The sequence below is a fragment of the Pelobates fuscus genome, chromosome 3, assembly GCF_036172605.1.
Source record: "Pelobates fuscus isolate aPelFus1 chromosome 3, aPelFus1.pri, whole genome shotgun sequence".
NCBI classification, from domain to species: domain Eukaryota; kingdom Metazoa; phylum Chordata; class Amphibia; order Anura; family Pelobatidae; genus Pelobates; species Pelobates fuscus.
This window is the reverse complement of record NC_086319.1, coordinates 284,879,791-284,951,879: the sequence shown is the minus strand read 5'-3', so window position 1 is coordinate 284,951,879 and position 72,089 is coordinate 284,879,791. Positions and strand designations below refer to the sequence as shown.

At 43.2% G+C, this 72,089-nt stretch overlaps 3 protein-coding genes across 3 annotated transcripts in view; 2 read left to right on the top strand and 1 right to left on the bottom strand.

Annotated features, from left to right (window-relative positions):
• LOC134603048 (prenylcysteine oxidase 1-like) overlaps positions 1–18,288 on the top strand; it is a 24,756-nt gene extending 6,468 nt beyond the window's left edge. The window contains exons 2-7 of the mRNA XM_063448655.1: positions 6,085–6,291; positions 10,213–10,387; positions 12,158–12,369; positions 13,096–13,248; positions 15,493–16,562; positions 17,740–18,288. Coding sequence (XP_063304725.1) covers positions 6,085–6,291; positions 10,213–10,387; positions 12,158–12,369; positions 13,096–13,248; positions 15,493–16,139 — 1,394 coding nt within the window. The 3' untranslated portion in view covers positions 16,140–16,562; positions 17,740–18,288. The remainder of the gene's footprint in view (positions 1–6,084; positions 6,292–10,212; positions 10,388–12,157; positions 12,370–13,095; positions 13,249–15,492; positions 16,563–17,739) is intronic.
• A 5,920-nt stretch (positions 18,289–24,208) lies between these two features.
• Positions 24,209–54,930, top strand: LOC134603047 (prenylcysteine oxidase 1-like). Its single transcript, XM_063448654.1, has 6 exons — positions 24,209–24,347; positions 26,211–26,417; positions 30,048–30,222; positions 47,905–48,116; positions 51,862–51,999; positions 54,098–54,930. Exons 1-6 carry the CDS (start codon positions 24,251–24,253, stop codon positions 54,751–54,753), a joined length of 1,485 nt encoding a protein of 494 aa, XP_063304724.1. The 5' UTR covers positions 24,209–24,250; the 3' UTR covers positions 54,754–54,930.
• A 13,954-nt stretch (positions 54,931–68,884) lies between these two features.
• Positions 68,885–72,089, bottom strand: part of SNRPG (small nuclear ribonucleoprotein polypeptide G) — a 5,354-nt gene continuing 2,149 nt past the window's right edge. Inside the window, exons 2-4 of the mRNA XM_063445587.1 lie at positions 71,721–71,743; positions 70,240–70,364; positions 68,885–68,949 (exon numbers count right to left, since the gene is read on the bottom strand). Coding sequence (XP_063301657.1) covers positions 68,899–68,949; positions 70,240–70,364; positions 71,721–71,743 — 199 coding nt within the window. The 3' untranslated portion in view covers positions 68,885–68,898. The remainder of the gene's footprint in view (positions 68,950–70,239; positions 70,365–71,720; positions 71,744–72,089) is intronic.

The following is a 72,089-nucleotide window of genomic DNA, read 5'->3' as shown; positions in this document are numbered from 1 at the left end:
GATAAACCCCAAGTTTTAGTTAAATTTTTATAGGTGGAATATTGCGGGCCAGTCCTGGTGGGTTGTTCTCTGCCCAAACTCCTGGTATGTTAAATAATGTCTCATCACTCCTAGGGTTTTGGCTAGTCAACACTGTATAAAGTCGCCACTCTTCTTCCTTTGGTACGGATAATGTCATGATACCTGAAGGTCCATTAAACTTTAAGGATGTTGTTCCATTTGGTAGGAACGTAATCTGCGCTTGTAACTTAGATAGCATATCACGTCCCAGCAATTGGACTGGACATTCAGGCATATAAAGGAATTGATGTTTTACTACGTGGCCTCCCAATGTACAGAGTCGACTTTTAAGAACCGGTTTTTCAGCACTTCTTCCAGTTGCTCCTATCACAGTAATAGTCCTTCCAGATGGAGGAGCAACTAGATTAGTCACCACTGAATGTTCAGCACCAGTGTCGATCATGAACGCACTCCTTTTTCCCCCTATTGATACATCGACCATAGGCTCCGCTCGACCAAGGGGGATGGAGCCCGGTCGGTATCAATAGTCCTCCATGACCGTGTCAGCCAATCCTACAAAGTCCCTACCTTCTCTATCGCGGGACCTTTGCGCTGCTGGAATATACCTGTCTTCCCTAACACTTCCTCTGTTCCCATTATTCCCTCTATTACCATTACTCCCTCCGGGGCCTCCTCTACCTCTCGCTCTGCCTCTAAAGTTTCCGTAGCCTGCCCTGGGTAGGTCTCTCTCGTACTGCTCTCTTTGCGGACATTCGTTCCTCCAATGCCCTTCTTCCTTGCAATACGCGCACTGATTCCTACTCAAAGGCTCCCTACTCCATCTACTATCGCCTCTATCTGGGCCCCGTCTATCTACGCCTGCGATCGCTACCGCTAGCATATCAGCCTTTTTACGCATCTTGCGCTCTTCCTCTTTCTTACTTTCTGTTTCCCTATTCATATAAACCTTATTAGCTACCTCCATTAGTTGGGTGATTGACATACCTGCAAACCCTTCTAACTTTTGTAGCTTGCGCTTAATATCTCCGTAAGCTTGGCTGACAAAGGCGGAGTTCACCATTCGGGAATTGTCTGCGTCTTCCGGATTAAAGGGGGTATATAAGCGGTATGCCTCCAATAATCGGTCATAAAAGACACTGGGCGCTTCATCGCTTTTCTGAATCACCTCAACTGTCTTCGACATGTTAATAGCTTTCTTTCCTCCGGCTTTCATGCCAGCAATTATAGCGTCTCTATAGGCTCTGAGTTGAACCATATCAGCACCATTTACATTCCAATCGGGATCGGTGTTGGGATAATGTGTTGCGGCCCATGCTGCTGGATTAGCTTGGTTCAAAGTACGGGCTTTATCCTCTAGTGCCTTAATGGCTGCTTGATTTATTCTTGTCCTTTCCTCATTGTTAAACAAAGTCATTAATAACTGCTGGCAATCAGCCCATGTCGGGTTATGTGTCTGTACTATTGAGGTGAACAGATCAGTCATAGCTTGTGGTTTCTCAGTATACGAGGAATTGTGGGTCTTCCAGTTTAAAAGATCGGTTGTCGTGAATGGGACATATACAAAGACTGGGTCAGCATGTGCCATTTGGCCTGCGGCATCGATATAGGCTGACCCAGGATTCAGACGAAGAGGCATCTGATAGTGTCTTAATTGTTGGGCACCGGTCAACTGTCGGGTCTGTATGGGGCTACGTAGAGGGGCGTCAGTCATAGGTTCCAGTCGGGGAGAAATAGGGTATGGGGATATGGGAGCTTGGTTTTGGGAAAAGGTTGTAAATAAAACACTTCGAGCCGAGCTAGATGAAGCTTGACCGGAAGTCTGAAGTGGCGCCAAATCAGGATATTCGTTTTTAATGGGGGTTGGTTCTGATTCCGGAAGGGGAGATTTAGTACGAGGGGGGGTGGATCCTGTACTGGAGGAGGAAGCGGAAGTGGATGGGGGTAATGAGGGGAGGGTTGCAGGACTTCCTGCATTCGCGTCACTTCCTCTTAACGGAAAGTAAGGGGGCGGCAAAGGGATCTCGGACTCAGGGGGCGTGTCCAAAATGGGCCTAGCACCAGTCCTAGTGGACGAACAAGTCCTAGCTACCATGAGGCGACACTGCTCCTCGTGGCATGTCCGGAGCCATTTTGGCGAGTCATTTACGGCCTGTCTCCAACAATCAATATAAGGAAACTGGCCGTAAAGTTCAGGCCTACCTGATACAGCCACGTGTAAGCGCTGTACCAGAGTTGGATCCAAACTGCCACGTGGCGGCCATGCCGCAACCAAAGTAGGCCACTCCCTAGTACACAAAGTGACCAAACGTACAGGAGACATTTTAACCCCAAAATCACAAGTTTTGAATCCCTTTTTAAAATTCTTCACCATACAACCTAAGGGATCCGGAATCGTTGACTGCGACGCACCCATACTTAACAATGGAACGTCGTCGACAACGAATACTATACACGCGTACTATTCAACAGTCACACCCGTTTCCTCTGGCAACAGCACCACGTGGTACGGTTACCAAGTGAAACGTACACAATAACAATAAACACTCAGGGAATTCCCGTACACACACAGCTGTTACACCAGTCACTATATAATCAATATTATGCCCTTTGGCGTAACTATACAGTCACCCACGCTATAATTCTCTATATACGAATTACCCGTCTATAACACACCCCAGTAACATCGTCTTTTACAATTAGCGGTTACAGTACGGTTAGCATAGGTCAAAGCACAAGTTAAGGTCACAATACAATTATTAGTGGTTATGGTGTTAAACATGCAATGGACGACAATGATTAGTACTTATATACAGTGTCAGTAAATATACAGGGTTATGGTACCGTGCACTATAATACAGCAACACACTATTAACACTCTCGCTAGACGGCTGAGCTCGCGCTATCTAACAAGATATACACTTTACTAAACAATCGTTAACACATTTACAATTCCCAACTAAACTATTGGCCAGTACCTTGAATGGACTACCTAAAACTATATACACCCGTTTTGGTTAGCCACACTGCCCAATCACCACATATAGCGAGCTAGAGAACCGAATTTACACAGGCGCCTCTTAGTCGCACTATCAAAAGTCTAGTGGGTTCCAAATTTACACGCCTTCCCACTTAGCCCAGATAGGTTGAGAGCTAGCGAACCGAATTTACACAGGCGCCGCTTAGTCTCCCGGTCCCTCCGACCTAGCGAACGTAATATACACCCTAGAACGCTAGTCTAGACAAGACACCGGTGTCCGGCTAGGGCTATTTACACCAGGACCCCGCCTGACTAACAAAATCAAACGGTCTGACTAAAGAGCGTTCGATCGAGCGGTGCGCCTTCGCTCCTTCCCTCCGACAGAGGGGGCAGATACACAGATTCAAACCCCTTTGGGCCTACCGCACAATCGGTATACCCCTAGTGGGTCCTGCCGTCTAAAACAGCAGTTGTCTTACCTCCTCGTTCCTGAACCGGAGTTCACACTCATCGACGGGGACACCCCAGCACTTCTCACGTAGAGGCCGATGATCTCCTGGACAACAGACCAGTGGCGCCGAGACGAAGGGAGGTCCACGCAGAAGTTCAGGGGTGCAGCCGTAGAGAACGTGGGCAAAGATAGACCGTCTCACGCCTCTGCCTCTCAGCTACCGTTGAACGATGAGCTTCCCGGCCAATGCACCAAATGATACCGGAGAAACTGACGGAAGCCAAGCACAGAGAGATGGACACAGGTTTCTTCAGGAAGGAAGAGATTCTTTATTGGATCACCGATCGGGACTCAGAGGGACTAGCGTCACCAAAATACAGCAAATTCTGAGCCCCGGACAATAGTGCAGGCTCCTTATATAGGCACATAACTCCTCCCATATTAAGCTCCACCCGCACATTCTCTTAACCAATCAACACAAATGAGAATTAACTTCCTGTTTGACCGCATGGCTTGTCCAGCACAATGGAGGAGGGGGAATACTACATCCTGTATTCTTGCACATGCTCCGTACACTACTGATCGTATCTTGCCTCGTGCAACCAACTGATCGATACGTCAGCATATGCACGTACACATGCCACGTGGTAATCTCGGCCTACTAAATTTATTTTTACCGAGATTCCACCACAATAAGACCAGGGCTTAAAATACGACTCCTCTCCTCCCCCGATACAATACTATAGGTGAAGGGTAGGATACCAGAGAATTGAGTAATATGAAAAACTGGAGAAATCCTGATAGGAACAGAGTGACACACTGTCAATGTAGCTTGGCTATTTTAATCAAGTTTAGTTTTACTCCATTTTGTCTGTGTAGTGAATAAACACACGTGTTACAGGGTTGAGTAGTAAATGCTCATAACAAAACGATAACTATCTCAATAAATGTCATATGATTACATATTTAGTCTAGAATGCAAAGTAAATGGCTGTCTATAAACTGCTGATGCAGCCGGTGACATTTGAAATATAGCTAAATTATGAAAAAATGTATGAAAATGTTCTTAAAGGAATACATAGATATATTCCTAACACTTTAGTGTCATAGTCACTGTTTAGTTGTCTGTCTTTGAAAGGATTTTATCCCACGCCATGCTGCTCTCACCGTGGCTGGCCCTGCCTCCTTGGCCGATCTCACCAAGCTTGATGATCTCAGCCAATCCCATAGGAAAGCATTGGGAGGCTAGTGCGCATGTGCAGCAAACCGTATATGTGAGACCATCTGATTGAAATAGCGTAGTCAGCACAGAACGACAATGTTTTCAGCTGCAGGATGAAAATTGGGGGATATTAGTGTGGTGGAATCTCGGTAAAAATAAATTTAGTAGGCCGAGATTGCCACGTGGTATGTGCACGTGCATATGCTGATGTGTCGGTCGGTTGGTTGCCTGTGGCAACGATACAATCAGTAGTGTACGGAGCATGTGCAGGAATACAGGATATACGAGTATTCCCCTCCTCCATTGTGCTGGGCAAGCCATGTGGTCAAACAGGAAGTTAGTCTTTATTCTGTTGATTGGGTTAGAGTACGTGTAGGTGGAACTGATTATAGGAGGAGCTATATGTCTATATAAGGGGCCTACACTGTACGATCGGGGCTCAGATTTCAGCTGTTTTTGGTGACAATAGTCCCTCTGAGTCCCGGTCGGTGAATCGAATAAAGATCTCTTCCTTCCTGAAGAAACCTGTGTCCATCTCTCTGTGCTTGGCTTCCGTCAGTTTCTCCGGTATCATTAGCAGAGAGGTGTGCTCAGACAATGGCCCCATGGTTCGACTTCCTGACGAAAAAAGGGATGATACCTTGAATGACGGACATTTTTCAACAATGCTCATGACTAATATATATATATATATATATATATATATATTCTCTCTCTCCTTCTTTCTCTCTTCTCTTCCCTGCTCCTTTTCCTTTTTCAACCATCTTCTCCTCTTTCTACTTGAAATATCGGCATTGAGACTATGGTATCAGCCCGCATAAGTATACACCATCAAAGGGCTGGTGAATGTCACTGAAACGGCATAACTCACTTCGAATATACCATCACTGGCTTTGATATTCCGGCCGTATAACCCGACCATGCGCCTTTGTTATGTGCACTGATGAGATGTTACCACACAACACTGTGGTTTATTTGATGCTGTCCCTCTTATTGATCCTGACCTAACCTGTATTTTTTCTTGTATAAATAAAAATGTCATATAAAGATTGTCAAAAAAATAAATTAAAAAAATTGGGGGTTATGGCACCCAGACCAGTTCATTGAGGTGAAGTGATCTGCGTGCCTATATTGTTCTTTTCAGTTTAATCAAGAATTTACAAAATGCTCTTTTGTGTGTTGTGTGTAATTTCTCATTAATATTTTGATGTCAAAATATCAACAACAAAAAATCTATATATCATAATAAAATATTTTTATATCAAATATAAAATGTATTTCAAAATATTAATAATTTTAAGAGTTTATCCAAAAATATTAAATCATTTGAAAAGCTGATCCAAAAATATTTCATCAAGGTCTAAATTCGCTATTGATATGAAGTGTGATTTACATTCTATCTGTGTCTCTCAGCTGTTATAGGAGCTGGAATTGGGGGTTCATCTGCTGCCTATTTCCTGAGGCACAAATATGGCAAACATATCCAGATTGATGTGTTTGAGAAAGGAGAAGTTGGGGGACGTCTGGCTACAGTGGACATGGAAGGTGCTCAGTATGAGGCCGGGGGAGCTGTCATACACCCACTTAATCTTCACATGAAAACATTTGTTAAAGAACTTGGTAAGTGAATTACTGATACTTGCATCATGGGATTAAAATGTGGCATCCTGCATCTTTAGAACTTTAGATTTTAGTAAAATTGCTTGGAACCCTACCCTGCCCTACACCACTACCTGACACCACTGCATCCTGGCTATCTGGGCTCTCTGCTTTTACACTATAAGGAACGTTCAGCCAGGTAGCCGGTGACCGCCTGAGAAGACTAGCTAATTCTTCAAGCCTAGCAATGGCCAATGCAGTATTTTGCCTTAATGGGAGGCTGATGAGAGGGAGGGGAACTGAACATTTAAAACTGTATAGGGACACTGATCAGCCCCATTAAAACCACCTGCCTATTATGTAGCTCTCCCTTGTGCTGCCAAAACAGCTTTGATGCGTCAAGGCATGTGCTACACAAATCCTCTGAGCATGTCCTGTGATATCACGACATTACCAGCAGACCCTTTAAGTCCTGCAAGGTGGAGTCTCCATTAAATGGATTTTTTGTTCCAGCACACCCCACCAATTTTCAATCCGATTGAGATCTTTGGAATTTGGAAGCCAAGGCAATACCTTGTGCTTGTCATATACCTCAAACCATACCTGAACAATTTTTTTTTAGCATGACAGGGTGCATAATCATGTTAAACGAGGCCACTGAGTACGTTGTCTGCAACAATCTCTACTTACACTTACACATTGAAAGCTCTTTCATTTTATGTAATTTGTTTATTCCTCAGTGTACAAAAGAAATAGTTAATAAATATAAAAAATCTGAAACTAAAAAGTTTTTTTTTTAAATTAGTTTTAATGCATTTTCTCTGTAATGGTGGGAATGATATTTTCAATATTTTTCTTTTAAAGCGGCTCTGTTGCATGCACATCTGTACAGATTTTAGGTCTGTGGTGGATCCAGCAGCATCACGGGAAAATTCATAAATATTGTAATGCAAAAAATTGCCTTTTGTCAAGCAGGGGGAAAATACTTAAGGCAAAGTAGTCCCTAGGAGAAATAAATTGAAGAATAAGAACATAGAAGTGAGGGGAAGAAGAGGCACAGATTGAAGTGGTTAAAGTGTTTGTAGTCCCCTGGAGTTGTCCGTCAATTCAGCATTTAATCATTTTTAATCAGTGTCAAGTCCTGGGGAAAAAAGTGTGGGAACTCACCCAAGATCTACCCTCCCAAAACAAATAAAAAATATACGCTCGTAGGCATATATATTTCTTAGAAAATACAGTGCAACATTTATTGTAAAGTGCCAGTTTACAAAGACATTTCCAAAAACAGTTGTAATAACCTGTATGATTTGACTTGTGCCAAATACACTGACAATGACTGCCTGGGGACCTGATTGACTAGTGCCAAATACACTGACAGTGGCTACCAGGGGACCATGATTGACTAGTGCCAAATACACTGACAGTGGCTACCAGGGGACCATGATTGACTAGTGCCAAATACAGTGACTGCTTGGAGACCTGCCTGATTATTGTCAAATACACTGGCAGTGACTGCCAGATGATCTGATTGACTAGTGCCTCTTTAACACAAGAAACAAGTCTTCAAGGAGCTTTTAATTAGTGGTGCACAATCAGGGATTTCATTGCCAACCTAACACTGGTAACCTGTAGTTATTACCTGTACACCATGGAGGTTCAGCATCCCACTCTCCCCAAACGACAGTGTTACATTTACTGTCTATTCATATATACCCTCCAGCAGGTCATGAATGAAAGTGAGTGCTCCCTTGTATGAGACACCTACTCTCACAGTGAGGCAGCACTCACTAATATGCAGAAACTTCACTCACTCCCCCCAAGTTCAGACTTTCCCCATTAACCCCTCCTCTCCCATACCTCACTCACTGCCCTGTCCGTCACTCACACTCAGCCCCCACTACACTGCCTTGACACACTTTGTAGTGTCTATGTGTCTCACCGACCTCGCAGCCCCTTCCCTTCAATCACACTTACCTCCTTGGTCTCACTCCCCAGCTTCTACCGCTAGCTCTCTCAGCAGCCGGGCAGCGCGCTGTGTGACGTCATCAACATGGCGGCACCCAGTGCCACGTCAAGAAGCAGAGAGCAGCTTGTGAGTGACCGCTCCTCAGACATCAGTGGAATGTTCAGCGTGCAGGGATACACTATCCGGAGCTTCAAACACACACAAGCTAGGTGCTGATACTGCCATACCATAACTAATAATGGTTAGGACCATTACTGCAGGACTCAAGCCCTGTTTTTAATGCTATATGCAGCAACCCATCCCCTCTGTGCGGCTTGAGGAAGCAGCCTGAAAAGCAATGGGCAGCTGTGATTGGCTGAGAGTGTCAGCTGAGTGCTTTCAGCCTGTCAAAGCACTCATTGCTTGTATGATTTGATATGGCTAGAAGGAAGTGTGTAATCTCTGCCATAGCCAGAACTCCAGTGTGGGCAGGCCTGTGGGAAGCCGTGGATTCTCATTCAGTGTTAAATTGCTCGAAAATGGTTTAACATTGAATGGAGGGACAGTGCCACGGGACTCCAGGCACTATAACCAATTCTATAAGATGAAATGCTGATAGTGCCTACAGTGTCCCTATAAAATGTGGATTCAAGATTAACATCTATTTGTCTTAGTAACATATACTCATGTGGCAAGAGGAAAGACTTCCTGCACTCCACGTCCCATGTTCAGAGTGTTATATATATAGGTTCCTGTAACGGCTACCCAGGTAGAGAGAGGGTATCTGCCGTTGGAGACGTCCTTTTCCCTGCAAGTTGCTGTGGAGAAGTAGAGCTGGTATAATCCCATCCACGATATCCAGAGAGAGGCAGGTTCACCTGTAAACAGGAGCAGAGTAATATTCCCAAATAATCCCCTTCCAAGAACGAGACGAGGCTACGTTTTGAAGGGTCAAGAAGAACTGAGGTCTGGGACACCCAGCCTGCTTTTTATTTACAAAAAGTACACACAGGACACACCCAGGGGGAGGCATAAAATAACCAATAACAGAATGGTACAGCCCACAGGTTCCCTCCCCTCTGCTTGGGAGATAATTGAGTTTCCTACTGTATCTACTCAATTATCTCCAAGCTAAAACTTATACATTTTTATGCATTTTTATAACTTTCCCATTTTACATAGCACAGGAATAAAACTTATATTTTTATGGACAACATAAATTGTGGAACAACATATTCAAAATTCGTGAGAATCCGTCCAGTGGTTCCAGAGATATTAAAAAGTCCCTTTGGACCGACCGCACGCCTGTATGTATACCCAAAAATAGTTCCACAGGTTCAGGCTATGTGGTCGGTCTATTTCTGTCCTAAAAAACGGTAAAGTCCCAACCGAAGGCGGCGTTCGAATAGTCGAACGCACTTCGACTTTGTCGAAGTGTCGAAGTACAACGCGGTTAAAACTTCTGCGGTGATTGCCAGTCGGGCGGTGATCTACTTCCTAGGAAAAGATGACAAAGTCCCTTCCGAACGGGTGTTCGAACTTAGTCTCCAGCCGTGTTGTCGAAGGACAGGGGAAGGTACCGGTCACCGCTGACCGCGTTCGACTGCACTAAAATGGCCGCCGCCACGTGTTCGGCTGTAATGGTGGCTTCGGCACTTCGACGGCTTCGGCACTTCGACGGCTTCGGCACTTCGACTGTATTCGAAGTGCCCGTGAAAAGGTATGTTTTAATCACACATCAAGGGATTCCAGTATTTGGTAGGAATATACTGATAAGGAATGAGTCCAGACCACAAACAAATTATTTATAAGGTAATTCACTGTATTATTCCACAAAGTTTAGGAGATGATAATGTTCTGTTACAGTTCTGTTACAGTTCCCAAGTTGGGGTGTTATATAACGACCCCGTGAATACAACCAAAGTCTGTTGCATAGAAATCTGCATTCTTCTATTACAAAGTGTGAATATATGAAACCTATATGTGTTTTCCGGCAGGTCTTCACGTTCGATCTCCGACTAGTAGCATTGTTGGAATTTATAATGGAGATGATTTTGTTTTCCAAGAGAGCAACTGGTTCCTGATCAATATTATCAAAATGCTGTGGTATTATGGATTGAATTTCATACGAATGTACATGTGGGTGGAGGATATGCTCGATAAATTCATGAGGTTTGTATATATTTTTCTTTTGTTCACTGTTTGTTGGGAATGCGAGTTTTAATTGGAAATAAGCTGATTACTTTGTGCAAAGCAGAATGCAATTTATTTATTTATGGTTGGTTGTAGTATTTCACTGATACTCTCTGGTATTACAATGGGGACATCCATCACAAGCAGCCTTTTGGAGACAATGGGAAAGAGATCAGAAGCATTTGATTAAGAACAAAAATCTGTCATATTTCATAAAATGTTAAACTGCCCTAAATTTGCAACCACCTAAAATAAATAATTGCACATTGTACTTTTCATGCAATGACAAGGAGTAAAGGAACAGTCAGGGCAATATAACAACTTAATTGGAGAAAAATATGTATGTTTTTAAAGCTGTTTTGTCAATGGGAAGCTACTGAGATGTTGAGAGTGTCAGAATTGTATTCCTCTGTCAAGTAAGCTAGATTTATAAATACTGCATGTTTATATACTTTAATTGGAGGTATTATATCAGGCAAACTGCAATAAAGATGGAGGAAATATGACTCTAACATTCTTTGTAAAACTGCAGTGTCCTAAAAAACTTATAGAAAACGGTACATGCAGTGATAACACCACAAATAAATCAGTAAATGAATAAAAAAGAAGAGTAGCAGCTACACACCCACTCTAGCGACTTGATGAGTTATATACTCAGAAATGGAAAATAGGGTGTGTGCGCTTAAGATTATAAAACTAGATAAATAGTATAAAAATTATCAAAAATAATTTATTAATTAAGTAAAAAATAAATCAGCAAAGGACTAATTCCGATCACCACTGTTATACCTTAACCGGACAATTAAATACAAAAATCTCATAAAACAGAATAACAAAAAAAAAAATAAATAAATAAATAAATAAATAAATAAATTAAATGACACCAAATGTATCCACAAACTAACTGCACTGAATGGCCAAAAAGATGGAATAACCTCAATATAAAGAATATATATATAGAGGTCCGATCACTAAGTGAAGGTAGGGTGGATACAAAAAAAAAAAAAAAAAAAAAAAAAAAAAGCAAAAAAATTATATACCAATAAACACAATAGTAATAATAAATGGGAAAAAATAGATATCTGTCCTCGGTGTGGGCCCCCACCTGAGGTAGATATAACCAGAAGATGAATAAATGAGATATATAAAAATAAAAGACAAGAGACAAGAAACAATAATACTAAGTGAAATAAAATAAAATGAAAAAAACCAGTAATTGTCCGGAAGTCCTCCCTGGGTAGGCAGAATAAAGGTGATGTTGGGCGGATCAAAGAGCAACCAGATAAACCCTCGTTATGGGAACTCCAACTCTCTCACACTGCGGTCGGGATCTTCAAAAAAGACCACAGTGGAGGTGAAGCCGTGAAGATGGACAAAGTAGGTGCAGAGTGGTACAGCAACCGCCCAGACAGCAACCAGCAGATAGAAACCGCGGTCGGTATTTTAAAAAAAGACCGCGGTATTCAGCCAAAGATGAAGACAGGACGTCAAACCCAGGGGAAATGGAAAGAAAGGAACAGCCAGCAGCCCACAGATCAACGCGTTTCGTCCCAAACTGTGGGACTTTATCAAGATCCCTATTTGACCTGCTTCAGTTACCAGTAGCCGTCACACAGCCATCCATTCTCAAGCAGTGGTGGATCACATACAGTGCCATTGACACATCCGCTTCAATGTACACAGCGATGTTACACTGTTATTACCTGTCTGCGTCACTGTGTTGGTAATAATTATAATTTTTTTTTGTAGGATTTACAGATATCAGACCTTTGAGTACTCATTTTCCAGCACTGAGTCCTTACTTCATGCCTTGGGGGGCAATGACTTCATTACAAAATTAAACATGACTATTGATGAGAACATGCAAAAAGCTGGCTTCTCTCAAAAATTTATTGATGAAATAGTCGGTCCGGCAATGAGAGTAAACTATGGTCAAGGAGTCAAGATCAATGGCTTTGTTGGTGAGGACCATGTTAAAGTTGCAAATGTTCATATATATGTATAATGGGAATTATCACTGTGGGGATTGGCTAATAACCTGCCAAACAAAGAGATCCAAAATGATTACTAAATGTTATTTTCTCAGTAAACTCCACAATTTGAATTTTAATATGGATTTACATTTTAGTTAGTACACCATCCAAATTTAATATCAGGGAGAGAGTATATAAATACATAATTCGTAGATCTGCATTAGTTATGTAATGTTTCTAAAACAATGTACCAAAACATTTTATTGTAACCTTGTAACCGTTATAAAACAATAAATTAGAATGGCGCAAATATATTAAAATGAACTGTTATCACCTTAAGAGAACTCTAAGCAACAATATATATGCAGCAACCCACAAGGAAAGCTAATAAAATATCCCAAAGAACTTAAAAAAACAAGGATGTGGGTGTGCAAGGGATATTTAAAGTGTCAGTTCAAGCAGAATTATATATATACAATATAAAACTGTCCCAGAGGTACATATGTTGTAAAGAATGTGAAGAAATAATTAAAACACACTGTGAAAAAAAACATAAATTTGTATATGGTGCCAAATAGATGGTATACTTGCACTCTTTATTTGCAATATATTTAAATATAGCCAAATAATGATGTATCAAAATAGGTGCTCTTAGGAATTGCACTCAAAATATTTGTTTTTGCTTTGCTATTAATGTGCCTGTTACATGTTTAGGGTCCGTCTCTCTGGCTGGTACTGATTCTGGTCTCTGGGCAATCGAAGGTGGAAACAAGCTTGTATGTTCTGGTCTTATTTATGCCTCAAAGGCCCAACTAATTAAGGGCATAGTTACCTCAGTGGAAGAGAAAATCCGTCCCATGAAATCTGGTAAGCAAAACCCAAACAAAAAGGACTTGACTCTGTACATCAGTAAAAGTTTAAATACATTTATGGACTGCTCAATTTCCAATACTCAAATTTCTATGGAAGTCCACCTTTCATTGATGTAGGTTCCTGCAAATTAATATATCAACAAGCCATGGGTAGGTAACCTTCGGCTTCCAGATTTTGTGGACTATATCTCTTACGCTCTTACGGCCAAAATTCTGGCAAGAAATCAGGGGAGATGTATTCCACAACATCTTGAGTGCCGAAGGTTGCCTACTTCAGACCTAAGCACACCAAATGGAAATTAAGTACCTTAATTCACAAACTTGTATTTAAGAAAAACGGCAATAGTGCATCACTGCATATACAGGGTTATTAATTCAATTTCGAATTATCTGGCATTCAAAGTGAATTTCAAATGTAAGGCCAAAGTAGCTGAACTGAGAGAATAGCTTACTTGGAGATTTTTTTCCAATTCAATTATTTTTGCCTTTAATTTGAAATTTACTTTGAATTCTCACTTTAGTGAATACACCTTACAGAGTACACAAGCAGTAATGTGTCAACGCATTTGAGGAAATCAAGTAAGATTAGGTGCTCAATGTTACCTTAAAAGTAAGCATTCTAAAATCAAGGTCTTTTTCAAGAGTTGTCTTACCAAGACCTTTCGGTAGAAACGTTGGAGTTCCTTGATGTCTTTTTGATCGCTTGATTTGCTCTTATATGTTGTGACGCATTACTAATTATGTACTCTACACGTAGTGATGTATTATTGCTATTTTTCTATTATATATTTATATGGCTTGTTAAATTATAGGTTTGTAAATGAAAGTATGTAATTTCTATTTAGTGTACTTGAATAATTCATTTTGATGTAGTTTTCATTGGAGGGTTGGGCGATCTTTAGCTGAAGGCATCCATGACCTTTATATACCTTTCTTTGTGTCTTTATATAATTAGAAATGTGTGTACTACCTACATACTGATGTATAATCTGAAATAACAATCTGGTTAGATTACAAAATAGCCAATAATAAGCTTTCTTGTTTATTTTCTGGCATGAGACTTCGATTTAATAAAAAATAGTTAAACAGCCTGCATATGTTTATTTAGGAAGAACCTGCTGACATTGTTGGCAGTTGTTAATCACATATTTTACATTCAGTCAATACAGCAACCTGGGTAAACAAACAGTCTATATCCTTTAGTGCATGTCTGGCTCCCATTGCAGCATGTACATATTTCCTGCAATGTGTTCAGAGCTTTCTAATGACCCAGGGTCTCTAAAAGGGACACCGTAGGCTCTATAACTGCTTTATATTAAAGGGACACTATAGTCACCATAACCACTACAGTTTTATGTATGGTGTCTATAACCTGTCCCTGCAGGCTGAGCACTGTAAACACTGACTCTTTGGAGAAACAGTGTTTTTATTGCTGCTTAGGAACACCTGTAGTGGCAGTCACTCAGCCACTAGAGGTGCTTCCTAGTCCAGTGCTGCACTGTGTGCAGCGTCTCCATACTCTGCTCTGCATGGAGATTCTGAATGTTCCCCATCGAGGTGTAGATTGGCGCAGCATGGTATTTTGCCATGCATGGGCAATAGCCTCTCAATTCCTTCATTGGATTGGCTGAGATCATCAAAATTGATGATCTTAGCCATGGAGGCGGGACCTGCCGCAGCGAGACTGGCATTGCATGGGCAAAAGGTAAATAAACTCGTCTTTAACCATGCAATCGGAAGGGGGGCCTGGTCACCTAAATACTTAAACACTATAGTGTTTGTATTCTTGAAACTTTACTGCTCCTTTCAGTATTTATAGTTTCTGGTGTTCCCTTGCACTGCCTTTCCATGCTGATGATTTGGTATGCCTAGAAGGAAGAGTGTAATCATCTGTGTTATCCATATCTCCAGTAGGAGTCAGTGTGTCAGTGTGTCAGTGACCAGGGAACCTTATTTACTGTTAAACTGCTAAAAAAAATAATGGTTTAATACTGAATGGAGGGATGGTGCCAGAGGACTACAGGCACTTTAATATTTATTGAGATGAAATGGTTTTAGTGCCTATAGTGTCTCTTTAATATCCTACATGAAACATAATTGTGTAGTCCATGAAAACACTAGGGATATTTTTTGACTATGTCAAGACTGTTAAGTGAGTGTGTTTCCGACCTCTATTTATCTCTAATTTTTATATATATAATTTGCTGCAATTTATTTAATTCCCTTTGCTTTTTTGCAGGAGGTACAGTGAAACTATATGAATTAAGCTATGAGACCAGCGCTGGTTCACAGCTGGGCCTTTATGACATTGTAATTATTGCAACGCCACTGAATAGGGGTTTGTCTGAAATTACATTTCTGGGTTTCGATCCTCCGATAGAGACCTTCTCTAAGCACTACCAGCAGACTGTGGCAACCTTTGTTCATGGACGGATAAATACTTCTTTTTTTGGGTGTGCAAAGCCTTGTGAACTTTCTGAAGTATTAACAACCAGCAACCCGAAACTGTTTTTCAGCAGCATTGGTGCTGTGGCTCCAGTCAAAGAAACAGAATCCCCTTATCCTGGTGGTCTTAAAATCTGGAAGGTCTTCTCTCCTCAGCCACTAACAAAAGATCAGCTGAATCTTCTCTTTGAATCTCACCATGCAGTGAAGGTGAAGACATGGCTGGCTTATCCTCACTACGACCCTCCAGAAAAAATGCCACCCATTATTCTTCATGATAGAATCTACTACCTCAATAGCATAGAATGGGCAGCCAGTGCCATGGAGATGAGTGCAATCTCTGCCAAGAATATTGCACTTCTCTCCCATCATAGATGGTATGGTAAGAATGAACAGATCGACCAAGAAGACCTAACTGAACGCCTCAAGTCTGAATTGTGATTGACAGAAGATAATTGTGATCTATGTGAGAGAATACCATGGACTTTTTTTTTTGCTGCACTAATATTCCCAACTTGACTTACTTGAGTATTTGCTTCTCTGGGGACAACTTTTGGTAATCTCCATTTAGTATGCTTTAACATGATAATGTTAAATTGGCAGATCAATTTTCTTTCTAAAACTTCTGTAACTCCAATTCAACTTTCGTTAGACATACATCCCTTTTTTAAAGTTTTTTTTTTTTCCCAGCAAAACACTGGTTCACCAGGCAGTGCCTTATTTTATTTGTGGAGAGCGTTGTAGTGTATGTCTGTATTTTAGTACTTTCCATCAGTCTCTGCTTCACTACTACAAAGAAAGGGGAAGATTCTGGGATCAATATTGCTAGGCATGCTTGTATACATACCTCTTGCAGAGTAATAGGTGAAGTGGAAATCAATCAATAAATTGATTATTTTGTGTATCTGCCCCTGGCCAAATTAAAGAAACAGTGCATGCACGCTCCCTGAAGTAATTCACACCAGACACAAGTTTCAGGTTAATGAAGAACTTGAGGAATGTTTATTCAGAGGGGCAGGCGACCCCTTATAAAGCACAATTACATCATAAGCATTGTCAGAGATAACATTGATTTATACATCACTAATTGGTTAGGGGTTAAGTGGTTGATTCATTGCACATCCTACCGGGTGTGATGTCACTGGTAACTTGCGGGTCTCCCCCAGATTCCAGCGCCATCTTGTTAGTGAGGGTGTTATTCGATGACTAAGGGAAACTCCCTGGCCCTATATAAATCATATAAAACGATAAATGCTGATTGAGAGCTATATAAGGTAAATAGACATTTTACTTACCGTATTTATCGGCGTATAACACGCACTTTTTCTCCCTGAAAATAGGGAGAAAATCATGGGTGCGTGTTATACGCCGATATCCTACATTTACTTACCTGTCTTGAAGCGTGGGCCGGCTTCACAGCGCGCACCGCGGAACTGGAACTTAAATTTCAGGTTCCAGTTTCCGGCGGGACTGAAAGGAAGTGTGCACACAATAGTGTGCACACTTCCTTTCAGTCCCGCCGGTACTGGAACTTAAATTTCAGGTTCCGGTTTCCGGCGGGACTGAAAGGAAGTGTGCACACTATTGTGTGCACACTTCCTTTCAGTCCCGCCGGAAACCGTAACCTGAAATTTAAGTTCCAGTTCCGCGGTGCGCGCTGTGAAGCCGGCCCACGCTTCAAGACAGGTAAGTAAATATGGGACAGAGGGAAAGTGCACTAGGGGACACTATGGGAGGGGGGGGGGGACACACTATGGGGGGTGGAGAATACTATGGGGGGAAGAATACTATGGAAAGGGGGGATACTATGGGGGGGGGAAATACTATGGAAAGGGGGGGACACTATGGGGGGGGAGAATACTATGGGAGGGGGGGGAGAATACTATGGGAGGGGGGAGAGAATACTATGGGAGGGGGGGGGAATACTATGGGAGAGGTGGAAATTTCCTGGAATTTCCTTCTGGAAATGAGGTGCGTGTTATACGCCGATAAATACGGTATTTTAAAGAAATCAGGATAATATTTCATTTCCACAACATAGGCTTTGTCTGTTATTTTGTATTCTTGGTTGTCACATTAAGTTTGTTACTGAACATGATGGTGCTTGCGAATTTGTGCAAATTTAGAGGTTTCTTTTTAAATTGTGATAATTCAACAGTTGAGTTGCGCAGTTTAGTTCAACCTAGCCATGTTGGAAAATCACCACTCGCCCATAATGGGTAACAACGAGTCTTTTAATTTGGAGGGAGATTCAATAAAGCTACAGTATCACTCTGGGTATCTTATTACACTTACTGCTGAAATGTCTCCTATAATAAGTGTATGGGATACTGGATAAACAAAACCCCTTTTATTGTTATAATGGCTCCTAATGTTGTTTTAGCAGCATTTATCAATGTTTGAAGGACTCTTTCCATATTGCTTTTGTTATTGTAGTAACCCTGTTCATTTTGAAATTAAGGGTATATCCACTAAGGACTTACCTTTATTTTCTGGCAAAATCCCAAATGTGGTATGTCCTGCTGAATTACATGTAATCCACTGAAAAAAATGAACTTGAATAAAATTTATGATGATTTGACTAAAAAAATTTTGACCATTCCTCAGGGCTGTAGAACCATGTAAAGACCCTGAAGTAAAGAGAATTGTGCCACCAGAGGCACAGATTTTCCTATCCTTAGAGCTCCACATTAAGTTATTATTGAAGCAATCCTTCTTGTACTTGGTAGCTCTATTAATTTAAATTCTTGACGACGAGCTACAGGATAATTTTGTCCAAATTTGGTACAAGTAACAGATCAAAAGTAGTTTCTTGGTAATGTGATTAAATATGTATTTAAGAAAGAGAACCCGTAAGGTCTGTGTATTTTGAATGTTTTGGTGAGTAAATATTCAATGGATTATTTTCCATTACAAACACAATATGAGTTTTTCTTAAAATAAAATCTGATATCCTTTTTCGGTATTTGTCATATTGCCCTTAATAAGTTTATCTGTGTTGATAAAAATATTGTTTAAACTGTTATGTACTTCCATACAGACACACTAAGCCCGCACCTCCCACGCCTCACCCTTCTGTCAGTCCCTACATTGGCTTCCTGTAAGATATAGGGCTCAATTCAAAATTCAGTTTTTTGCTTTCAAATCTCTACATAATGCTGCTCCCACCTATCAATCCTCACAAACACACAAGTACAGGGGATACTCGAAAAATTTGAATATCGTGCAAAAGTTAATTTATTTCAGTAATGCAACGTAAAAGGAGAAACTAATATATGAGATAGACGCATTACATGCAAAGCAAGATAGCTCAAGCCGTGATTTGTCATAAGTGTGATGATTATGGCTTGCAGCTCATGAAAACCCCAATTCCACAATCTCGGTAAAATAGAATATTGTGAAAAGGTGCAATATTCTAGGCTCACAGTGTCCCACTCTAATCAGCTAAGTAAGCCATAACACCTGCAAAGGGTTTCTGAACCTTTAAATGGTCTTTCAGTCTGGTTCAGTAGGAATCACAATCATGGGGAAGACTGCTGACCTGACAGTTGTGCGGAAAACCATCATTGACACCCTCCATAAGGAGGGAAAGCCTCAAAAGGTAATTGCGAAGGAAGTTGGATGTTCCCAAAGTGCTGTATCAAAGCACATTAATAGAAAGTTATGTGGAAGGGAAAAGTGTGGAAGAAAAAGGTGCACAAGCAGCAGAGATGACCGCAGCCTGGAGAGGATTATCAGGAAAAAGCCATTCAAAAGTGTTGGGAACTTTCACAAGACATGGACTGAGGCTGGAGTCAGTGCATCAAGAGCCACCACACACAGACGGATCCAGGACATGGGCTTCAGATGTCGTATTCCTCTTGTCAAGCCGCTCCTGAACAACAAACAATGTCAGAAGCTTCTTACCTGGGCTAAAGAAAATCAGACCTGGTCTCTTGCTCAGTGGTCCAAAGTCCTCTTTTCTGATGAGAGCAACTTTTGCATCTCATTTGGAAACCAAGGACCCAGAGTCTGGAGGAAGAATGGAGAGGCACACACTGCAAGATGCTTGAAGTCCAGTGTGAAGTTTCCACAGTCTGTGTTGATTTGGGGAGCCATGTCATCTGCTGGTGTTGATCCACTGTGCTTCATTAAGTCCAGGATCAACGCATCCGTCTACCAGGAGATTTTGGAGAATTTCATGTTTCCTTCCGCAGACGAGCTTTATGGGGATGCTGACTTCATTTTCCAGCAGGACTTGGCACCTGCCCACACTGCCAAAAGCACCAAAGCCTGGTTCAATGACCATGGGATTACTGTGCTTGATTGGCCAGCAAACTCGCCTGACCTGAACCGTATAGAGAATCTATGGGGCATTGCCAAGAGAAAGATGAGACATGAGACCGAACAATGCAGAAGAGCTGAAGGCCGCTGTTGAAGCATCCTGGTCTTCCATAACACCTCAGCAGTGCCACAGGCTGATAGCTTCCATGCCACACCGCATTGAGGCAGTAATTGCTGCAAAAGGAGCCCAAACCAAGTACTGAGTCCATATGCATGCTTATACTTTTCAGAGGTCTGATATTGTTCTATGTACACTCCTTGTTTTATTGATTGCATGTAATATTCTAATTTACTGAGATTGTGGATTTGGGGTTTTCATGAGCTGTAAGCCATAATCATCGCACTTATGACAAATCACGGCTTGAACTATCTTGCTTTGCATGTAATGTGTTTATCTCATATATTCGTTTCCCCTTTTACGTTGCATTACTGAAATAAATGAACTTTTGCACGATATTTAAATTTTTCGAGTATCCTATAGTATACAAAGTATGGAGAGACTATATAATAATGTAAACAAAAAACACTTGGGTGCTATTCATAAATGGTACTCCCTCAAATACCAAAACAATCAGTACATAGCTGTACGAATTTTTCGAGTATCACCTGTATGTCCCGTCTAGGCCCTTACGATCTGCTGAAGACTTACGTCTAACTTCTGTCCGTACTCCCACCTCTGATGCTCACCTTCAAGACTTCTCGAGGGCTGCACCGTTCCTGTGGAACTCACTTCCCTCCTCCGTTAGATGCTCACCCAGTCTCCACTCCTTCAAAAAATCATTAAAAACCCACTTCTTCATAAAAGCGTATCAATTAAACTGTTAATAGCTCCTGACTGATTTCTCTCTTGCAACTGTCATTAGTCCAATACTATCCTTTCTTTTTGAGTTACTTTACCCACTCCCTCTAGCATGTAAGCTCATTGAGCAGGGCCCTCAACCCCTCTGTTCCTGTGCGTCCAACTTGTCTGGTTACAACTACATATCTGTTCGTCCACCCACTGTAAAGCGCTGCAGAATTTGTTGTCGCTATATAAATAATAACATAATAATAATAATAATAAAAAAAGTAGGGGCTGTCTGTAATTGTAATGTAATTGATGAGAGCTGTAGTTAGCAACATACATGCAAAGTTATTCACTTCATTTAAAATTGTCAGGAATTCAAAGTGAGTTTTAATTCAATGCAGATTGTAAATTTGGTGAGACAGGTGTTTCCAATGGTGTTTTTTTTTTTTTTAATGTGGTTTGATGGAACAGATTGTCTTGTTTATATTCTAATATACACCCAAATGAAGTGTTTTTGTTATATACTTGTTTGCCATGCATCAGGCAACAACATAAATGTATAAATTCACAAACCAAAGTTAAATAACATTAACTCAAGTCTACTATGCGTAGACTGAGAATGAGTTAAATCCTGAAACGTTTGCATGATTGTGATTTGTTTTTATTGTCTAAAGGAGGGTTTCTTGTTTATCATGGGATAAATGTCAATCAAAAATGCAGAATATTTATTTTCATAATAAAACCAATCATTTTCTGATGATTGTTCTTCAACTTCAAATAAAATGCCATGTTTTTTTTTTATATTCCGCAGGAAAATAAGATATCCATTCCGTACCCCACAGAATGAATATATGAGGATTCTAAACCAGAACAATTGTTTTGTGGTTTTTTTATGTTAAATGAGCACATTCAAGTCAACCTAGAACTGTGTCTGTATGTCATTGTTAGGGGTTCAATATTCCTACGTGCAATATTATTAGTAACCAGTATAATGAGTTGTGAAACGTCCATCATGGAGATCTGAATATTGGGTTAAAGGGTGGCTACTTACTTTGTTTCCACTAGTTGTTAGTCTGCACACATGCCATTGTGCACTACCCTAACTGGGAGTGTGTTGGTAAACATTTTGACTCCTTACTCGAGAGTCTGGGAACTTGGGAGCCCAAGATGGCTCGATGCGGCTGCTGGAGCTGAGGCGGCAGCTCTCCTCGTACAAGCGTCGGCAGTGAACCCGCTGAACTCCTGCCCTCCCCCCCTCAGACCGGTGGGGGTGATCCCGGTCCACCCCTGGGAGGCAACCTGGCTTTGTGAAAGGCATGGCTCACAGTCGAACAACCGACATGCAAACTCAAAGACAAGTATGGATTCCACATGCTCCCCTAAAGGCCAAGCGGAACAACCGGACTTCGCAGTTAAACTGACAGCATATTCAATGCCTTCTGGAGAAGCCTAGCACTCTGACAAACCCAAGCAGCAGCCTCCACAACAGGTAAACACTAATCTCTAGGATTGCCCGCATGCTCCCATCACAGGCACCTGGCACTCACAGCCAAATGAGCTAAAGAAGACTTCCCCCGTCCAATAAGCCAGCTACACAATTGAAGTCTAAAACAGCGGGTCTTCACCGCAAGAGATTGTAAACTCACCCCAGATCCGGCTGCAGCGTAAATCAACTATCTCAACGCGCCTTTACTCTGCTCCCCCCGTGGTCTCCATGCCACAGTGGCTGATCTGGGGGACCTCTGAGGGCCTACCTCACTTGCAGGATCCTGCCTTCCACCTTCAGCTAGGTGACCTACGCAACCTGATACTGGTGATATTGTGGCTGGACTCAATGTTCCCATAACAGGGTGTCGGCTGACTCGGGAGGTAGCTTGTAACAATTATGGCAATATATCCATCAACACTAAGCCGGACTTACCTCCATGTTGAACTGCCAAAGTTTTTTTCTTTCTTTATGATTTTTGATCATTCCTGAATGTGAGACCTGCAGCTGGCGTACCTGGGGAGCATCCTGGGGCTTTTACTACTACTTTATGTTAAGAACTCTTAGCGCACGTAACTCCCATGGTTAATGTTAAACTTCCTATAATGCATAACATGTTATTCCTGCCTCTATTTACTATATCTAAAAATGTGCAAATTTTTGCAATACACTTTATCGTGCATTCTATGCTACATTATTGTATACATTATATATATGTAAGTGTATACAGTGACATGCTTGTTCCTTATCATGCACGTCTAAAATAAAGAATTTAAATGGTATGACACTTACATGGGGACCCGCAGGGCTGTATTTACCACAAGGCAAACCAGGCACTAGGACGGCACTTTCAGGAAGAACGCAAAAAAACACTGCCCCAAACACCCAGGCAAATGCCTTGTTAGCCTTGTGTCCTGGGTGGCCCGGGAGTTGGCCACCTTAAGGCCCCCCCGGAGGTGTTAAACTACTAATATTCTGGCAGGGCAGCAAGCGAGTCATGTCCTCAGCTCTTCTTGCCCCCTCTCGCGCCATTCCATGATGCACGGAGGCCGGAATATGTCACTCCGGCCCCAGCATCACTAAGCGGTGTGCAAGGGAACTGAGCAGGAAGACCTCAGTTCCCTCACTGCCTCCATTGAGTGCCCGCACAGCCAGCAGCAGTTGGGGACAGGATCCACACTAAATGTTTCCAGTTAAGCTATTTTGCCCTTAAAGTTTAGTTTGAATTCTCACTTAAAGGGATACTGCCATTTCCTGGCCCTATAGAGGCCCCCTCTTGCAGTGCTGAAGGGGTTAAAACCCCATCACTTACCTGAATCTAGTGCTGATGTCCCTCGGCGCTGGGTCAGGCTCCGCCCACGCTCCTTATGTCGTCAGTCAGCGGGGGAGACCTAAGGCTCATGCACGGCAAGTGCCGAGCTTGTATTAGGATTCCCTATAGATAGGAAAGCATTGTTTCAATGCTTGCCTATAGGGATTTGATTGACGCTGGATGTCCTCAGGCACAGAGTGTGGACATCCAGCGTTATTTAGGCGACTTTGATCGCCTAACTAGCCGGATGTACCTCTAGTAGTTGTCTGGTAGACAGCCTCTAGAGGGGGAGTTAACCCTGCAAGATAATTATTGCAGTTTCTCAGAAACTTAAATAATTAGCACTGTATGGTTATGGGACATTGCACCCAGCGCACTTTGAGGAAGTGGTCTGGGTGTCTATGGTGTCCCTTTAAGGGAATAACCTCATGCATAAATAGACCTGTTTATGCTAATAGCAGTTGTTAGTAAATGCCACAGAGTAAGGTTCCTGAGCATTTTCATATAATTTTATGGCTCACTAATTAATGTATCTCTGAGACTCTGCCAACCCCTGAACACACAACTCAGGGAGAGGTAGAAAGGGGGGCCTGTCCGCGCATGAGCAGTGCCTGTCAGCAGGGAGGCAAGTTAGTGGACACACCATGTACCTATCTGCGTTTGTTTTGTCTGCCCTCCTTCTGTGCGCGCTGCGGCCTGGAGCGGCTGAGGAGCTACATCAGCAGCCGCCCGGCAGGATAGGTAAGTAAGCGGGGTGCATTTATACTGGCAGTAAGTGCAGGGGGGTTTATATAGGAATCATTAATAGGCCAATGTAGATCATCAGGGTGCAGGGTGCAAAGCTAACAGAAAGGGGAGGGAGTGCTCTTATATGCAGGATATTACCCTGTATTAGCAAACAGGTGATAGTCTGCTTTGTAGAGGGAGAAATAGTCTGCAGGAGGTCACTGGTAGGGGGTGTAAAAGTACAGAGCTGTTTTTGGAAATTAAGAAATGTCCTGCAAATAAAGAGGGAAGAATGTTCTGCATATAAAAAGAAAGAATGCTCCGCATATAAAGAGAGAATAATGCTGTGCAGATAGAGGGAAGAATGTTCTGCATATAAAGAGAGAATAATGCTGTGCAGATAGAGGGAAGAATGTTCTGCATATAAAAAGGAATAATGCTCTGCATTTAAAAAGGAATAATGTTCTGCATAAAAAGAGAGAATAATGCTGTGCAGATAGAGGGAAGAATGTTCTGCAGATGAAGTAGGAAGAATGCTCTGCAGCAGTAACTCTCCCCCTGCCAGGCAGAGCATGTGATGTACTGCTATGTATTGTGCCAAATGGGAGGATGTTTTTAGAAGAGCAAAATAACTGTGCGAGTGTTGCAGTCGCAACGTTTAACTATTTATGTTATTACAGGGAATTGTCCAATAACACATTTTTAAAGCCAGTAGCATATCTGATTCAATGTGTCAATGTGTCAGTGTGGCTATGGATAAACCATACAGTGGGCCAGGCAGTACTTATGAGGTTACAGTATGTTATAAATAGCCAGACTGCAGCCTGGACTGTAAAGTTTTATATAACAGGGTATCCTGCTATTTAGACGCAGACACTGCTAACAAGAACTATGCCAGACAGTAGAAAGTTGATGGGTGTCATAGATGCTCATTTCCAACCCAAACCCTAGTACAATGTAGATGGTGGAAAACCGTACCCTGTGAGATAATATTATAGTGTGATATAGGATAGTGAGTCGGGAACTTCGCTGATGAAGGTACTTAGGCAAAGGTAGAAAAGACCATAGAGTTATGACACATGTGGTTTCCAAACTTCTAATGTTAAAAAAAGATATAGTTTTTACTGTGACCTGACCTGATCACCCTGAACTACTCCCTGTTATATTGCAAACTACACAACAAGCCCTACTTACATGCAGTATAGATGCAGGGGTAGTCAACTTTTGGCACCCCAGATGTCATGGACAACATCTCCCATGATGCTTTGTCAGCATTAATGCTATAAGAGCAATATGCGAGTTGTAGTCCCCAACACCTGTTGTGCCGATGGTTGCCTACCGCTGGGATAGTGTATGAGAAAGTTCCAAAGCAATTAATTGAACAGTAATACATGGTCTGCCACAGAGCTGCACAACAATAAAATGCAAAGCTCCATATTATTAAAATGTAGGCTAATGTGTTCTTATATGAGTGTATGACAGAGCTCCATACAGTGTGTTGGAAAGTATCACAGCTACGGAGAAGTAACACTCTGTGGAGTTAATGAGTGTATCACATTATATTAATGGGAGCGTGTACAAACTCATTAATGGGCAGGCTGTGTAAAAAAACCACAATGCTTGAGTCGGTATGTTCACCCTAATATATCCATACAATAGCCTTAGTTTGGATGGCTACCATTAAGGCTCAGAGTTTGAACATTTTTGGAACATGATGATAATTTCTAGTATGAAGGTCTAGCATGAAGCAGCATTTTTTTATTGGGATGTTGTGCAAAATATAAAAATATTGGAAATGGAACTAAACTATAATTTATTTCAGGGTTTCCCTGTAAAAGGAGTTTATCTCTTTTTTAAAAAAAGTCTTGTGTTTCTTAGCAATCGTGGGAGGTGGAATCGGAGGTTCATCCGCTGCCTATTTCTTGAGGCAGAAATTTGGGAAGGATGTTCAGATTGATGTCTTTGAGAAAGGTCAAGTTGGGGGTCGTATGGCTACCATAGACATGGATGGTGCCGAGTACGAGGCTGGTGGATCCGTCTTACACCCCTTGAATCTACATATGAAGAGTTTTGCTAAAGAGCTAGGTATGTACGTCATATCATTCAATTATCTGTATATGTTTGTGTCAATATATTTCAGTATTAAAGAGACATAATTAGGAAATAATCAGTGCCCGCAGTAGGGAATTCACAGGGTAATATAACATGTACACTCTTAAATAGATTTAAGTATTGAGGCGCTTATCTGAGTGTGAATGGTGTTTCTTTATATAATGATAACCATGAAGTAATCAGCTACAACACTTGTGTGGATTTTTTTCTGTCACACCACACATTAACATAATAGTGCATATACATTTCATAGTTTAAATTCTACAAATCAAAGTGGTGCGCTTGCATGCGCCTATAACAAATACACTCATCCTAATTTTAGATGAGTGTCAGATAAATCTCATGACTCACCCAAAAAAGGACAATAAAAATAATAGTGAAGTATTGCTTTAAAATGTGATTTATAGTATGTACAATCAACATTAAACATTGGCTCTAATGTGAAGCACTTCAGTACCTTTAAGGTTGGTACACTACCCTCTCCTATATGTTTCCTTCGGGTCTTACAAAAAGAATAGGAAATCTCATACAACTGGTGCCCACGTTGCCCACTAGCAGAAAAGGATGGCAAGACGTTCCCACTAACTCTCCCTCAAAAGGCACCGTCCTTTCTTCAAACACTGGGTATACCGGCAGAGTCGCTTCCCCCGCAAGGATGCAAGCCTCGGGCGCTTGGTGCAGTCTCACCATTTGTTCTGAGACAAGCCTTAGCTGGGCCTGCATACCCTCCAGCTTGAACCAGTCTGAGCTGACTGTCGTTTTAAGTTTTACTACATATTGCATGTGTTTTTTCTTTATTCCATGTTTCCCCATTCTCTACTCTGGCTCCGTTGGCTATTCTATATCGGATCTGCTCTGTTGTTCTATCCCCAATTACAACCCCGCCTGTGCCTGTCTCCTTCAAGATCTCATTATCTGTTCTGGAATTGCCCATGGCACTCTTAGAGAGCAGCATGGGTTCTCACACCTTTACAGTGCATAAGAAGATTTATCTGCATTGAAACCAGTGCTAACGTTTCTTTTATTGTTTGAAAAAAAACCTCAGGTTGCACTTATTCCTTTGATATGCTGGTAGATGTCTGCCCAATGTTCTTTTTATGCTGTTATACTATGTAACTGCACAGGCAGCGCAATGCCTACGTCTTGCTTACTATGCATCCTGAGAAAAAATAAAGAATAAAAAAAGAATATGAACAAAAAACATATTGTGCAGAATGTAGAAGTTTGATAAATTAACAGCCTACAAATAATAGTAAAAAAATAAAATGAACTGGAATCCTCTTCATCCAAGATATGTTTCTCCCACTGGCTTCCTCAATCGGATGTTGGCGCTACTCGTGCCTTGTTTAATGATGCTGGGCTGGAGTGACGCCGGTTCATTTTATTTTATACTTTTATTTGTAGGTTGTATGTATCTTTTTAATAAAGCAACATTACAGAAATTCCTGATAGCCACTACTCTGATTATTCAAGGGGCTTTTGTGTCACCCTTAACTGACATCAAGTCTGCATACATCAAGAGCCAGGTATACTCAGGCTCCGTATCAGGTGAGCAAGTTTGTATTATTGTAACTTTCTAATTTATCGAACTCCTACATTCTGCACAACAGATTTTTTTTTTTTAATTCCTTTTTTTATTCATTGCATTGCATTGTGTAGTGGGGAGTAGATAGGACTTGCACATTTTATAGTATTATAAGCGTGAGAATAAAGCGTGATAGTAAACCATGAACATAAAGGTAAAAGATGGAGAGAAAGGCATATCATTTACACAGGCTGCTAAGGCATGTCTTCTTGCTAATATTTGAGTGAGTCCTTGTCGTTGCTTCTTTGGACCCAGGTTGCGGGTTGCCATGCCAACCCCTCGGGTACGGTAAGTGAGCAGTCATCCGACACCCCTTCGAGGGTTATTTCATTTGCTTGAGCTCAGTCCAATTGGGGGGAGAGTGTAGCATCGTGGAGGTGAGGCACCACTCCGGCCTGGTGCTGTGTGAGAGCTGGCACCCTTTTGCCACGAGCCTGGGGTCCAGTGAGGACCAGGGTCTTTCCTGTCGGGATAGTGCGATGGGTCCTGCAGTCGGTTGCTGTGTGTCATCGCTTATGCCTTGTGGCCCTGCACCTGTGTGGCCAGTACCTGTGGGTTGTGGCCCTTGTTGCTCCCAGCCCAGGTGGGCATCTTATGGATTTCCCAGGCCTCCTCTCCGTATGTATGCATGTGGTCCTGTTCAGTCGGGATGGGGGTAGTCATAGCTAGTCCAATACGGGTCAGCAGCTTTTCCCAGAAGCGGTCGAAAATGTCGTCTAGAGTGTCTCTTTATTGTTGCTGGGGTCTGGCAGGTCGTGCTGATGCATGTGTGTGCTGCTTGATTCTTGGTCTGATGCGCCCGCCATTTTGGAGACCTCCGTACCCTTGTAGCTTGCGTAGCCTGCAGGATTGTCCGAGAGGTATGGGGCGTGGGGTGATCTGTCTGGCGGGGACCAGGATATCCCCTACCGGTCCACGGGGGGGTGGGGGGAGTGTGTCTTGCTCTCTCATGGCTTGTAGCAGCAGGGGGAAAGCGGCCATCTTTCCTCTCCACCGTCTCCAGTAGGCCTCACCTCGCTGCAGCAGTTCCTGATCGTTCCGGGTGTCGGGTTTGGTGTCTACAGGCACGACTTGTCAGCTCGCTGGCTTGGCTCCGCCCCCCTATTCCTATTTTTTTTTAAGCCACAAAGGAAACATATAGAAGAGGGTAGTGCACCACTGTAATGGCACAGATGTGCTTCACATTAGTGCCAATATTTTCTGGGCTCTGATGAATGTGAGTGTACCTGCAAGAACTTTTTTTAAAATAAATTGTATAAATCACATTTTAAAGCAATACTTTGCAATAATACTTATTATTGTTATATTCCTTCTTTTTTTGTGGCATCATGAGATTTATCTAAAACGTATCTAAAATCAGGTTGAGTGCATTTGTTATGGATTGCATACAAACGTTCCACTTTGATTTGTAGAATTTAACTATACATTTATTTGCACTAATAATATAACCTGTATTTTAAAATTATGATTCTACACCTTGTCTGAAATGTGCATTTTAGTAGCATTTGATAAGGAAAAAATAGAAAATGGTCCAGATACAAAAAAGGCAAATTTATTGAACCCACTGCCACTCACAACGTTTCGACCTACACGGTCTTTGTCAGCTTTGTGAGTGGCAGTGGGTTCAATACATTTGACTTTTATGTATCTTAGAGTGCCTGGACCGTTTTCAATTTTTTCCTTATCAAATGTTTGGTTCCTGGTACTGGGACTGGCCTGGTTGCACCCGGATACATACTACTTGGGAATGAATGCGGTTCCACACCTTTATTTTGGTCATTTTAGTAGCATTGTGAGAAATCTTATCCTATTGCACTTATTTGCTAATATTAAATGCCACCTGGACCTCAAAACCATACTGTTTACTAGTAGTGTAATATGTTTTGTGATATTTTATCTTATCCTGTGTGACTTGCAATCTACTGCTGTAATGTGATGCCAAAAATATGTACAATTTTGTTTGTAATCTGTTTACATGGAGAGCTGAATTGATGACTATTGAATCCATTCATCTGCAGGTCTCTCTGTCCGCCCATGCAGGAATAGCCTTGCTGGCATTTACAATGGAAATGAGATAATTTTCCAACAGAGCGACTGGCTATTTATTAATATCATCAAATTGCTGTGGTACTACGGGCTAAATTATATGCGCATGTACATGTGGGGTGAAGACTTGTTGGCTAAATTTGCAAGGTATGTATGTTTAATAGTTATTTTCATATGCAACATACAGTCAGTGTGTAATATATTAGAAAGAAACACCTTCTGAATATTCAATTGTGACATTCTTTTCCCCTTGAATAACTTAAAGTAGTACGGACACTTCATTGGAAAATATACTATTACATTTACAATACAGAAAATTGCCTATAAATTGTGTTAACTTTTTTTTTTTTTTTAAATGTGATTCCCCATTTTCCATTAAACCTAAAGTAAAATGTATCAGTTGACAGCACAATCCAGTTCTGTCTTAGAAGGCCATGCACTCTGCACTCCATGCATTGCTCAATAACAAAAAATAGAGCTGCAAAGGCTGGAATAATTATATTTGAAGGAACCATAAATAAGTCTTCTTAATTGGGAGATCTTCCATAGTACTGGAGTAGAGATTGTGGCCTTATTAATCTCATGATGCAGATGTAAATTAATGGATGAAATTAGGTATTACAATATATTAATTTCAATATTTTACATCTTTATTGTGAAATGTAGAATTGTTTTTCCTTTTGCTCTTTTTGATTATTTTTTAAAAATGTATCTGCAATATAACCTAGCTCAGGATTGGCAACTTTTGGCACTTCAGATGTGGTCTTCATCTCCCATAATGCTCTTACAGCTGTAATGTTAACCATCAGGAGAGATGTTGTCAACAACATCTGAAGTTCTAAAGGTTGCCTACCACTGACATAGCATATGTGGTCCAATACACCATAAGTAAGTTATGGTTCTACACAATATGAAATATATACAGGGGAGGGCTGGCAGCCTTATGCCTGGGGGGCAAATCCAGTCAAGTGGCCCATTGCACCAAGAGGAGAGTAAAAACACCTTCCCATGTGATTAAAAAAAGGGGGGGGGGGGGGGCAGTCACCTAAACACACACTCATTGACAGGCACATACACACTTGCTGATTTGACACACACTAACAAACACACACACACTCCACTGACAGTGGCAAACTTCAGATGGGCCTGTACATGTGCCTTCTTGAGCAGGGGGACCTTGCGGGTGCTGCAGGATTTCAGTTCTTCAAGGTGTAGTGTGTTACCAATAGTTTTCTTGTTGATTATGGTCCCATCTGCATTGAGATCATTAACAAGATCCTCCTGTGTAGTTCTGGGCTGATTCCTCACCGTTATCATCATTGAAACTCCACGAGGTGAGATCTTGTATGAAGCACCAGACCGAGACTGACAGATATTTTGTGTTTCTTCCATTAGCGATGGAATCACACCAACTATTGTCACCTTCTCACCAAGCTGCTTGGCGATGGTCTTGTAGCCCATTCCTTGTGTTGGTCTACAATCTTGTCCCTGACATACTTGGACAGCTCTTTGGTCTTGGCCATGGTGGAGAGTTTGGAATCTGATTGATTGCTTCTGTGGCCAGGTGTCTTTTATACAGGTAACAAGCTAAGATTAGGAGCACTCCCTTTAAGAGAGTGCTCCTAATCTCAGCTTGTTACCTGTACAAAAGACACCTGGGAGCAAGAAATCTTGCTGATTGATAGGGGATCAAATACTTATTTCACTCATTGACATGCAAATCAATTTATAACTTTTGTGACATGCATTTCTCTGGATTTTCTTTTTGTTAATCTGTCTCTCACTTTTAAAATACACCTACCATTAAAGTTATAGACTGATCATTTCTTTGTCAGTGGGCAAACGTTCAAAATTAGCAGGGGATCAAATACTTTTTTCCCTCACTGTATCCTGTTTTGTTAGGGGAATTGGTGTGATGCATGCCTTCCTATTATAATAAACTAGAATACATGTGAAAGCCAGAGTTGAATTGAATCTGACTTTTCTGTTATTGTGACCTTACAGATTCCAAGCACTAAGCTCTTACTCCCCCGTCCCCAGCTGTCTCCTCCTTTAGTTTTCTTGATACTTATCTTTTATTTCTATTCCTCCTTATTTTTTATTTCCCTTACCTAATATACTCTGTTCTTGTTCATTTGCTCATGCTCCTCTTTCACTACCACCCCACCAGATTGTCTTTGAGAATCCTTCATTTATCACATTACCTGTTGATAAAGGATACCTACCATACCACAAACTAGTTATGATCTTTCAAAATGACATTACATTTAATCTATTCATTGTGGTAGCAGATTTGCTAGCAAATGTATAGATTGGGAGAAATCCCCATTAAAAAAAAAAAAAAGTATTTCTCCCACCTTTCACTCAAATCTTTAGCACAGACTCTATGCTGCAGAATTGACGGACACGGGGTAGCAGAAAACACCTCTCACAGGCAGTTCTTCTGCTCTCCCAATTGTAGCAACAACATTGAATGGTTTCTATGGAAACTCTCTAGCCATCTCCACTCCGTTCAGATGCTGGCAACAAAGCCAGTCTGTTGGTGTCATACAGGACGTTTTCCACAAAGGACGGACCGGTGGTGGGTGTTACAAGAAGAGTAACATCCATGAAGCTCAGAAGTTGTCGGCGCAGGACCGATGGTGAGTATATCTCGATATTTTACATTAAATGTATGTATTTCAGTGATCCTTGATGTATTCAATGTTTTTGGAGACGATTTTAATGTAAGTAAAAAATGTGATTATAGGTTTACTTTAACCAGTGAGGAAAGCTAGCCTATATATTACATCTCTGAATTTGTGTATCTTTTATATAGTTTACACAGATTCTGTTCATTAAAGGGATACTCTAAGCACCAAAACATCTTTACTGTTGTAAAATATTGATTTCATGTTCATCTTGTGGTGAGTACTCTTGATACCTTTGTTTTGGATCCAACGTACACAAGTGTGTGATACACCCTAGGCTCGATAGTTTGGAGTGGTACTTCAACCACTCCATATTTGTGAGTTTTTTTTCCTATAGGGTTTTATATATATATATATTGGTTGTGTATCACAATGCTGCCCTAGATTTTTCTTCTGTTTTGTGTTTTAGATTTTTAAGAATGTCCATCCAAAATGTGTGCAAGTATATTTTGTATTATTTACTATATATCCGTGTTTCTGGTGACATTTGCAAATAGGAAGAATGTTTCCATTTTGGCTAGATACATTAAGTCACTTATAAGTACTATTTTTTTACTCACGTTTCCACTGTTGATTTTATACATATTTTATAGGCACACCTGTATATTAGATATGTTTGTTCTGGGAATCTTTATATCAGGGATCAATATAGGTTGCTGCATGTGTTTTGATTACTACACTTTTTTGGGGTGTTGTTACTTGCACTTTATTCGTTATTTTTGCGCCACTTTTATTCACTTTGGGATTGTTAAAATGATCCTTGACTTGCATTATCTAATTATGTGCAAGAAAGCCCTCAATCTGTCATATAATCATGCAGTCTCTTGAAATCCATTGTATCAAGCAAAAAATGCATTCAGTATTCCAAGATACGTCTATCAGGAACAGGTTTACGTAAATCCCTATTTCTCATAACAAGCCTCATATGTCATTCAATCTTAAAACAGAACAATAATTTCTTAGTTTTTTTTATAAATAGTTATAGAACTAAACCAATTACATTCATTAAAGGGACACTGTAGGCACCCAGACCACTTCTGCTCATTGGAGTGGTCTGGGTGCCAACTCCCACTACTCCTAACCCTGTAAGTGTAATTATTGCAGTTTTTTATAAACTGCAATAATTACCTTGCAGGGTTAAGTCCTCCCCTAGTGGCTGTCTATTAGACAGCCACTAGAGCAGGGATGTCAAACCTGCGGCCCCCCAGATGTTGCTGAACTACAACTCCCATGATTCCCTGGCTATCTATTTAATTGAAAGACTCATGGGAGTTGTAGTTCAGCAACATCTGGGGGGCCGCAGGTTTGACATCCCTGCACTAGATGGAACTTCCTGCTCTATAGCACAGGTTTTCTGTGCTAGAGCGTCGCTGGCCGTCCTCACGCTGTGTGAGGACCTCCAGCGTCGCTCAATTCCCCATAGGAAAGCATTGAAAATCGCTTTTAATGCTTTCCTATGGGGTGCGCCAATGCGCATGCGTGGCATTGCGCGCATGCGCATTAGGTCTCCTCGGCCGGTGGGCGGGATCAGTCTCGCCCACCGGCCGACGTAGGCAGAAGGTGGAGCGGCGGGGGAGGAGCAGGCAGCGACGTGGGACATGTCGCTGCCTCAGGTAAGTCACTGAAGGGGTTTTCACCCCTTCAGCAACTGGGGATTGGTGGGTGGGAGGGAGAGGGACCCTCCAGTGCTTTCCTGGCACTGGAGTTTCCCTTTAAGGGGCCAGTGTTATGGTGCAGGAACAAAATAATAAATCTACAGGTTATCTACCTGCGATAATAGTGTCACTCGTTTGATAATGACACAAAATGTATGTATTAAACAATACACAAGATCCAGCGCACTCTCCTATCTACTAAACAGCAACTTCAATGTTGACAGATTTTATTAGTTTTTAAAAGTTTTTTTAAAAACACCTAATCTAGGCAAAAAAAATAATGGGGATTTAGTTACATTATATGATCATACATTGCATAAGCCTGCCACAATGTCAATGTACCCCATCTTCGGCAGGTCCTACTCTCACAGTCTAATGTCTGCTCTTATGAGATTAACCCACTTACTTGGGAAAAAAATCCATCTGAGGCTCTCTGCAGTACAAGGCTAAATAGGGACCTGAGATGAGGCACCTGTAACAGGGAGGGGTGCAAAATAATAAATCTACAGGTTATCTACCTGCGATAATAGTGTCACCCGTTTGATAATGACACAAAATGTATGTATGTCGCTCAATTATAAAGTAATAGCATATTTGTAGATTTGTACATATAAACATACAGATATGGCATCCCAGACGTTACAATCTGGAGTATTCCAAAACATGTTCTGTTCCCTTCTCCATCCTGAAAGGAGGAAAGGATTGCTCTGTGGTGCCGCTCGGCCTTCCTGGATGAGATCATCAAGATTTATGATCTCACAAATCCGAAGTGAAGCATTGGGAGACGAGTCATTTGATGTATTTTTTTTTTTTTTTTAATCACATTTTATTGAGGAAAATAGTTATGTATATCAGTAGATAAATTTGGGCACGCAGGCCCGCAGAAAAAACGTAAATATAAAGAGCAGGGTTAACATAGTAAGAACTGAATACTATACATTACATATCATAAAATATTAACATTCACTGTTGCAGGCTCATGTAGCAGTAGAGCGCCAGTGTCAGGTGATGTCTCGTTCCCTCTCGGGAAGCGCATCATCGTAGCTCTTGTTAGTTATGTTAGTTCCCAGGATCAATCAACTGCGGGCTAGGTCTGGGCGGGTAGATCTATAGGCAACTGGGCCTTGTGTTCATGTGTGTTGTAATGGGTTGTGTGAGAGTGTGGGGTAGTGTGGTGTGTCAGAGTGTGGTATAACCCGAGTGGGTTCGAGGTTGTTGAGTGTGATGAAAGGAAGTGGTACTGTACGGTTAAGGAGTGTACAGGAGCAAAGTAGGGTTAGCGGGGGAACATAGTAGTGTACAGGATCCCTAACAGTTACACGTGTTCCTACTCATGATTTCTAAGGGTGTGTCGTGCCTGCCCCGATGTGTCGTGGGGGGAAGCCGGTCAGAGAGGGTCCCGTCTCTTCGTTTAAGCTCCTAGATCCCTGCTGGCTCGTGTAGTGGTTGTATGGTTTACGTGGCGGGTCATGTATTGTCTAAGTGCGTACATCTCGGTTAGAGCATGCTAGGGGTATCGTGGGAAAAGGTGTGTGATGATGGAGGTGTGTGAGTCGGGTCAGGTCCGGTCTCATGTGATCCGGTGGGGGTTCTATGTAGGTAGTCAGGGAGTGCGTAGTTGTGGGAGTCCCGTAGGCGAACATCAATGGGTTTCGAGTAGCTCCGAGGGTCATGGTGTGTGTCACGTCTGATTCGGTCTCAGGTGTTCTCCGCTGTCCTGCCTATCGTGGATTTACTGTCTATAAATGCTGGGTCAATATGTTAGGCGTCATGCATTTGGTCGGGTGTAGGGGTCGCGTATCGTTAGGTCAGTGTCGTGTCTCCCCGTCCGTCCCGTATGGGCTAGGAGAATTTGAAGGTTCGGCTTTTCCGTCCCGAGTATACCCATGGTCGTGTTGTTGTTATACCTTACAAGTGTGTGCAGACTATGGGTGTGTGTCTGTTGGGTGGTCCTGTGCATGTGGGTATGGTCTCTAAGAGCTTTAGTTAGCCGTGTTTGTGTGTATTTCTTGTCAGAGGGATGCGGGTGGTCCGTGGAGTATGGTAGCGTCCGCGTCAGGTGGTTATGGTTGCTGTAGGTCGTATGAGTGTAAGGTTGGTGGTATTCGGGAGTTGCGTCGCCTTCCAGGTCCAGACCTCCCTTGGCAGGTCCCCCCTACTGTCGCGTTCGGAAGGCGAGCCATGGTGCCCAGACAGTCGCGCATTTCGCTACCCTGCCCGTCAGTTCCGCTTGAAGTGTTTCTGCTGCTCTGATGTCTTCGACTCTGTGGATCCACTCGTCCCTGGTGGGGGCGTCTGTTGTCCTCCAGTGTGCCGGGATGAGTGACTTGGCCGCGTTCAAAAGATGGCGTAGGACTGACCTCTTGTAGGCCGAGATTGATTGTGTGGATATGTGCAGTAGGGCCAGCTCCGCCGACCATTCGGTGTCCTCTCCAATGGTCAGGCGAATATCCGATTTAATTTGTTCCCAGAATGGTGCGATAAGTCTACAGTCCCACCAGATGTGCAGGAGGGTCCCGTCGTCGTCCAGACATCTCCAGCACGTCGATGGTGTGGCAGGGAAGATCCTATGTAGTAGCGCCGGTGTTCTATACCACATGGATATCAGTTTGTAGTTTACTTCCTGATAGCGAGAGCTAGAGGAGCTCTTATGTTGCCATATTAGGGCTGTCTCCCATTGTGTCTGGGTGAAGGTCTTGTTCATGGCCCATTCCCATCGTCGTTGGAAGGTATTAGTGTTTGTTGTGGGTTCGGTCAGCAGGTACTGATAGAGATTCGAGATGGTCCTTTCAAGCGGTGTGCCTCGGGTACAGAGCTTCTCATAGCGTGTCAGTTCCCTCTGTAGTTTGTCCTTATGAGGCAGGGAGGCTAAGTAGTGTTTAAGTTGAATATACCGGAGAGTGACCATCGGGGTTCTTTGTCGGCCTTCTAGCAGTGTGTCCAGTGTCTTTATGGTGCCGTCTTGAGTGACCTTCCGTATCGGGATGTAGTCCTCGTCCCCCAGGAACCTCCAGGCTTCTGTGGGTAGTCCCCCTCCTATGTTGGGGTTGTGGGCGATTGGTATCAGGGGGCTCGGGGTCGGGGAGATCCCGTGTGTCTCCCTAAGGTTCTCCCACGTGATGAGTGTGTTTGCCACTGGACCCTCGTCCTGTCTCCTGCTGCCCCTCGTTGCCCGTCTCTGCCACACCAATGCCTTCAGTCTTGCTGTGTCGCCCTCTCTGTCCAGGTCCACCCATTGTTTGTCCGAAGTTGTCACGTGCCACTCGAGAATACGCTGTAGTGTTGCTGCCTGGTGGTATTTTTTGAAGTCCGGCAGCGCCAGACCCCCTCTGTGTCTGGGTAGGCACAATAGGTCGTGGCGCAGCCTAGGTCTTTCCCCCCTCCATATGTAGCGGATGACCGCCGTTTTAAGTCTCGAGAAGAATGTCGGTGGTTAAGCTATGGTTGTGGTTTGGAATAAGTAGAGGACCCTCGGGAGAATGTTCATTTTGAGGACCGCTACGCGGCCGTGCCAGGTTATGTGCGAGTGTGCCCATCTGTTCAGGTCCAGTTCAATCTTTTCCAGGAGCGGCATGAAATTAAGAGTGTAGATGTCTCGTGGGTCCGAGGGGATCCACACTCCTAAGTATTTCATCGCCTTTGTACACCAGCGGAAGGGGAATAGAGGGCCCAAGGCCTCATATTCCGCCTGCTGGGTGGTTATGTTAAGTGCCTCGCATTTTGCTAGGTTCAACTTGAATCCAGAAATCTGGCCGAATTTGTCTATTTCGGAGAGTATGCTAGGTAGTGAGATCCGTGGTTGGGAGACAAAAAATAGGAGGTCATCCGCATATGCAGCCACTTTATGTTCCGTGTTTTGCCATGAGTATCCATGTATGTCCGGATGATTTCGGATCGCTTGTAGGAGTGGCTCCAGGGAGAGGGCGAATAGGAGAGGCGACAAGGGGCAACCCTGTCTAGTGCCGTTCGCGATACTAAAGGTAGTAGTTAGTGCGCCATTGACCCGTACTGACGCCCTTGGGGAGCTGTATAAGGCCGCGATCCATGTCATGGTCCGCTGTCCAACGCCCATATGCCGGAGAGTTCGGGACATATATGACCAATCCACCCGATCAAACGCTTTTTCCGCGTCTGTGGAGAGTAATAGCAGAGGTTTCCGGTATTTCCGTGCGTGGTGTTGTATGGAAAACAAGCGTAATGTACTGTCCCGTGCCTCTCGGCCCGGGATAAATCCTGTCTGGTCAACATGGATAATGTGCGGTAGGACCCTTTGGAGTCTGGTAGCTAGGACCTTTGTGAGGAGCTTCGTATCGACGTTCAGCAGGGAGATCGGGCGATAGCTGCTGCATTGTTCTGGGTCCTTCCCAGGTTTGAGTATCACCGTGATAGTAGCCGTTAAGGATTCCATGCCAAACTGTGCCCCATCTGCTATCCTGTTAATAGCTTTAGTTAGCCATGGTAATAATAGTGGGGCGAAGTGTTTGTAATAGCCCGTGGAGAATCCGTCCGGTCCCGGGGCCTTTCCCGATTTCGTACCTTTGAGTGCCGCGGCTAGGTCGTCGGTCGTAATTAGCTTGTCAAGCATGAGTGCCGCATCTGGGTTTATCCTCGTTCGGATGTTGTCCTGTAGGTATGTCTGCTCTTGTTGTTCCAGGGCTCGTCGATGTGGTGTGTCTCGGGGTCGGTGTAGGTTATATAGCGAGGCGTAGTAGTCCCGAAACTCCCGTGCTATGTCCTCGGGGAATTGTGAGGTGGCTCCCGAGGCCAGGCGAATCTTGCGTACCTGTGTGCGTGTTGTTTCTCCCCGTAGTAGCCGTGCTAGGTATTTTCCTCCTTTGTTCGCGTGCGTGTAAAAGAAGTTTTTCGATCTCTGGAGCGAACGTAGGTGTCGTTGTGTGAGGAGGGTTGTTAGGTTGCGTCGGGCTTCTGTGAGTTCAGTATAGGTTTCGACTAGTTGAGAGCGTTTGTGTTGAAGCTCGAGGCGTGAGATGGTACCGTAGAGGGCAGACATCGCTTGTGTTGTTTCTTTTCTTTTGCGGGTCGCGATACTGATAAGGGTGCCACGTATGACACTTTTATGTGCTTCCCATATGGATACCGGAGATGTTTCGTCGGTCCCGTTTTCCTCAAAGTAGGGTTTCAAGGTTTGAGAGATCTCAGCCCGCACCGCTAGGTCTTGGAGTAGGGACTCGTTTAGGCGCCAGGACCGGATCGCCGGTTTGAATAGTGGGGATTCCAGTTCTATCTGGACCGAGCCATGGTCCGACCATGTTGCCGGCTCAATGGATGCCTTTCTCAATCGCGATAGGCCTTCTTGTTTAATGAAAATATAGTCGATCCGGGAGTAACGGTTATGGATGGTCGAGTAGTATGTATAGTCTTTGCTAGCGGGGTGTAGTGTTCTCCAGCAATCGACTAAGGACAATTCCCCCAGGGACTTCCGTATGGATCTGATGTGGGTCTGAGGAAGGCTGCTGTGTCCCGTGGAGGAGTCCGTAAGTGGGTCCAAGGGGGTATTGAAGTCGCCTCCTACGATCAGGGCGCCCTCCGAGAAGTCGTGTAGTTTACGTAATGTTGTTCGTAGAAACCGTGCTTGCTTTGAGTTGGGTGCGTAAATTGATGCGAATGTGAATATTCTATCGGCTATTGTTCTCTTGAGGAAGAGGAAACGGCCCTGGTCGTCTGTCATTTTGTCTAATTCTTGGAATCCTAGGTCGGCAGCTATAAGTATCGCTACTCCTGCCCGTCGAGCCAGCGGGTGATTGTTATAGTAGTTGGTCGGGTAGTAGGTGTTACGGAGCTTGGGCGCCGCTCCGTCTCTGAAATGGGTTTCTTGGAGCATTGCGATTGATATGTGCTTCCGCTGAAGTGTCCTCAGTAGGTGGGAGCGCCGTTCTGGTATGTTTAATCCTCTGCAGTTAAGAGTCATGACTGTCATAGGGGAGTTTTGGTACGCCATGGTTTCTTCCGTTACTAGGTGTTTCCGACCTCAGGAGGTCCGCCTAAGCGGCACTAGGTACCCAGTCGGCGGCGCAGCCCCGTGAGGGTGTGTGTGTAGCGCTGTCCTATGGGTGTCCGTGTGTCCGGTCAGAGTCTATGTAGGAGTTCTCGGTTATTGTCTGTCGTGTCCCCGGTCCTTCCCCTGTAGTGCCAACGTCCAGTCCTTTCGTGTGTGGGTTTGAGTGTGGGTGTAGGGTAGGTAGTGTAGGTTGGGGGATTAAAATAGGGGTGGGCAAAGGAGGCCCCCCTGTGGGGAAGTATCCCCGATGGATAGACGTTAGTACTATCCCGGTATCTCCTTCGAGAAGGAGTAACACTTACGCCTCGGCGTGAGTGACCAGGCGTCACCCCGATGACCAGATCGGTGAGTGAGTGTGCCTGTGGCTCCGTCGAGATGTTCGCGCAAGTGGTTATGTGGAGCGATGACTGGGGTCGAACCCTAGATCGTGAAGCGTGTCTAGATGTGTAGGTAGGTATGGGTCAATAGTGTCCGCTCCAACCGGTTCCTAGCCCGAGTGTTGTTGATCATGGGAGATGTGGGCGTACCCAAAGGTGTCCAGTCCAGCAACATATACAAGTGAAGAAAGAAGATTAGTTAACAGCAATAACAGTTGACAAATATAAGGTCCTTAACATTTTCCGTTGGTCATATCAGCTACCACTCATTCCCATCTTGGTTCCCTATCAAGGTGTGGATGTTTCGTTCTGTCCCCCCTTTCCTCCCCATCCCATCCCATGTTTCTGCTGGCCTAGAACGTTATGTGTAGCGGAGTTTAAATAGGTTATGGTAGCTCGCCTTCCCCCCGTCTCCTATCCCATGTTTAGTGCCCTCAAGTGCGGGAGGTCCCACTAGGTATACGGGTATAGCATGTAGGGGTGAGTCTCGTCCCCTCGTAGGTCACCGGGGTATGCGTGGTTGTGTTGTCTGTACCACAGTGAGTGGGGGCTACTGTAAAAGGTAGTGGTAGAGGTGTGGTCTAACCTGCGTCGTGGGTACCACGGTGGTTCTCGTCTCTAAGTCCCATCCCCCCTCCCCCCCCGTAACGGCCCCCCCTCCGTAGCGTGTTTCTTTTCCCCCTGCTACTTCTCTTATTCCTCTCCCTCCCCCACCCGCCACCCCCCCCCTCCCGCAGAGCCCCACCCCCCACTGTGCGTCCCCCAGGTTTCCCTTCTTCATCGTAATATGTTCCCAGTTACAACAGTGACATACAGAGCCGACCCTCCGGATCCCCCCCGCCTCCCCAACTCCCGTCCCCCCGTTTGCAGTACAGAGCTGATGTAGCGTGGTGCTAGCCAGATAATTAATGCGTGGTGTGCTTAAAAATGGCATGCATCAGCTTATGTTAACATATTGAATTCAAACAACCAGTGTTGTAAAGAAAAGCAATGGTACTTATCACGTCCAATAATCAGATTCTGAGATGTAGTATACTGTTACAGTCCCGGTGTGCTAGTCAGAGAGTTCAATCCCACAATACTGGGCCTTGAGTCAAGGCGAGGGTCCAGCCCGATGGGGGGTGATCCGTTCAGCTTGTCCCGCCATTACCCCCGCCCCAAAAATGTCTGTTGGGAGCCCTTGAGTAGGTGACTGTGGATCAGGCCCGTGTGTATGGGAGAGGGGGCAAGAGGGGGGGGGGGGGGAACAGAGTCCGGAGATGGCAGCAGACGTGGTCGTCAGGTAGAGCATCATCATGGGGGGGTATGGGCCTAGTCCATGGCGTTTGGCAAGTGTAGCAGGCATGCCATGTGTGTGTGGGCCAGCAGTCAGGTCCCGGCCAGTTTGGCAAGGGGAGGACAGTACCTTAATGTAGTGAGTGTCTCAGCATCGATGAGTCGGTGGATCTACGAGGTCGGTATTCAGTTCTGGGCCTCACGTGCTCCGCGTCGGTGATGGGCAGGTCCCGGCGGTGAGTGGTTTCTATGTCGGCGGGGCATACGTTGTGGTCTCATTCCAGGCCCCAGGATCCAATTCGGTATAGGTGTAGGAGGAAGCTCCAGCTCTTCTAGAAAGCTGGGGGCCTCATCTGGCCCGCGGAGCGTTACCCAGCCATTCCGGTGTCTTGCCGATAAGGAGAATGGGAAGCCCCACCTGTATGGTATATTGCGGTCTCGTAGTAAGGAGGTGATAGGCCGTAAGGCCCTTCTAGCGTCCAGGGTGATCGGAGACAGGTCATTGAATAGCGAAATTTGCACGCCATGATAGTCCCATGTGGGTCGTGCCCTGGCTGCTTTCATGATAGCGTCTTTCGTGGCGAATGAGTGGATGCAGCAGATTATGTCTCTGGGGCCTTCCTCCAGGGATCGGGGACGCAGGGCCCTATGTGCTCTTTCAAATCTGAGCGGTGGTAAGGTGTCGCCAGGTAGGATCAGACGAAATAACGTTGTTAGGGTGCCTTCCACATCTTCTTCACCTTCTGCCTCGGGCATACCGCGGACCCTAATATTGCATCTGCGGCCGCGGTTGTCGAGGTCTTTGACTGACCTCCTCATTTGGAGCAGGAGGTCGCCTTGTCTCGTTATGGCAGTGTCGGTTGCTGTAATCCTGTGCGTTTGGGCCTCGTGGGAGTGTTCCAAGGCCTGTAGTCGGGCGCCCTGTGCCGTCACCTCCGTCCGGAGACCGGCTAGTTCCGCCCGCATTGCGTCTTGGATCGTGGTGGTCAGGACCAGGAGATCTGCCATCGTGGCCATTGCTGCTGATATCGTGCGGAGTTCGTCTCCGATGCCTTCCAATGAAGGTGTGTGGGTGCCGTCTCGTCCTGAGGGATGCGCCGCCATATTGGGGCCTTCGGCCTCGTCGTGCATATCGGCCGGTGCTTGTAAAAAGTCGTCCATCGGACCGTGAGATTGGCTGGACTGTGAGTTTCTGGGTGTCCCAGGGGGGTCACCCCTACGGTTTCGTCCCATGAGTGCTGAAATTTTGCTTTAAATTAGGGCTTTTGGAGAGCCGGTGGAGCGGAGCTCAGTGCTTATGCTTCCATCTCGGTCGACGTCCAGGCCACGCCCCGTCATTTGATGTATTAACAAGTTTAACACTTTAAACGACTTAGCTGTGAAAGCTCCTCAAGTGACTGTCAAGAAGGCAGCCACTAGAGGCATGTTAACCCTGCAATGAAAACATTGCCGTTTCTGCAAAAACAGGCGTTTTCAATACGGGACACTACGCCCAGACCATTTTGTTAAGATGAAGTGTTGTATGGGTACCTATCAAGTCCCTTTAATGTTTCAGTGTTGCCAATTCATCAATTAACCCCTTAAGGACGAGTGACGGACGAGGTCCGTCACTTAGAGGAATGCGTTAATGATGAGTGACGAGGCGATCGTGGGGTTAATGGTGCTCCGGTCTGCCTCTGTATTAGAGGCAGACCGGGAGCACCGGATCGGGCTGTCCCAGTACATGTGCCCGCTCTGACAGCATGTCAGAGCGGGCACATGTGCTCTGTATACTCACCTCCGCCTCCCTGCACTTCCTGGTTCTGTGTGAAGTGCAGGGAGACGGATCTTCAGTGATCCTGCCCCATGGTGGAAAAAAAACATAGTAAAATTAAAACCCCACCCCCCTTTATCCCCCCTTTACCCATTTTAATAAAAAATTAACCCCTTCCCTGCCAATTGATCACTGACTACAGTGATCAATTGGCAGGGATTACATTTTACTATGATCTTATTTTTTTTTTTTTAACCCCTGAGGGTTAATTTTTTTTTTTTTAACCCTCAGGGGTTAAATTTATTTTATTAATGAATTTAAATATTTAAAAATTATAAATTTAGCTAGCTGGGGAGGGTGGAAGTTAGTGGGGAATTGGGGGATTTAGTGTTAGGCTAACTAGGGGATAACGTTAAAAAATGTTTTAAAATAAGCTTTAAAAAGTTAAAAAATTACCGGTAAGTTAAAAAAAAAGTTTTAATAACGTTTAAGTAAAAAATTAAAAAAGATAAACCCTTTACGCAGTCCAAATAAAAATTAACCCCTTCCCTGCCAGTCGATCACTGCCTACAGTGATCAAAATACAGATCACAGTATTATACTGTGATCTAATTTTTTTTTAACCCCTGACGATTAACTTTTATTTATTTTTTAACCTTCAGGGGTTAAATTTATTTAATTAACTAATTTAAATATTGTATAATTAAATATTTTGCTAGCTGGGGTGGGTGGGAGTTATGGGAAAATGGGGCATTTACTGTTAGTGCTGCTTACTGCTAGTTAGGGGTTAACGGTAAAATAAAAGCTTAGAAAAATTTTAAATCTGTAAAAAAAAGTTTTACAGAAGTTTAGGAAACTTTAAAAAAAATTAATAAGGGGGGGCCGGCCTGCCATGCTGACCGGTCGCATGCAGGAGAGGCTCCGGAGCAATCTGGCCTCTCAGGCTACTAACACAGCCCTGACACTCGCAAAGAGCCCAGGAGACCTGCCCACGGCTGTGGACGGGGTGGCGGACCCCATGATCGGGAGCTTCAGGACCCCAGAAGGGGGTAAGAGGCTTTGGGGGCCGCGGCCTACTCGGGTGGGATGCGGGGTAGACGGCCGCTGCCCTGTCTCCCTTCCCGGACACTGCAAGCCGACATCATGAGACGCCTGCCGGCCCCGTTTCCCCCCCCCCCCCCCACTTGGACCGGGGGGGTCATCCCGGTCCCCACTACAAGGGGCCCGAGAGGTGTGGTGGATGGACAACGGAGCGCACCAGAGGCCTACCCCTTAAGATGGCGGCCGCGCTGAGTCCGGCTCCACCAGCTCCTGCGCGACAGGGCTCCAGAGAAGAGCAATCAAGCCGGTCACCGAAACGAGCAACCACAAACTGAACCCAACGGTGAGCGGATGACCGACCCCTGCGGGGAAGACATCAGCGCGATGGGAGCGGCAGATCTAGGCAGAAAACAAGTGGGCCGAGCAAAGCAAGGCCTGTCGACTAACAGCCCTGCAACCACACAGAGGCACCCCAGAAATGGCGGCAGAGGGCTCACATCAACTTCCCACCTCGGAGTCTGCTGTACCAACTCTAAGTCCCCAGAGACTCCCTTAGCATTCTGATCTTGCAACACTACCCACTTCCCACGAGGACTTATGCCACTTCACAGCTCCTCTTAACCCAGGCTGCTGTCACCGCTGAACATATCATCTATGCTGCTGCGGACTGCTTGAATTAACTATTAGTTTTCTTTTTATGCCTGATGCTGACAACCTAGTACGCTCCACTCTGCCTGGTGGTACCTTACCTACACACTTACCTTAGCTAAGCTTGCTACCCTATCACTCCACAAAATGTCAGTGAGTAAATCTGCAGTTACACCTCGTATACCACAACGCTAACCTGACACATAAGATTAACTCTAGACTACACTACTCTACTGATGGTTTGTACAAACAGTTAAACATCCATCCCAATACTCGCTTAAGTAATCCTATGGAGATCCTGAACCACTACATAAACAAAATGTGCAAGTTAGATCTCACCTGATATCTACATTATACAAAAAAAATAAATGTGCTACATACTTAAATGCCTTCTAAATGTTACGCTATGTCTAATAATCACTTGTTTGTCACTGCTGTTGGGGCATTGACAGAATGTCTGTGAATCATTTGCACGCAAAAATAAATAATTAAAAAAAAAAATTAATAAGCAAAACAAAAGTTTAAAAAATAGTTTTAAAAAGTTTTAAAAAGTTAGAAAATACATTTAATAATGCTCATTACCACTACACCTGGTACAAGCTAGCGGAAAAATGATCCCACGCTAAGGTTCAAAATATGCCTTTTGAAATACCCTGGGATGTCTTCTTTAAGAAATGGTATTACTTTATGGGGTATTTGGATTATATAGCCTGGTAAAATACTCTAAAATGGGACATGGGCACAGCGTAAAAATTTAAAGTTTGAAAAGAAATGGAATGGCTGTGTCCCAAATGTGCCCCTCCGATGTCCACATATACCTGGCAAAGGTACATACGGGGGTATTTTTGTACTCAGCAGACATAGCTGAGCAATATATGAAGTATTATACAGTGGTAGTACACACATGGTTTGCAAAATATACTGTGCAAACTCACTTTGTGTGTCAAAAAGGCAGAAAAAAACGCTTATTACCACTACACTTGGTACACGCTAGCGGAAAAATTATCCCACGCTAAGGTTCAAAATATGCCTTTTGAAATACCCTGGGGTGTCTACTTTAAGAAATGGTAGACCTTTGTGGGGTAGTTTGAATTTAAAACCTGCGAAGATGCTTGGAAATTGCACATAGGCCCAGCGTCAAAATTCAAAGTTCGGGAAAAACTGATATGGCTTGGTCTCCTATATGGCACTGTAGCTTCACGAAATAGTGCCAAAGACATACAATGGGGGTGTCCTTTTACTCAGGAGACTTAGCGGAGCATAATTTGGGGGGTTTGAACTTAGTGGCACATATGAAATATACAAAATGCCCAGCAAAAATGCAATCCGTATGTAAAAAATGCACAAAATTATTTTTTACCACATACTTTGGCATATATTGGTGGAAAAATGGGGGCATGTTAAGGCACAATATGCACCTTATGAGATACCCTGGAGTGTCTTCTTTTACAAATGGTAGGCCTTTGTGGGGTTTTTTTGAACAGTCAAAGTTCACAGTTATAATACCCCAAATGGAAGCATAGGCTCATTAAATCCGTCTCTCTAAATTCGACTGTGAATACTGAAAAGGACAGGTCTCCTATATGGCACTGTAGCTTCACGAAATAGTGCCAAAGACATACAATGGGGGTACCGTTGTACTCAGCAGAAGTAACTGAACACATAATACAACTTTGTACAGGAATAGCACACACCAACCCCCAAAAAACACAATTTTACTCCAATATTTAGCAGAGGTTGGCGGTAAAATGGCTACGTAGAAAGTGTCAAAACAACCTTAGGTAAATAGCCTGTGGTGTCAACTTTATATAAATATATACTTTTGTGTGGCAATTTTGTTTTCTTTTATGGCTATTAAGCTTACAAGATAAACATACCAAATTCTAAAATCGCTCCACATTAAAAGTTTATTTTACTCCTTGTGCTTTGTGACCTGTAACTACCAAAAAAAAACTTAAAATCCCAGACACATTATATATTCTGTAAATCAGAACAACTAAATGAATTTATTTTTAATTACTTTCCTTAACCTGCACTAATTGTGCACACATTATTATTGCAAAAACTGTAAAAAAAACAAATTTTTCATTTTTTTTGCATTGTTCTGTATTTTTTTTATAATAAATAAGCATATATATATATATATATATATATATATATATATATATATATATATTACATCAAATTAAAGCCCTTTCTGTCCTTTAAAAACGGTATATAATATGCGTCGGTGCAATAAATTAGTCAAATGCAAATTGCAGTTGAACGCAAACAGCTAAAAATGCAAAAAATGCCGTTGTCATAAAGTGAAAGACAAGCTTCCGAAGCTCTGTCCTTAAGGGGTTAAACATATGTTTTTCTTGTTTTGCAGGATCTATCAGTATCAGAGCTATGACTATTCATTTTCCAGCGCAGAGCAGCTATTTCATGCCTTGGGGGGCGAGGATTTATCAATAAAATTAAACATGACTCTTGATGATTCCCTGCAGAAAGCTGGCTGCTCGAAAAAATACATTGATGAAATTGTAACTCCTGCTATAAGGCACGATTTCTCTCAATTACCCAGAATCAATGCATTTGTTGGTAAGGCCATTCTTAAATACAGAATTGTGCTGAGAACAAAACAAGATGGCCAGAGATTGTCTTAAAGAGAAATGTTTTAATTTAGTCAATGTAAATTTCCCTTCAAGTAATCAAAATAAAAATGTTGAGTAATTTGCAAACTGTAGAGATGTACAGGGTTATTAACTAAAGTGAGAATTTCCTATTAGGCTATTAGAAAATTTAATTTGAAACTCCCTTCATGTTAAATTCTCATTTAGCGAATAATCCTGATTATTCTAAAACACACTTACCTCTGAGGCACTCCTGGATAATGACAAAGACATCTGTCTGTGATGCTCTGCTATAATGGCATCTTACGTTCACAATGCAGTAAAAGCTTGTGAATGCTTTATCATATCTTCTACAACATATAGATGTTCACAGGCTGTATGCAATCATGATTTATACGGTGTGCCACACTGGGTCTTAATAGCCTTACATATGTTTTTATAGCCAAGGGTTCTTAATGGAAACACAAAACCACTCCTTATTAAAGGAACATTCCAGGCTAAAATGGAACATTTTTTCATGCATATGATGTGTGAGCAGAAACAAAATATTGCATTCAGCTGAATTTGCAAAACCCGTTTTTATATCCACTTTTCTTTCCACCTTTTACTCTGATAGACTGCACTGGACATCTTGCCAGAGATTTGGGGCTTAAACTTCACCCAGCTCCCAGTTAGGACTGGTTGATGAGTATGAAGTAGATGATTCTGTGAGAGAATTGGGCATTTCATTGCTGTCTGTACATCTCAGCACATAAAAATATAATGATATTTAGTTTTTTTTTTTATGTTACATGTACTATTTGCAAACTGACGTGCAGGCTAGTGTTGGTATTTACATTTGCCCGTGCAGGGTTCCGTCTGTTATGTGACACTATAGCTAGGTGCACTTACAACAGTGGGCTGTGAAAGTGCAATTTATTAGAGGTACCCCATGCACAAACAAAATGTGATTTCTAATACTAGTCTGAAGGCATTCTAAAGTAACCCAGTACAACAATAGACCCCCTTCCTCCCCTCAGACGCACACGCCCAGGGATCACAGCTGAGTGCCACCCCCCTTCACTCATAACTTACAGGTGGAGGAATGGCTAGGAGAGCTACAAAAATGTGAGGAAAACAATTCATGATTATTACTGGCATTCCAGTATGCCATTGCAACTGCAATTATGAAGTACAATTTAGTTTACATGCTCCATAAGGCAGGTGAAGTGACAGACAGACAATCATTCCTGTAGCGATAGGCATACTGCGTGCCGGCCTTTGTGTCTTCTCGTCACTGTGGCTTCTGGTTTGCCTGCAGTTAGCCCACTGCAGTCATTAGCTGAGCTGCATACGTACAGGGCTAAGGAAGGATGCTTGTTGGAATGTGCAGGCGTTGCTATAGAGGCATTACTAATAGCTGCAAACCTTGTATTATATTTTTGCAAAAACTATTCATATTTGAGTATGCAAAACATTACAGGATGTTAATGAGGCCAAAACCAAATTTATTTAAGTGTTTGGAGTGTTGCTTTAATAGTCAAAACCAACATTGGTAAGTATATTACTTGAGGTGGAAGGTGTCATTGTTGGGCAATACTATTAAAGGACAACAGTTACCTTGAAACTATTTTTTAATATAAGAATCTTTTTTTTTTTTTTAAACCTATATATTTCTTTTAAATTAAGTATAATTGCTTTCAAAACTTGATGAAAGGATTATTGTATTAAAAATAGTTTTGAGGTGACAGTTGTCCTTTAATGCAGTTTGCATCACTGTTTATAAGCACTGCTCTTAGGGGGCATGTTATTCGTATGAGGTATTGTTCCAAGTCAAAGAAGCAACTAAGTGGCCATCTAGGACATAAATGCAGTTTAACTATTATAATACACACATCTGCTGCAATTTATGGGGACATTTTTCGTGTCCTTGAAAATGGGATACCAGAGAAAAAAATCTTTAGCAGGCCTACTCTCTCTGAGTCTCAAAAAATCAAAGACTGTTGGCAAGTATGCAGAAACCATGGTGCTTAAAGGGAAACTATAGTCACCAGAACAACTACAGCTTATTGGATTTGTTCTGGTGAGTGTAATCATTCCTTTCAGGCTTTTTGCTGTAAACACTGTCTTTTCAGAGAAAATGCAGTGTTTATATTACAGCCTAGGGATACTTCCACTGGCAACTCCTCATATGGCTATTAGAGGTTCTTCCTGGGGCAGTGCAGCACTGACATTCACCCTCTGCATGGAGACACTGAACTTTCCTCATAGAGATGCATAGATTTTACTATATTTAGGGGGGCAGGTTGGGTTGCTGACCCTATAGTGTTCCTTTAATGAGTCCTCCGGTAGAGTACTCAGATAGGTAAATCTTGAGCCTTGCGAATAACCAATCAGGCAAAGCTCAAGACTTTCCTGTCAGACCACTCTTATTGGTTAGCTTAAAACAACCAATCAGAGCGCTGAGAGTCAAATTGCAGGGCGTGTGAAGGCTTTATAAGCTTTTCCCTGCTCTGCGGAGCTCATTCTGTGCGGTGCCCTCACTAGGTGAAGATGGATTCTTTTTTTAAGTGTCAGGAAACAATAGCATCCCCCCCACACCCCTCCTTTTGTTAGTTCGGGACCCCACCCGCTGCTCATGGGTGTGGGCTGGGGGGAGGGGAAACTAAGTCCCCCCCCCCTTTTGTCACTGAGAGCCCCCACCCGCAGCTCATGGATGGGGGCCAAGGGGAAGAGGCAATAGGTCCCCACCTCTTGTTACTTAGGGCCCCACCAGCTGCTCATGGATGGGGCGAGACAGTGGGTGTACCCCCCTTTTGTCACTGAGGACCCCCATCTGCATCAATGGGGGGGGGGAGGTAATAGGCTTCTCCCTCCCCCTTTTGTCACTGAGGGCCCCCATACCCGCAGCTCATGGATGGCGGCTGGGGGGGAGTCAATAGGTCCCCCCCCCATCTATTGCTACTTGGGTATTTAGGGCCCCTATCTGCCCACATGGGTGGGGGCCAGCGAAGTATGCAGTAGGTCCCTCTCCCCTTTGTCACTTCGGGCCCCCACCTGCCTTTTATGGGTGAGGGCCGGAGGGGGACACTAGGTCCCCCGTTTGGTTTATTAGTAGGTAAGATCGGCCTGACTGTGCAGCTTTAAGGTAACATTGTATATTCTTCCTCATTTAACATGCTTTATTGGGAGAATACACACCATACTCCTCTCCAAACTTTACAAAATGTCAGAATACTACTAGAAGCACATTATTACATTTCATTTACCTGACATGCAATGCTGTATGCTGGATTTTTAAAGATTAACTCTGATGAAAGGCCGATTGTACAGAAAAAGGACAAGTGAGCATATGTAAAGAACTAATATTACATACTTTGCCCCCTACAAAATTTAGTTTGATCAGCATTTTATTTTTACAGAAAGCAAATCAAAAGTAAGCATAGCAGTCATGGGTGCATAAGTAATTGTCAAATACAATATAGTTATAATCAAAGATAGCATAGAGCCACTCTATGTGGATGTCTGATGTCTGAACAATTTTTTTGTAAATACTTCATAGGGAACCCTATTTACTATTGCCAATTCCAGGGTATTTACATGCCTTTCTCAAAAAGGTGTGCTCAGTTCCCTTATGCATTTTGAGACTCTTTGTATTAACTACACTTCAATCTTTGCTCTTTAATCAATTAGAAATGTACATTTAATAGACCGTGTGCCTCGCTTCCTTTTAGGTGCGTTGACATTGACTGCTACTTATACTAAGCTCTGGTCAATTGAAGGTGGTAATATGCTTGTCTGTCCAGGCCTTCTTGAAGCCTCGGAGGCCCAACTAATTAAAGGCACAGTTACCTCTGTGCAGGAAAATACTGGTGAGTGAGCTAAACATATCTAAAGAACTAATTAAAGGCACAGTTACCTCTGTGCAGGAAAATACTGGTGAGTGAGCTAAACATATCTAAAGAACTAATTAAAGGCACAGTTACCTCTGTGCAGGAAAATACTGGTGAGTGAGCTAAACATATCTATAGAACACTATAGTACGAATTAAGGAGAGAGATACAATGTACACTGGTAGATTCACTATGGTTCTGTTTTTCTGTGTAAAAGATCACAAACTTCACAATAATGTTGTAGCGGTACTTACCCTTTTCCAGGGGCCGGCCGGGGTCCTCTGTTCAAGCCGCGCGCAGCTCTGCTGCTGCACGAGCCGCATGCGGCTCATCCGACGGCTGCAACAGGAAGGCGGGCAGTGACCGCGAGAAGCGGTCACGTGTCCCGCCTGACTCTAAGAGCGCGCCGTGGGTCTCGTGCGCACTCTTAAAGGGACAGTGGGAGCCTAAATTGGCAAAGGTCTCCCATTGGTCCCTGTCATGCCACACTCCCCATACACTTACCTTTTGGGGGCGTGGATGTGACAGGGACCAATCAAAATAGATGTTTAGACATATATACTCACGTTTTTCCCTTAGTTCCTTGCCCTATCGTGGTTTCTGTTTCAGTTCCCTTTAGCGCTTGTTGTCTTCAGTTGTGTTCCTTCGTACTTGACCTTGGCTTTGTTTTCTGACTACGTTATCTCTTTATCCTTATCTGTTCTGTTTGCCGGCTTGTGTACCAGACCCCGGCTAGTCCTAGTTTACGCTGTCTCTTTGTGCCGTTGACCTCGGATCGCTCCTGACTCTGTACTTCTCCTATATACGTCGAGTCCGGACACTCTAAGGTCCGGTAGACGTATCTACCCTCTGTGTTGTCTTCTATTTAGCTGAATCCTGCGTGTTGGGGTATATTTTCGTTACAAATGTTTACTGTAAGCATAGCTCCAAAAACGGGTCCCCTGACCACTATTACTATTATGGAGGAAAGCAAATTAGTTTCCTCTGTGCCCACTGCAAATGCCAAGAGAGAGGAGAATTATTAACCGAACCTGGGGGTTTACCCGGTAGCCTCCTGTTTTTTCTTCATCCCTTTGTCTCTGAGATGATGATCATAATGTAAAGAGATATTGACAGGTGGCCTGAATCCCACATACACCATTACACATTCCTAGATTGGAATACGTCTATTTAACTTCACATAGACTGAGGGACACTCCATTTTCCATTCTTCATATCCAGTAATTCAGAAAGCAAGTTACATCTGGAGGAATGGGTCCAGTGACATTGGTACCCGCTTCCTCCATGACACTGCCTCCTCTCATTGTCACTCTCCTTCCAGGCAGTGCTCCCGTTGTTCAGTCGTCGCTATTCCTCTCATTCATTATATTTTTTGTTTGTGGAGCCTTCTGTTTGTCGGATCTTTATTGTTAGTGTCCTGCTCCCTACTACATGCTGTAGTAATGAAGTAACACAACTAAGGAAGCACACTAAAGAATATAAAACATTAGAAAATATGTGCAGCCAACGATGCCTGTAAAAAGGTAGCAGCTATAGCATTAGAACACACTTCCCCTTTAGATGTCAAAGAAGCATCACCTAAAAAACACAAATTTGCCAATATTAAAATACGAATCAAACAAGTCTAGGATAATATTACTTTTATCTAATTTTATTAAGAAATATATTTTTAATGAAAAAAAATAAAAATAGAAAAACTCATCCTTACTTTTAATATATGACACGATTGTTCAGCCGTATACACACACACCTTGGGACAGACAGTGTTTGAAACCCATCCGTTAGTCTCTATGTCTAGTCTCTAGTCTTCCCTGCTGCTGTGCGACAGAGACTTGAAGAAGCATATCTACATTTATTTACCTCTTCCATCCATTCTTTGACACTTGCAGCGAGGAAGTAATTTTTTAGTATGACCCTTTGAAAGTGTTCATATTCAATTTTTATTTTTTCCATCATCCATGTTTGAGTACAATTGGACATGACAAAGTTATGTATGTCCTGTCATGTTTAAGACTATAGTTTGAGAAAGCAGTGTAATTAAAATCCTTACCTCACCATGTTTTTTTTTTCCTTACAGGAGGTATTGAAAAATTGTACAAATTGGGTTATGAGACGAGCACTGGTCCCCATCTGGGCATATATAACATTGTGATCATAGCAGCACCTATTAATAAAGAAATATCCAATATCAATTTTGTTGGCTTCAGTCCTCCCATAGATACCTCCTCTAATAGCTACATTCAGACTGTCACCACATTTGTTCACGGACAAATTAACAGTTCTTTCTTTGGGTTTATAGAACCGTGCCAACTTGGACTTACAGACATTTTAACCACAAAAAATCCCAAGTTGTTTTTTGACAGTATTGGTCTTGGGGATCCAGTGAAAGGACCACCTGGAACTTTACAACCCACCGGTCAAAAGGTGTGGAAGATTACCTCTCCAGATCCACTAACAAAAGATCAACTTAATCTGCTGTTTACATCTTACCATGCAGTGAGTGCGAAAAAGTGGCTGGCATTTCCTCAGTACAACCCTCCAGGAAAACTGCCACCTATTATACTTCATGATCAGATCTATTACATTAACAGCATAGAATTGGCAGCAAGTGGTATCGAATTAAGTGCTCTGTCTGCCAAGAATGTAGCCCTGCTTTCCTATCATAGGTGGTTTGGTATTAACGGACAGATTGACCAAGAGGACTTGGTGGAGCGATTCAAGTCTGAATTGTAATTGGCTTTAAACGATGATAATGAGCAGGGTGGTATGTGGGAGGCTACATTTGAAAGTGTGACAATGCTTCTTTTATTGCACACAACTAATCTTTCTTAAAATGTGAGGATTTATCCCCTGGGGATTTAGATGTCTTTCTCTGAAACATTACATTTTAATAAATCTCAGTAGACACTGGAGGTTCCATATTTTATTTTGCAGTCATTATAAAATCTGACTTGGCTATATGCTTCTGATACTTATTACAAGACTGATGAAAATGCAACTTGAAAAAAAAAAAAACGAAAAATCAGGAGTAAGGGGGTGATCATTAGTATGTTTACCGTTAGAGTAAAACAATTGACCGTCCTAAATATAACAGTACTGGCCAAAAATAAACCTTTTGGAGTATGGTGGGAAGGTCTTGATAATGATGAGCCAGTAAGGCGAAACACACGTCAAGGGCACTAACAGGCGCAAATTCTATAACACTTTATCAATAGTTTCTCATAATACTCCACGGCTTATTAGCTACAGATAGCACTGAAGTCTGTCAATGTACACAGCTCAGATGTACCATGCTTGCCATGTGTTCAAAAGACTAGATTTTATATCATCTGGACGACCGTTATTAGTAGACAATCGCTTACCAATTCTCCCTTATAATTACCAAAACAGTCCGCATTCCTCACTACTGGGGGAGGTGTTTTTTCCTTTGAGAGTAAATGTGCTTTTCATTAAAGGGTGCCCTCGAAGGCACCGTAGGGAAATAGATCACAATATCCCTTTTTCAACTAGATCTTACCGCTCTGTGCCTCTTGCCCTCTAATAGCTTGCTACTCACACAGGTAGACTTACGGTAAATAAGACAAAGGGCTATGGGCAGTATTTTAAGAGATACTATCTTTACATTCCTCATGGGTCTCGCTTCCTAACCCCTGTTAGGTCTGGAACAGCAGAAAGAATATCACTACACTCGACAGCCTGGTATTGATGTTTTATTCATACATTCAAGTCTTGAGGACAGCAAACTTTTTCTGTCATTCTGACTTCTTTGTGGATATCCAACTGTATATTGGGCATTCTATAATTTGCTGTGTGTGAAATCGCCTCCATTCCATTGCATCTATTACCAAAAGTGAACTTTTTTTTAAGTTCTACCACTAGAGGGCGTTTTTGTAAATGAAAAAATAAGGACTGATATTAAAACATTAAACTGTTTAGAGAATAGTCCCATTTACTGTCTTCTGTTTATATGTGATTTTTTTTTTTTGCTTTCATATATTCACTCTTATTGTACATTAGAGTGATTTGGTGTAAGGGTATATAGTGTTTATAAACACTTTTTAATTTTTGAAGTAATAAAAGTTACATTTTTGCCCATTAATGTTTTATTTAGGACTGTCTATTGCTTCACTCTAAGGGCAAACATACTAATAATCACCCCTTTCTTATTCCTGATTTTTCGTTTTGTTTTTTTTGTTGCATTTAGTATTAGTATTATTCAGTAGTAGTATGCCTACCAACCACTGTGTTTCTATTTTTTTTTTGCAAGCTTGGTGAAAAGCCTGTTTAAAGAATATCTGTTGGCAGGATATCTTTGAGCAGAAGTTGTCTTGAAAATTTCTTTTTTTCTTTTCATATTGTGAAGGAACAGTTCCTTGCAGAAGTGCTTTATGTGTGAAGAGTGTATCCTCTTTTTTTTTTCATTTTACAAAAAAAAGCAAATTTCAATAGATATTGGCAATTTTATAAATTAACCATGTTACACCCCTAAGTCTTGTTACTTCGTGGTTGCTTAGCTCAGTAGAGCTAAACTTGAGGCAGGCAATTACCCAGAGCTTCTCACTTAGCTTCATTTGGAAGTCTGTGGTTGGATGGCCACAGAAAGTCTGGACTGGGGAAGAAGCAGTTTTCAGCTTCCTTATGCTCAATTTAACTCTAATTCAGTGACATACCTGTCTCTTGACCTGACTGCAGTGCACTACTGAGAATGCAACCTCGACCGAAGCTGATCTGCAGCACAATCTGGACCATGAAGCCTTAAGCGCACCAGGCGGGAGAGACGCCAAGTCCGGAGTTGCCCACTGGTTCTCATCAGGCGCCCCGTTACCCCCACCTTGGACCGGAGGGGGTGATCCCACTTCACCCTTGGAAGGCTATCCTCACCTACTGGGAGCAGTGGGAGAAGTCACAGATGCTGCAGGGACATCAAGTGACCCATCAAGCTTTGGGACACCATGCAGCGCTCAAATGTGGTCGAGGAACAACCAGAGTTTGTCTAGGCTAAATTTGACTAATTGTGGTGGAACATAGAGTAGAGGATGCATCAACCTGCCCCACAGCAGTTGACTATCCACTTACCACCACACCGATTCTGAACATGTAGCAGACATCCGCGGCCTGGACAAAGTTGAGGGCCCCAAGATCGTGGCTAGATGGGAAGCTTCAATCTCTCCAAATGAAGGCAGCATGCAGATGGAAACCAGTGCTGGGACTCTTAAGGTGCCTGAGGTGCGTCTGTTGTGGCCCAAAGCTGAATCATGATACGTCTGAGCAGCTGCCAAATATCTGAATCTTGTCCCTTGATTTGGCCAGCCTGTCTGCATCTGGGCTTGGGCCCTATGGTGAACTCCCCTGTTGTGGGAAAGTGCTTTGGCCATGAATTGGATGAGTCGGTTTCACAGACTGGGCACTGACGGGCTTCTGGTCACTCTCCTCTTTCCTCTTCAAGGAATCTGGTGGGGGATTTGTATGCACTACTGTCTAACTTTATGGGTTACTATTTTATTTCTCTAGGCTATAACCTTGCATTTCTCATTATACCACCACCCCGAGGGCCTCCCAGTGGACTCAGTCCACTTGGTTATGCTTTGTTACTTTTCTTTACTTAATACTCTCTACCCTTGCGGCTTTAATTGTATGCACACAGCCTGTCTACTCAATGCTATAACATGTTTAAAATATGCTGCAGTATGTATACATTAAAGCTGACCTGTCATTTTAATTAATTGCAATATCTCTGCTGTATACTGTCCTAACTTTATCGTCAAGCACAAAAAATAAAGAATATTAAAAAATACAAATGTATTTCCCGATGAAGATATTGCAATCCAAAACTATAACCAGGAAATAAGAGCTGAAATGTAAACCTGCAGAGTAGAGACACTAAGCCCAGCAGAAAAACCCTCTTGAAGGAAATTCAGAATGATCTGAATGGATGGAATGATGAACCAGACAACAAACGTTTTCCAAATCCTGAGATAAATCTTGGATGTTGACCTTTTGGTTGAAGTCAGGAGAAAATTCATCACGTTCTTGAATCCCTTGATTTTGGAGAATTAGCTTTGCAATAGCCAAGCCATCAATTGGAATGTTCGCACAGTCTTGTATGGCAGTTCTCTGTTCACGTGCAGTTAATTTGATAGAGCAGTTCCCAAGATGTTTGGATCAGTTGTTTTCAATTCCGAAAAACCAACTACGTTCTGGCCAATATGTTGTTATTGCCAAAACCATTGCCTTGTCTGCTTTTTGGAAAGATAGAAAAATTAAGAAGTTCACTAGAGAAAATCTTAAACCTAATTAAACAAAAATATTTCCTAAAGGGGGGCCCCAAAATACAAGGGAACACCAGAAATGTATTGTCTATCAAGATTAAATCAAGTATAGGAGTAAAACATTATTTAATTTAGAAATACAATAAAAAACTAAAATAATAAATATTAAGCGAGAATAACATACACACTAAATACATGTGTAATATCTAGACACCCACTGGATATGATTGATGGGGGTTGTAATGATTGGACTGGCCATGAAAAAATAGAAGTAAATAAATTGGCTCATATAGGCAAACTGCTGAAGCAGGAGACTAAAATGAGATACAAAGTGGAAGATTTAAATGTTATATTAAATATATGGCAAAAAGTGAAACATACATTTAAACAAAGTGATCAGACAAGCTAAACAGTGATCATCATATATTTGATTGCTAGAGCATCTATTGGTAATTAGCACACTGTTCAGAAAAAAGGGGTAAATGTCATTCCTGGTGATATAGATCCAAAGAGATCTTTGGTATCTTCAAGGGAGCCCAAATTGTTATTTCAAGTGCACTTGGAGGAGCGTGAATTCAGACACCTGTTGGTATTAAAAATAAGCCTCTCGTTTATTTTTTAGTATGTGTTTTTATACATTAAAAAGTAAGTGCGAAGGGAGAGAAAGGGTGAAAGGAGTACAGATAAGACATAGGGATGAATGTCATGTACATATAACAGATATGTTTCGAGAAAGAACAGACTGATTAAAGAGAGACAGCTCAGGTGGGGGCTATCTGCTTCCGGAACTAGACATATATGGTCTTAAAAACAACAACAATATAACACCACAGTGTAAATTAATATAGTGAAATAAGTATATATAACAATACTTAGCTTTGAAATAATGGCACAGCCTCCCAAGATCGTTACCCAAAGATGACCTTAACAATATGTAGAAAAACCAAAGAACAACTATTCGGCATACGGCTGAATAAGTCTACAGAGGAACACAAAATATAGTGTAATACAATTAACAACATAAATTGTACACCAAACATTAATGCACTCACTAGATAGCGGTGAATAAATCGCTCGTAGGGTGCCTGCCCCGATGTTATGGGGGGCAGAAGGTCCCACTTTCCACTTCCAAATGGTCGGTCTGATAAAGGACTTCAATAGGTGAGGGTTAAAAACCAGCAAATTTATTGGTAAAAAAAAAGTGAGCAGTCACCATAAGCATAGGCTAAAAGAAACCGCAAAAGTACCTACTATGTGTTTGCTTACAAGGAATCTAGAGAGAGAGAGAGTGTGTGTCTATATATATATATAGATCCTGATGAAAGTCTGTGATACAGACTGAAACGTTGACTTTTATTTTGAGCTAATAAAAGCTAAGTTTTATTCATTCGACTTGGAAGTCCCTGGAGTGCTATCTTGTACTTTTGGCTGTATCTGTTTGCTGATAAGCACCGGGCAAGTACATCAAGGAAGGTGTAGTGCATTACTTTTTTTGTTTTATATATATATATATATATATATATATATATATATATATATATATATATATATATATATAATAAATCATCCAGAGTTGTGTAGGGGATCTAGTGTGTGTCTGGAATGTAATGTGTAATAAAAAAAAAAAAGCGCTGTATCCCCCCTCCTTCCTTTCCTTTTTCCTGTGAGAGGGGGACCTTGCTGCAATCCCAGCTGGTTTTTGTGCTGAGTGAACTTTTGCGAAATCTGGAGTGTTGCCATGGTGACCACAGAAAAGCTCCAGCTTCGCGAGAGATACCCAGTGGAGCTGCAGGCTAGCGCTCCCCTCCCTCGCCAGTGGCTGCATTTTACAGTCTGTGGGGTGGTGAGGGAGATCTCTCATCCCTTCGGACTCTGCCCATGGCCATCGCGGCATTTGCCCGGTATGCCCATTGACTAGTCCGCGCCTGGTGAGAAATAGTGAGTTCCAAACAGCAATAATTGCTCGAGTGGTGGGAAATAGGACTAAATTATTTTGTCTCATGGTGGGCGGGGTCCACATATGGGCTAACATAGCTTCCTAAATTAATTGTTGTCTTTCCATGTCCACTCAATCTAGTTTCCCCTTTGAAGCATTTAAGATAATGACTTGTGCTGCTCTGTAGTATGCCCTCACTTGGGGTATTTCCATGCCCCCTTTGTCTAAGGGTTTTTGTAAGACCAACCCCGCCACTTTTAGGAATTGGAATACTTTGTTAGAATAACTTTTAGGAATTGGAATAGTAATCTGAATATATATAGAATCTTGGGTAGAGACATCATCTCAATAATATTTATGCGTCCTGCCCAAGATAATTTCACTACCCCAATTGTCCAACTAATGTCTTAGGTTAGTTAATGTGTGCATGTGGTTGTGTTTGAGTTGGACTGGGATTTAGTGATGTCCCGAACGGTTCGCTGGCGAATAGTTCCTGGCGAACATAGCTTGTTCGCGTTCGCCACGGATGGCGAACATATGTGATGTTCGGTCCACCCCCTATTCGTCATCATTGAGTAAACTTTGACCGTGTACCTCACAGTCAGCAGACACATTCCAGCCAATCAGCAGCAGACCCTCCCTCCCAGACCCTCCCACCTCCTAGACAGCATACAATTTAGATTAATTCTGAATCTGCATTCTTTTTTTTCTTTTTTTTTTTGTTCTTTTTTTTTTTTAGACAGAAGTGTGTTATATTTGAGCATGCTAGGCTGAACGTGCGTATATCATGCTAGTTGCACTGAGGGTATGAGTATATAGCAGTACATTGTTGTGAAAGATGGCTGTCATGTTTAGGGTGTAGCTTGCACGTCAGAGGCGGCTCTCTAATTAGGCGTTTTAGGCGGCCGCCTAAGGCCTCGCGCTGGCTGGGGCCTCGCGGCTGCCTAAACCACCTGTGGGCAGACTGTGTCAGGTCCTCGGTCACTGACCGAGGACCTGATACCAGGAGGGGGCCCCGGCGGCTTGCCCGGTATGCCGCCAGGTGCGAGGCCCCTCCTAGCTGCCCGGCCAGCCACCGCAGACACCGGTCTGCAGCTCCGCAGTGAGCAGAGCTGCAGACCATGTGTCTCGCGAAAAACGGCCAATCAGAGCGTTGCTGCGGGTTACCACGGCAACGCTCTGATGGTCTCGCGAGATTACATGGTCTGCAGCTCTGCGGAGCTGCAGACCGGGAGCAGTGGCCACTGGACCACCAGGGAGCCCACTGGACCACCAGGGACTAAAGGTAGGCTCTCTCACCCCCACCACACTCAGCCTCATCACCCTCAGCCAGCCTCACCACCCTCCCCACCACCCTCAGCCTCATCACCCTCCCTCCCACCCTCAGCCTCCTCACCCTCCCTACCACCCTCAGCCTCACCACCCACCCCACCACCCTCAGCCTCCCTACCACCCTCAGCCTCACCACCCTACCCACCACCCTCAGCCTCACCACCCTCAGCCTCCCTACCACCTTCAGCCTCACCACCCTCCCCACCACCTTCAGCCTCACCACACTCAGCCTCAACACCACCCTCAGCACCCCACAACCCTCAGCCTCAGCACCCCCCACCGCCCTCAGCCTCACCACCCCCACCACCCTCAGCCTCACCACCCTCCCCACCACCCTCAGCCTCACCCCCTCACCACCCTCAGCCTCACCACCCCACCAGCCTCAGCATCCCTCACCACCACCCTCAGCATCACCCTCCCTCACCACCCACAGCATCACCACCCTAAGCATAACCCCCCTCACCATCCTCACCACCCTTAGCATAACCCCCATCACCATCCTCAGCATCCCCCCCTTACCCCAACCACCCGCAGCATCACCCCCTCACCATCCTCAGCATCACCTCCCACCCCCCTCAGCCTCACCCCTTACCACCCTCAGCCTCACCCCCACCCCCTCAGCCTCACCCCCTCACCACCCTCAGCCTCAGCACCCCCCACCACCCTAAGCCTCACCACCCCCACCAGCCTCAGCCTCCCCACCCTCCCCAATACCGTCAGCCTCACCACCCCACCAGCCTCAGCACCCCCCACCACCGTCAGCCTCAGCACCCACCACCCTAAGCCTCAGCACCCTCAGCCTCACCACCCCCAGCCTCACCACCCTCAGCCTCACCACCCCACCACCCTCAGCATCACTCTCCCTCACCACCCTCAGCATAACCCCCCTCACCACCCTCAGCATCACCCCCCCACCCGCAGCATCACCGCCTCACCCCTTACCACCCTCAGCCTCACCCCTCACCCCCCTCAGCCTCACCCCCTCAGCACCCCCCACCACCCTCGGCCTCCCCAATACCCTCCCCACCACCCTCAGCCTCACCACCCTTAGCATAACCCCCCTCACCATCCTCAGCATCCCCCCCTTACCCCAACCACCCGCAGCATCACCCCCTCACCATCCTCAGCATCACCTCCCACCCCCCTCAGCCTCACCCCTTACCACCCTCAGCCTCACCCCCACCCCCTCAGCCTCACCCCCTCACCACCCTCAGCCTCAGCACCCCCCACCACCCTAAGCCTCACCACCCCCACCAGCCTCCCCACCCTCCCCAATACCGTCAGCCTCACCACCCCACCAGCCTCAGCACCCCCCACCACCGTCAGCCTCAGCACCCCCCACCACCCTAAGCCTCAGCACCCTCAGCCTCACCACCCCCAGCCTCACCACCCTCAGCCTCACCACCCCACCACCCTCAGCATCACTCTCCCTCACCACCCTCAGCATAACCCCCCTCACCACCCTCAGCATCACCCCCCCACCCGCAGCATCACCACCTCACCATCACCCCCCACCCCCCTCAGCCTCACCCCTTACCACCCTCAGCCTCACCCCTCACCCCCCTCAGCCTCACCCCCTCAGCACCCCCCACCACCCTCGGCCTCCCCAATACCCTCCCCACCACCCTCAGCCTCACCCCCTCACCACCCTCAGCCTCAACACGCCCCACCACCCTCAGCCTCAGCACCCCCACCACCCTAAACCTCAGCACCCTCAGCCTCACCACCACCCTCAGCCTCACCACCCTCAGCATCACCCTCCCTCACCACCCTCAGCATAAACCCCTCACCATCCTCACCACCCTCAGCATCATCCCCCCACCCCAACCACGTGCAGCATCACCCCCACCCCCCTCAGCCTCACCCCTCACCACCCTCAGCCTCACTTCCCACCCTCTCAGCCTCACCCACTCACCATCAACCCCCCTCCTTCTCACATCACCCCCCTCCTTCTCACATCACATCACCCCCCCCTCACTCTCACATCACCCCCCTCACTCTCACATCAAAGGCATGGTGTGGAGGATCGGCTATAGTGGGACATGCTTGGCAGGCTGCTGTTTACTGCTTGTGCTCATCCGATCCCTTCTGGGTGCCAGGTGCAGACCCTGGGAGTCCCTGATACCTGGAACAACAAAGGCAAGTCTCTGGCTGAGTGCCGGGTTCGCGGCTTGAGGTGGTGGAAGCTTGTTTTGTCGGATCTGTCCCGGTGGTGCTTCACGTCCGGTGCGGGATTGTGGTGGCTTAAGGTGGAGGTGAGTGCTTGACGTGGGGCAGGCTCTGCATTTCTGTTTGTGCCTCCGGTCCCGTCTTCGACGCCTTTTGCGTTGGTGGATTTTAATGGGGACTGCTTCGCTTAGCTGTGGTGGAGCTTGTTGGGGCTGTGGTGGAGCTTGTTGGGGCTTCCTGCTTGTTATTTGCTTCCAAAATTGATTAAAGAGTCTGTCCAGCTTAGACTCAATATCCTGCCATGCTTTGCTGGTACCAGGAGGACACGCGGCTGCGCCATATTGGGAGAGTCGCAGATGAGTATGTCAGCCGGGGCGGCTGTGCTCTGTGCGTCCATTAGCTCCAGACAGCCTCTCAGGGGTGGACCGGTATAACCCCCACCGGTCCGAGGGGGGGGGGGGGTAACGGAGCTCCTGCCGGGAAGTAGCTGCTCCTGGGCATCCCAGGATCGGGAGATCTTGCCACGCGGAGGTAAGTAAGACTCCGTCGAGTTGCTGACCGCTATTAAGCATGTCGGGTCAGTCAGGTAGGAGCAACATTGCTGGGTCATCCCCTTCTGGGGTGAAATTCGCTTGTTGATAGCTGCTTAAAGTGAGATATTGAGGGAGCTCACACGAAGTGCGTCTTTCCTCCATGACAGCTGGGCCCTGCCCCCCGGAAGCTGCATTCTTAGTGAGAGGAGGGACAGTGTAGCTGCTGCTGATTTAATAGGGAAATCGATAGCTTGGCTAATGTATTCAGTGTCCACTAAAGTCCTGAAGGACTCATCTGATCTCTGCTGTAAGGACAGCACCCCAAAAAGCCCTTTTTAGGGCTAGAACATCAGCGTGTGTGTCAGGCTCACAGCGTATACTGTGCCCACTTACCCAGTGCCACCACTCATATCTGGTGTCACAATAGCTTGCATTTAAAAACAAACAAACTTTTTTGACTGTAATATAATAGCAGTCAGTTTCCTTCACACGTGTGCGTTTCAGGGCCTGCCAGGGCACAGTGTCACACCAGTGCATCTCATATCTGGTGTAACGGTAGTGTACATTAAAAAATAAAAAACTAGAAATTTGACTGTGAAATAATAGCAGTCAGTTTCCTTCACACGTGTGCGTTTCAGGGCCTGCCAGGGCACAGTGTCACACCAGTGCAACTCATATCTGGTGTAACAGTAGTGTACATTTAAAAAAAATAATACAGGGGGCTTGTTGTCACCTTTCGGGGACCCTTGGTGTTGTACGTGGCTGGGTGGAGGAAGAGACCTTCAATGACATCAGTGAGGACAAGGAACGGGACATGGCTAGCTTGGTATCCAACCTTGTGCAAATGGGGAGTTTGCGGTTGTGCAAATGGACTGTTTGCGGTGCGTTAAACGGGGAGTTTGGTCTGTCACTGTGAAGCGGGCGTAACCCTTACACTACCTGATCGATACAACATCATACCTGATGTTTTAAAGCACGTTATTCCAAACAATTTAGGAATGTTAGGTGATTTATGCCCTTTATGGATTAAAACCAGACTCTGCATCAACCATGTAATTTTCCATGGGAGTTTTGCCATGGATCCCCCTCCGGCATGCCACACTCCAGGTGTTAGTCCCCTTGAAACAACTTTTCCATCACTATTGTGGCCAGAAAGAGTCCCTGTGGGTTTTAAAATTCGCCTGCCTATTGAAGTCTATGGCGGTTCGCCCGTTCGCGAACATTTGCGGAAGTTCGCATTCGCCACTTGCGAACGGAAAATTTTCTGTTCGCGACATCACTACTAGGATTGTTTTGGTAACCCGTACCCCAAGATAGCCTATATGCTCCGTCCTCCAGTCAAAGTCTCCAGCAGGGTTTGTTTTTTGCTTTGTGTCATGTTGATTTATAGTGCTGGTAGTTTCTGGCTCTGTGACCGTGAGGATGATATCATCCACAAACAGTGACAGTTTATGAGATATTACCCCTATGGCCACTCCATGTATATCTGTAGATTGTCAAATGATGTGGGCTAGTGGTTCCAAGCATAGAGTAAACAGAATAGGTGGTAGTCGGCACCCTTGTCTGGTCCCGTTTGTTATGTGGCAGGGAGACAAAACCTGCTTTTGTAACATAATGCCATCACCGCTTCTATGGCGGGAGTCCAAATTTCCTCAGCACCTTCACTATGTATTTCCAATTAAACCTATCGACGGTCTTTTCCGCGTCCAGTGCGATAAAAAGGCCCTACTCCGACCTAGTGTTTAAAAGATGGATCGTGTTCAGTATATGTCTGGTATTGTCAGATCCCAGGTGCCCCTTGATGAAGCCTGATTGGTTATAATGAATTAATGTGGGCAGTAAAGGGCTGAGCCTGGTTGGCAGGATTTTCTCATACAGCTTAATATCCACATTTAAGAGGGAGATGGGACGGAAACTTGCACATATTGTTGGGTTTTTGCCTGGTTTGGGTAGTGTCGCTATATGTGCTAATAGCACTGTCATTGAATGGAATACAAATGTGTTTTATTGCAGTAAAAGCTAACATTCACAGTTAAAATGTCATGAAGACATTTTTTTTTTAGATTTTATACATATAAAATTGTTTCATATATAAATGTTTGATGTGAAATGAATTTTCTGTTTCTCCTGAACAAAATGTGACGTGTAGTTGCTTAAAAATGTAGCTCACATTCTATGTTTTAGTTTGGTCAACTTGTACAATTGTCTCCGTCCTTAAGGGGTTAACCCTGCAATATAAATCATTGTGATTTTAGTGAAACTGCAATGTCTATGTGTAAGAGGACATCCATCGTCTTCAAATCCCTATAGGGAAGTATTGATTTGATGCTGTTCTGTGGTGAAGGTCTAATGGGCATCCGCATTATGTTCCCCCTTGGCATTGTCGGGAGGAGACAGCTCCAAGTTGAATTCTAGTGTTATTTAACCTTTTGAGTGTTGAGGGGAACGGACGTTTTAGTGTTCAATTACTCCTATAAAAAAATAAAATATACAATGGGTCTTTAAAAACATAAAACATTAATAGGATGGTAGAAGTGGATGAGGAACCCGTATGCAGCAACTTTGTAATTACTTTATATCAACCATTTTGTTTAATAAATGTGTATTAACTAAAATCGAGTAATGGTACTGGCCTATGGTCCTAGTTTAAACAAATAGGTTATTGTGATTTTAAATATTTATGGCTCAGTATGGCATTCACCAAGTTATGACTCTTTTGAACACAAGTTATATATGGTTATTTAAAGGCAAAATGCAATAAATCTCTCTCTACAATCCTCTCAGAGGATCAAAGCCAACTAAAATTTGTCTTGAATCAGAACACAAATGAAACAGTAAAAAAATAGCCCAAAATGCTTTGACATGACCCCTGATGGTGCCAACAGGTTCAGTAGTTGGGGAAATTAAATTATAAGATGGTTATTAATCTCCTTTTCAATGACACAAATTTTCTCAGTGATTTCCATTAATGGCCTCAATGTATTTTGTGGTTTTAAATCATTTAAACTTTTATATAAATTAGATAACTATTTACCCTTATTTTTATGTTTCTCTTTAGCTGATAGCTTCATAAATTGACCTCTAATTGTGTATTTGTAAGCACACCAGGTCATCATGGGGTCCATTGATCCTTTATTAAACTGAAAGTACCAATCTGTCTCTTTCTACAATTATTGGACTATGATCGGACCAGGAAACATCTTTGAACTCTATATTGTTAGTATTGCGTACTAATTGTAAATCTCCCATAATTAAGTCTGTTCTTGAGTAGGTTAGGTGTGTTTTTGAAAAACACGTATAGTCCTTCGTTGTGGGGTTCAGTATTCTCCAAATCTCATGTAAGAAGTATTGTTTCATTAATGATTGTAATTTGGTTGGCATGTTTTTATTTTTTGTTATATTGTTTATCTCCTCTACTGTACACCTATCCTCTTCAATGTCAGGGACACAATTACAATCTCCAATTACTAACAAAGACCCTTGTTTTAAAGATTCAACTCTTTTTAAAAGTTTGACTATATAGTTTTCCGGAGCACATAGATTTACAATAGTATATGTAATTTTATTTATCACACATTATTATATAGCTTCCTTCCTTATCCAGTTCTTGATATTTTATATCCATTGCTAAATTACTTGAAAATAACAATGCTACACGCCTTTTCTTCCTGTCTCTCAACGAGGCACTTATTATGGTTGGAAAGTTTTTTGAACTTAAAAGGGTTTTATCATGTAGTCTCCAATGTGTTTCTTGAATTGCACATATGTTTATATTTTCTTTCAGAAAATGTTATATTATTGATCTTTTTGTTGGAGAAACAATCCCCCGTGCATTAAGCGAAACTATTCGGATCTTATATAACCTTGTTTACTTAATGTATCAATCCTATTATCTCTCAGGGACACTAAACATAACAAAAACTTTCTCCACTGAACTGGAGAAAAATACAACATACAACCATGCATTCATAATCATAACAGTAGTAACCCAGCCCAATACTTCTATTAAGTCGAATGTTGGTCATAATGACCTTCTTCGAATGAGTGTGCAAATCTGACACTCTGTGGCTGGAGCAGGAGCCAAACATTTGATATATAATCATCCAAAAATAGCAAGAAAGGAGGGCATGATAGGTATCTTCTCCCCCCCTCCCCCCCTTTTCAATCAATACATTGTAGTCATAAAAACCCCAAACACCACACAAAAAAAAATCTTACGGCTAGAATAGAAAGCTTTTAAGATAAGAACCATTAAACAGGGGGCTTGGTTTACTTTATACCTTACCATGTGCAGCCGAGCCAAAGGATTAGACTTGGTTTGAAATTTGATCACTTGACTATACAAATGTATTAATAATGTTTATTGAACACGAACTAACTATTAAGGCCTGGAAAGTAGCACAGGACTTAATTTTATAACCAAAAGTATTTTCTAGTGCAGGGCTTAACATTTACTTAATGCACTTTCAACTGTATCATAAATAATCGAACAGTACCCTGCTTTTTTTTTTTTTAATTTTAATAGAAAACACAAGAAAAATAAGTACACAGTAGGAATGCAGGATCTTGACACGCCATATTCACTCATCCAGGATGGGGGGTGGTGGTAGGTCTAACAGGCTCAGTTTCATTTTACTGTTTAAACTCGCTCCAATGCTTCCAGCATAATGATGCTGTTCCCTCTTATAACCTGAAAATGAATGAAAAAAATAATCCAAGACTTTGAACACAATTATGGAAGTATTCTAAAAAGAGCAAATAAAAACTTTTGTTATGAAGAGCCATAATATTTCAAATATTTTCACAGTTCTATGACCATAATTGAAAGGCTACTAGGGTCTATAAAATCTTGACTACCACCTATAACTTGTGTTATCCTTTACATCTTTTGACTTGATATTAAAGATTTAGCAAATGTCAAACCAGTTCAGACAAGACATCAGTGCAAACACTGCAAATTAGGAGGACAAAAACACGTATATTATCTTCCCTATAAACTTTCTCTATGATGACAGGTTGGTGCAAAGGGCAGAGTTTGTAGGAATAATTTACAGGGATTTATTTTTATTATTTATATAGCCCCATCAGATTCCGTAGCACTGTACAATGTGAATTCAGATGAAGACACCCATTATAAGGATAAAGAGGTGTGGATTTCAACATTAAATTGCATTTTTCAAACATGTTTGATAAAAAGGACACTGTGGGCACTGTAACCGCTTTATCTTAATGAAGTGGTTGTAATGTCTGCTGTCACCATCCTTCCAGTCAGAGTTAAACCATTTATAATGGTTTACTGTTAAACAAAAATTCCCCGCATCCCATCCCTTCTGAGCTGCTTGGACCATTGAGAAAGCATTGGACTGAGCAGCAATGTGCAGTTGTGATTGGCTGAGTGTCCATGGATTGCTTGCAGCCTATCACAGTGCAAATTGCTGGTATGGCTAGAAGGAACGGTGTAATCTCTGCCTTAGTAATATCTCCAGTAGGGGCCACGCACCAGTTTACAAATGGACACTGAATAAATTGAAAATGCCAGAGAACTACTGGTACTATAACAAAATCAACGACATAAAATTGGTATAATGCCCATAGTGTCCCTTTATATATAGAGATAAACAAGTAGAATAGTAAAGGGACACTCCATGCACCATAACAACTGCCCATTCAATTCTGCCACAGTCCAAGTCTTGAACCAGGCAGACTGACATGAACGCATCTCCAGCTGAAAGAATCACCTCATGTTTTCAGCCTATCAAAAGCTTCCCACTCACAAAACAGCTTGGGAAAAATAGGCATGTAACCAGCAAGTTTATACAGGTTGTGTTGAGTATCCACATACTTTTGTTCATGTAGTTCATATGTTTTGGTTGTTCACAACACTGTAATCTAGGTCTTAAAATGAATTGATACTTCCATTCTGTGCAACTCAAGCTGACTGATAAAATGTAACAGCAAAGTTTGAAGAGATCTATCTTACCACCATTCCAATGCTGTTTTGGTGCCCACTTCCTGCAACCTCTATGGATTCATCTACTACGAGATTCATAAAAGGATCAAACCCACGAAGAATCCCCTGGACGTGTCTCCCACCATTTAACTTCACTGGAAGGTATAAAAAAAAATTATAAAAATAAATAAATACATAAATTCAAATAACAGCACCGTCCATAAATAGAGTAATGTTGTGCTTGATGCAGTACAGTCAACAAGAATTACAGTGTAAAACTCTATTCCTAGAAAATGTATCGAAGACATGATGAATTGTGGACCATCTCTGCATTCATATGCTCATTTAACAGATATTGAAGCAAGGAGGACCACTGCCCTGATCTATTTGAAACGGCTTCTGGGGTCCTAACTACTTATCCTATACATCAGAATTAGACGCTTTAACATAGGGGACAGATTGTCTGTCGTTTGTCTATGGATTTGTAACAAGATTTTGAATTACTTTTAATTTTGATACTTAAATTGATTTTGCATATTTTGTTGAACACATTGTCTACATCAGGGGTGGGCAACCTTTTTAGAATGAGGGCCGGATGACATGTCTGTGTATTCATGGAGGGCCACATTTATCCATATAGCTAAACATTTAAAAACAATGAACACCGGAAAGAAGCCCATTTCTTAATTCTTTTTCCCCCACTTGCGGTGGGCTGGATGCTTCACATGTCAAAGAATAAGGTAACAGGCCGGTGTATTGCAGGGGTCAGGTCTGGAGCAGCCTGCAAATTGACAACCCTTGATGACTAGTATGCATTATAATGGGGTCATTCCAGCATATCAATGAGGTTTCATATTTTAAATGGCTTTATTTACATTTATGTGCCACAGTTCTAGTAGTTTTATTTCTTGCTGTAAATTATTTTATATACTATGCAAAGAAACTGCATCAATCTTAGTAGTTTTTTTTATTTTAATGATACATAATTCCATACAATATGATCATATCCATTATTATGCAGACCTGTTTAAATCATGTACTGCATGATGGATGACATACTAAAACTATACTGCACAGGTGCAAACACATACTAAATAAAATTATTATTATTATTTTTAAATTTTTTTAAACACTAGAGAGACACACGCCATGCTTATTTGAATACGGTCCTTACATACTCCGTGTCAACATTCAACAGTCAAAGTGGACTTCAAATTTAAGGCCAGAGTAGCCGAATAGAAAGCATAGGTAGCTTAGCGAATGTTTCCTATTTGACCGTAAATTTTAAATTCACTTTGAATTATCCCTTTAGTGAATAACCATGTGTATGTCTGTTTTGTCTAGTTCTAACTATTTTGTTAGTCCAGCTAGAGCACATCAATGTGGAATACATTGAAATCTGAAGTACGGATCTTTTTTTATAATGTATTATAATACATGCAAGAACCCTAAATGACACCTGAACACTATAACAATCACATTCATGAATGTAAAAATGTTGCAATACTCACACGACAGCTTCTTGTCCATGAACCTAAAATATAAAATGTTTAATTTGGCGTGAGATAATCACAAAAAAAGAAAATCACCTCAAATGTTAACAAACTACCAGTTCCACAAATAATGCACTCCTCCAAATACAATTCATTTGTGGAACAACCCTACATTTCATTTTTTACCTTCCACTTCTTGCTTATGAGAATTCCCAATCGTAGGACACCTGCGCATATGCAGCAATACAAACTGAGTCTATGGAAAATTTAATACCACTGACTGTCTACCACAGATGCAGTTTGCATTCCTGCATATACAGTAGAATACTCAGCTCAGAAAATTACAAAATTATTAAAAAAGTAGGCAAATCAGTGTATTTTAAACGG

What these genes read in the sequence shown, in the direction of transcription:
- LOC134603047 (XM_063448654.1), top strand. Translation starts at nt 24,251, where the DNA reads ATGTACCTATCTGCGTTTGTTTTGTCTGCCCTCCTTCTGTGCGCGCTG. An exon ending in GCAGCCGCCCGGCAGGATAG is followed by an intron (nt 24,348 to 26,210) that starts GTAAGTAAGCGG and finishes TGTGTTTCTTAG; the next exon opens with CAATCGTGGGAGGTGGAATC. An exon ending in GAGTTTTGCTAAAGAGCTAG is followed by an intron (nt 26,418 to 30,047) that starts GTATGTACGTCA and finishes ATTCATCTGCAG; the next exon opens with GTCTCTCTGTCCGCCCATGC.